At 30.6% G+C, this 61,927-nt stretch overlaps 9 protein-coding genes, 1 long non-coding RNA gene and 1 other non-coding gene across 17 annotated transcripts in view; 6 read left to right on the top strand and 5 right to left on the bottom strand.

The window, feature by feature from the left end:
• Positions 1-2,624: 2,624 nt before the first annotated feature.
• Positions 2,625-3,851, bottom strand: LOC107898561 (dirigent protein 4). Its single transcript, XM_041090987.1, has one exon. It carries the CDS (start codon positions 3,719-3,721, stop codon positions 3,170-3,172), a length of 552 nt encoding a protein of 183 aa, XP_040946921.1. The 5' UTR covers positions 3,722-3,851; the 3' UTR covers positions 2,625-3,169.
• Positions 3,852-4,422: 571 nt separating this feature from the next.
• Positions 4,423-5,251, bottom strand: LOC107898011 (probable CCR4-associated factor 1 homolog 11). The gene has a single exon (XM_016823572.2). It carries the CDS (start codon positions 5,230-5,232, stop codon positions 4,423-4,425), a length of 810 nt encoding a protein of 269 aa, XP_016679061.1. The 5' UTR covers positions 5,233-5,251.
• Positions 5,252-9,634: 4,383 nt separating this feature from the next.
• LOC107898563 (uncharacterized) lies at positions 9,635-10,744 on the top strand. The gene is made up of 2 exons (XR_001684448.2): positions 9,635-10,128; positions 10,427-10,744. It is a non-coding gene; the product is annotated as an uncharacterized lncRNA (long non-coding RNA).
• Positions 10,745-16,979: 6,235 nt separating this feature from the next.
• On the top strand, positions 16,980-21,247 carry LOC107898564 (phenylalanine--tRNA ligase alpha subunit, cytoplasmic). Its single transcript, XM_016824065.2, has 17 exons — positions 16,980-17,366; positions 17,460-17,549; positions 17,646-17,702; positions 17,805-17,860; positions 17,966-18,058; positions 18,136-18,226; positions 18,653-18,690; positions 18,996-19,034; positions 19,238-19,314; positions 19,397-19,481; positions 19,571-19,667; positions 19,999-20,095; positions 20,253-20,324; positions 20,443-20,509; positions 20,592-20,717; positions 20,821-20,875; positions 20,957-21,247. Exons 1-17 carry the CDS (start codon positions 17,094-17,096, stop codon positions 21,008-21,010), a joined length of 1,467 nt encoding a protein of 488 aa, XP_016679554.1. The 5' UTR covers positions 16,980-17,093; the 3' UTR covers positions 21,011-21,247.
• A 1,234-nt stretch (positions 21,248-22,481) lies between these two features.
• TRNAQ-CUG (transfer RNA glutamine (anticodon CUG)) lies at positions 22,482-22,553 on the top strand. The gene has a single exon. It is a non-coding gene; the product is annotated as a tRNA-Gln (tRNA).
• A 1,717-nt stretch (positions 22,554-24,270) lies between these two features.
• On the bottom strand, positions 24,271-26,468 carry LOC107898314 (protein RADIALIS-like 3). The gene is made up of 2 exons (XM_016823831.2): positions 25,803-26,468; positions 24,271-24,467 (listed from the first exon to the last, which is right to left on the bottom strand). Exon 1 carries the CDS (start codon positions 26,177-26,179, stop codon positions 25,823-25,825), a length of 357 nt encoding a protein of 118 aa, XP_016679320.1. The 5' UTR covers positions 26,180-26,468; the 3' UTR covers positions 24,271-24,467; positions 25,803-25,822.
• Positions 26,469-30,446: 3,978 nt separating this feature from the next.
• On the bottom strand, positions 30,447-38,022 carry LOC107898315 (universal stress protein PHOS32). Of its 3 annotated transcripts, none has more exons than XM_041090986.1 (5): positions 37,439-38,022; positions 36,730-36,809; positions 34,635-34,753; positions 33,197-33,273; positions 30,447-32,365 (listed from the first exon to the last, which is right to left on the bottom strand). In XM_041090986.1, exons 1-5 carry the CDS (start codon positions 37,731-37,733, stop codon positions 32,337-32,339), a joined length of 600 nt encoding a protein of 199 aa, XP_040946920.1. In that variant the 5' UTR covers positions 37,734-38,022; the 3' UTR covers positions 30,447-32,336. The 3 variants fall into 3 exon arrangements, with proteins under 3 accessions (XP_040946920.1, XP_040946919.1, XP_040946918.1); XM_041090985.1 differs by having other exon boundaries at positions 30,447-32,368; positions 37,439-38,020; XM_041090984.1 differs by lacking the exon at positions 30,447-32,365 and having other exon boundaries at positions 32,389-33,273; positions 37,439-38,021.
• Positions 38,023-39,003: 981 nt separating this feature from the next.
• Positions 39,004-40,697, bottom strand: LOC107898566 (40S ribosomal protein S25-4). Its single transcript, XM_016824067.2, has 4 exons — positions 40,521-40,697; positions 40,324-40,398; positions 40,086-40,220; positions 39,004-39,293 (listed from the first exon to the last, which is right to left on the bottom strand). The coding sequence occupies exons 1-4, from the start codon at positions 40,521-40,523 to the stop codon at positions 39,180-39,182; spliced, it is 327 nt and encodes a 108-aa protein (XP_016679556.1). The 5' UTR covers positions 40,524-40,697; the 3' UTR covers positions 39,004-39,179.
• Positions 40,698-44,055: 3,358 nt separating this feature from the next.
• Positions 44,056-48,392, top strand: LOC107898565 (phosphatidylinositol/phosphatidylcholine transfer protein SFH1). Its single transcript, XM_016824066.2, has 14 exons — positions 44,056-44,376; positions 44,618-44,692; positions 44,821-45,082; positions 45,264-45,363; positions 45,488-45,754; positions 45,845-45,922; positions 46,274-46,375; positions 46,464-46,513; positions 46,717-46,816; positions 46,917-46,988; positions 47,095-47,175; positions 47,274-47,397; positions 47,488-47,870; positions 47,940-48,392. The coding sequence occupies exons 2-14, from the start codon at positions 44,647-44,649 to the stop codon at positions 48,045-48,047; spliced, it is 1,773 nt and encodes a 590-aa protein (XP_016679555.1). The 5' UTR covers positions 44,056-44,376; positions 44,618-44,646; the 3' UTR covers positions 48,048-48,392.
• Positions 48,393-51,776: 3,384 nt separating this feature from the next.
• LOC107898567 (bZIP transcription factor 11) lies at positions 51,777-52,931 on the top strand. The gene has a single exon (XM_016824068.2). The coding sequence runs from the start codon at positions 52,321-52,323 to the stop codon at positions 52,792-52,794; it is 474 nt and encodes a 157-aa protein (XP_016679557.1). The 5' UTR covers positions 51,777-52,320; the 3' UTR covers positions 52,795-52,931.
• A 7,918-nt stretch (positions 52,932-60,849) lies between these two features.
• The window catches only part of LOC107898570 (chaperone protein dnaJ 10), a 4,491-nt gene continuing 3,413 nt past the window's right edge, over positions 60,850-61,927 (top strand). For 3 of the 5 annotated variants that reach the window (XM_016824075.2, XM_016824074.2, XM_016824070.2), the window contains exons 1-2: positions 60,988-61,310; positions 61,536-61,595. In XM_016824075.2, coding sequence (XP_016679564.1) covers positions 61,224-61,310; positions 61,536-61,595 — 147 coding nt within the window. In that variant the 5' untranslated portion in view covers positions 60,988-61,223. Of the gene's footprint in view, positions 60,951-60,987; positions 61,311-61,535; positions 61,596-61,927 lie in introns of those variants that run through there. The other 2 variants (XM_016824071.2, XM_016824072.2) reach the window with 2 other exon arrangements.

Genomic DNA, 61,927 nt, shown 5'->3' with positions numbered 1-61,927 from the left:
AGGAGTATAAATGGGTAAATCTAAACCTTTTTTATTTCTGTTTTCTTGTTCACCAAATATTCCAGAAGAAAAAACCTCCCTTTGAATTACATTTGGTTCGGCTTTTATAGCCGAATATGTTGTTTTTTTTACTGTATTCTACTGTTCTTTTGCCCCTGTTTTCTTCTATCATTTTGTCATGTTTGCAGGTTTTGGGCAAGGTCAACGAGTGTTGGAAGGATAACCCAGGCCATTTTGGTGCAAAACCGACGGTGTTCGTCATGCTTCGGGCGTCGAGTGCGCTGCAAAGGCATGGGGGACGTATGGTGCACTGGGGCTGTTTGGTTGTGGGTTGAATTGGGCTAGGGTTTTTTTGCTATTTTGGGCCCGGACAAAATGGGCTTGTACAATAGAATTGCAACAAACTTTGCAACCTCGGTTGCAAGGCCTCCAATGAGCATTAAAGTCCCAAGACCACCATTGTTGAGACCCATGGGTTCTATGATCTCTACCCCTTCCAACCCATATGTATCCACTACAGTTGCAAGGAGTTCAGTTCGACCTGGTAGCCAAGACGATCTTTCCTCCGTTGGAACCAAGTAGCCCCTATTCATATTACTTGTGGATAGAAATTTCCAATCCATTCTTATACAACGGTCATCCATCATGATATGTATCTGGTTAGTACCCCCTTTAGTTTATTGTTGCATTTTCCGTTCTTAACGCTGCCAGTCATCTTGGGTGCATTTAAGATCTTGAGAATATACTCAAGCTGAATTCATAGCATATTCATATCTAATGTTTTCCGCTACTTCCAGCCACACCACTGATTTATCTCCGGATGCTGCAGCCTGTATTACATAATTGACTGGCATCACATCATCATAGAAGGAAGGAGTATGTCGAAACCCTTTTTTTTAGGTCGACTTTATTTTGAAAACGAAGATGGGGTCGCCACCAATATTTTTTTTATGAGGTGTGATTGAATCATCTCGTAATTTGATCGTTTTAATAAAAGGTTTAATTTACTAAAATAATGATTTTTGGTCTACAAAATTCAAGAAGTGGGTTCGGGAGTCTGTTACGCATGAAGAAGGATTAGTTCCCTCATTACGTCCAAAATTGGTACCTAATTGATTACTTAATGTCTTAGTGTCGAGAATTAAAATTTTGAAGAGAATTTGAAAAACATGATCCCATTTTGTAATAATGTTATTTTTTATTAATATCACTTGAATAAACCAATACAGTGTAAAAGGATATCTTATCTCGAAGTAACAAAAATGTTGTATCCCGTAAGTTAGGATACGACGTCTCGAATCATTGAAAATAAGTTTACTCTTTATTTAATTACTATTTGAATCTCATGTGTTTTAATTTTAAAAAAGGATGTCTGGTTATCTAGGTTTAAGGAGAAACTCGAACCCTGTAAGTTAGTGCACGACTTCTCAAATCTCCAAATACAGGACATTGCCTTAATTTTAAAATTTCTTTATTAAATAATAACGAACGTAATATTTAAAAACAATGTGTATTTATCTTATTTGGGGTATAATATAAAAACGGTCAATTATATTTAAACATAATGCATGATTGTATAAAATAGTTATATGAGTGGAATGCTAAGATAATACTAATGTAGTTATAATAATAATATTAATATTACTGATGAATCGTAGTAATAATAAAATAAATAAGGTAACTTAAAATAGAAATAAAAACAGAAAACGTATGATTAAGATAAACAAACATGACATGAGAATGCTAAAAATAATAAGAAAAATAATGAAATAACAAGAACATAAAAATGATGAAATAAAATAATAAGAAATAACAAGAACATAAAAATAAAATAATAAAAGACAATAATAAGCAAAAAAAATGCATCCATAAAAACACGTATATACTTCAATTCCTAAGTGTATATATATATATATGTATGAAAAGGAGTAAAAAATGAATAAATAAAAATAATAATAATAATAATAAATAAAATAATGTTCGATGAAGAGAAAATAAAAAAATTTGAATATAACAAAAAGTAAATAGATGATAAATAAGCAAATAAGTAAAAAAATAAAAGAATTAAAATAAATAAAGGACCCAACAGTCACCTAAATTAAATTAAAAGGATAAATTAAGATAAAATAAATAAATAAAAGACCGAAATGAAAAGCGCGAAAACTAGCAAGGACCCAAAGAGAATTATCCCAATCCTCAGGACACGCGTCCCTCCTTCAAGCTATCAACATACTGAGGACTTAATTGAAAGCAGAATAAAACTGAATGGTGAAATCTCTAAAAATAAAAACAATAGTGAAATTGGGACTAAATGAAAACAGCCCAAAAGGCGGAAGGATCAGTATCGCAAATATCTCATTGGTCGCGAAAACACGCAAACTCTAGGCCGGGTAGGGTCGGTCAGATCGGGTAGGCTCCGGCGATCACCGCCATACCGGCCACCTGTCATCGGCGAGGACTCCGCCATACGCTGGGCCTTTAGTTTTATTTATTTATTTGGGCCTGTTATTATTATTATTAATTTTTATTTTATTTTTTGGTTTATTTTTTGATGGGCCCGGGCAAAAATGTCCCATTTCACAGTAGATGGTTATTGTTCTCCCTTCAATCCTAATTTAGTCAAAAATAGTCTATAGTCTATGTCTAACTTGGAATTTTCTTGAATGCTTTTGGGTTTTTGTAAGTCTAGTTTGTAGTTGATATTTTGAGACCTCAAATGATGAATTTAGGTACTGCAAAGTTAAACATCCGTAACCATACCAAATTCTTAGGTCATCTTTAAGGTCAGATATAACCAATGTATTCTATATTTATGGCTGAACAAATGTGTTTTTGTTGTTACAAAATGGCGTAAATCTCTTGGTTTGAAGCTCCCTTTTCTCACCTGTAATGGCTTCCTTTAGTGTCATATATCCGACTACCCAAATTGCATTATATGCCTCTCGAGAACACCACACAGCACAGGCAGGAAAGTTAGATCAGCTGAAATCAGGCTGCAAAATAACTTCTAAAAATGGGTTAACTTTTAAATATTATAACAATCAAGTCCCTAAAATCTGACACGTTTCAAACCTAACGAAAGCAACAGGGGGCCAACATTATTGGTGGAATAAACAATCACTCCTAATCCATACAAGAAGAAGAAGAAAAAACTAGCAAGATAATCATCTTAATAATGAATTACAGTCACATTATACTCAACAATGGCGTCGCCAGTCTTGAAATTTACGGAATAAGTCTTGAGTTGTGCATACCCTTTCGCCATCCTGAACTTCCCTTTCCCTCCGACCACCGCAAGCTCACGCTCCGATTCGGTAATTGGATTCCTCGACAAAACACTGATAGAGCTGCCGTTGAATTCACCTTTCGTAAACCCGATGTCCAAGTACGCCATCAGAGTCAAAACGTCTTTGCCTGTCGACACCCAGAGGCCTTGAGCGTTCCCTATGACCTCTGATGTTATGTCGGGGCCAACGGTGAGTGGATCATCGAAAGCTATCACGCCGCCGAAGCCCGTCGAGGTGGTGATGTTTGGACTGACTATGGGGACTGCACTAGGGTTGTTGCCGCTCATAGCGTCGTGTAAAAAGAAGTGGAGATAGGTTACTTTTTGTGGAGGTGGAACGTATGGTCCGGCATGGGAGTAATAATCTTGGCAACGAGCTACTGCCATGGCGGTGCTGAGAATCAAAATCCAGGCTAATATCATAGTTTTCTCCATTGGTAATGGTCAATGGGATTTCACTACCATGATTATTGTATTATGGCAGCTAATTGATAGGTTCAATTTATCCTTTTTTTTAATTAATCTTTTTCATTAAACTTTAAAAGGAAGTTAAATATTTTGTTTAACAAAGTAGTACCTAAAATATTAATCTTCTAATTATGTTAGCGTTACAGTTAATATGATAATTTATGTGTATTTTATCTTATAAAAAAGTAAGTAAATTATTTCTAAAATTTTAATGGTTAAATTAAATTCCTTTTAAAAGATTTAGGACTAAAATTAACTCTAAAAAATAAATTAATAAAAGATATAAATATTAAAGAATAAATTAATGATTATGCAATTTAATTATAGAGAAGGCAATCGCTGCCCAAGCTCTCACTCAATTGAAGGTGTGATTAAACTTTGGCACGTAATGACATTGTTATAGCAAAACGCAAGCAACCATCTATAGGCCGCCTTCCCTAGGGTTAATTAAAATTCAGTAATACTAATGTATTTGTGCTATGTACAAATATACAATTATAATCTTATTGGTGGCAAAAATAAACGATAATACTAATGTATTTTTATATAAAATTAATATAAAGTAGATAAGTAAAATTTAGAATAAAATTCATAAATCTATTAATTTTGAAATTAACATAACTTCAATTTATGAGAAATAAGAATAATTAACAAATTATACTTCTAACTCAAACTAGTCCATACAATGCTAAGGCTGGCAACTTTTGGTTACATTGCTTAAAAGCTTTCGCATTCTTAATTTGCATAAAACAATGGAGGATGAGAAGACTATCAGATCCTGCTTGGTGGCTTAATCTAGCAACACGAGCCACGTTTAAAGTTTTTGCCACCTTTTCTAGTCCACCGTGTAAGTTAAAGATCTTGAAACTGTACTTGATGTCAAAAATCATACAACCAAAGTAATAAGTCAAATGTCGCATGAAAGACTTGAGATCAGGCGGTAATGAATTTTGAGTCAAAATCTTCAACAAAAACCCAAAATCATAAGCGCTGTGAAAAGTTACCCAAGTCAATTCACCGAAACCCAACCCGGAAATCAGAACCATTATGCCAAAATCTCTTGAACAGATGCCTTTTTCCTTATTCCTTGTAAAATCTATACCTTGTCGTTTAAGTAACTCAATAGACTCTTTATCGTAATGATCTTTTTCAATATCAAAATCTTTAAAATTAAACTCCCATATATAACAAAAAGGAGTTCCGAAATCTGGCAAATTACCGTCAGAATCAGAGAGTGTTAAACCGAGTTGAATGATCTTCAAAGCATCGACATTAACTTTCATGAACCTATAATTGACTTCGGGATTTCCTAATTGAACGAATCTTTTTTCTGATTTAAAAATTGTACCAGGAAATTCGGTATCCATAGAAACAAAAGAATAGTTGTAGAGTGCACTTCGAATTAACATAAACTCGTATTCCAAATTATCAGCAAATACTTCCCTAACAATCACTGGTTTGTTGACAAAAATCGACATTTTTTTTTCTGGACTTATACTTTAAACTAAAACTATTGAACTCTAGATATACTTTTCGTGATCTTAAGTCAGTTCTAACTAAGATAGATATATATATATATATATAAATATAATTTTCATAATCCTAATTCAATTCTAACTAATATAATTTTCGTAATCCTAATTAAGTTCTAAGATAGTGTATTAATATAAGGAGGATACTCTGTTATATATAATTTTTTAATTTAATTTTTTTTTACTAAATTCGTTTTAGGAAAGGAAAAAGAAAACCATGTGGATTTTACTAATTTGCCCTTGAAAGTTACGGCAAGTTTTATGTTTTGATGGGTGGGATTTAGGTTTAAGGTTTAGTATTTACATTTTTTTAAGTTTATGTTTTATTATTAATAATAATATAAAAGGCGTCACAATTATATATTTAAAAATATATAATTTAATACTTAGTTACACATTAAAAAATAATTATAATTTAATTCACAATTATTAATTAAAATAATTGTGTTAATTTTAAAACAAAGTCCTTATGGAATAAAATTTTAAACATAAAATGTAGGAAAAAAGTTGTAATAATTATAAGTTAAATCACAATTATTAGTTAAAAAGAGTTTGACGTAAACAAAAAGTTGCACTAACTTTATTGAAGTAGAACAGAGTTATTACTTAAATAGAATTCTAATAATCTTAATTATCACTTAAATTAATATTAGGGTTAATTAGTTATTGTTTTGAATAATGTTATTTTAAATTAAGCGAAACTATGTTACATATTGAATATGTTAATAATGCTTTAATTATGATTTGAAAATTTTCTATTCTAATATTTGAATTGATAAATTTTTTTTTTGAAATAAAAGAAACACACATTTGGTAATAATGTAACTAAAAAAATGATATTATAATAGATCTGAATTTAATAAAATAATTCTAACAGAATTAACAGGTGGACTTGAGTTTTGAAATCTAAAAAATAAATTCTAAATTCTAAATTTACAAAGATTACAGACTTATGGTATATTTGAAGCTAAAAATAAATGGTCAAATTATAGTAATCCCCTTTGAACGTAACGTGCCGGTTATCCCTATTCCAACACAATAGCTAAACCCAATTTCAAAACCCACATGCACTAACATTGAACCATAATAGCTCGTAACCCTAATTCGATATTTGCAAAATATATTTATTAGATACGAGCATGTGTCTAAGATGAATATAGTCAATTATTAAAACTCCAAGTGACAAAAAGGGATTAAAATAGTATCAATTTTTTGCAAAGAAGTAACCCTTTTATGACCTTCATTTGCCTTATACTCTGCTATCGAATCCACCATCGGCATTGAATCGCATTTTTTCGTTTCATCCGTAAAATTCTAGTTAATAAAATTGGACTCCCCATGAAAGATATTACGACATGGACCTCAATTGATAGTTTGTTCATAATGTTAGGATCGGCCCGATTAAGCAACAAGTAAAAAAATAGCGGAATAAATTGAGAAATCGAACAGACAAATTTAACGCGGAAAAACTCCTCCAAAGAGGATAAAAAAAACCACGGATAAAGATATTTTTACTATAATAGCAAAAGAAAGAAGAGTACAAAAGATAGAGATAAAAACTAAATCCCAAAAACCCGAAAACAAAGAACCCTCAAAATGTAAACATAGAATTCTCTAAATGTGTTTTGAGTTCTAATCTCTAATGTTGTAAAAGAACCTATTATAAGGCTAAATTAATAGGTCAAATAAACTATGCTAATAAATGCTAAATATATTATACTAATAAATACTAAATCTTCTGGAAAGAAAATATATTTTCTTTAACTTGACTTGCACACAATATCCTAGAATTTGAATCACACAACTCTTAACACATAACATTTTCACAATTCATGTTCCAAGTTTGGTCACTTCCAAGTGGATCTTTAGTACAATTATTGAACTCTATAACCCCATAGAGTATAAGAGTATCCTTATTAAAAAGCCTTATATTATCTGTGCTCACAAAAATGGCTTCTTGGATCCTTTTATCAACCCGATCCCTTCGAAGAAGGGTCCATATGTATCACCGTTTACTTCAAGAAATGCACTAGGAATTAATGGGACATGGTTGAGTGTGAGGTATTTGAGAATTGAAGTTGAATCATAGTTCTCAAACTCGTTTATATAGAAAACTCTTAAATCAAGCCAAGATAATGGCTTGTAAGGAGAGTGGGGATTGACCATTCAATGATGGTTCATAAACCCCATCCATCAAAGAGGTCTTAGAGATTATGAAATTGAAAAGAGAATCAGACAGCAAATTCAAGCATTGGGTTTATATAGACAATATATATATATACATGATAGGTGTACAGAATTATATTAAAATAAAGTCATCAAAAACAAATTATGTGTAAGATAATTAAGGAAAGAGTGGAGTTTTTGGAGAAAGGATTAAATGAAAACAATTATAACTCAATTCGTGGTCACAAATACACGAACGAAAACAAAACTTTAATAATAAAACTCTAATAACATGAGCAACTATGGAAAAAAAAAAAAACTAGAACACTGCTACAAACAAGACCATGTTTAACAAAAGCCAATGCCAAATAATACTGCATTTCACATGTACAATATATAAAAAATAAAAATAAAAGAATCACCTTTAGGCATGGTCAACGGAGGGAGGTCAGACCTCGAGACGAGGTGCGAGCGGTGCGCCCGAGGAGGAGCGGCGCACATGGGGCTAGGGTTTTTTTTCAGAAAAGATATTTAGACTTTGGGTTTATTGGGCCACTAGGATTTTTTGTAATTTGGACCTGTTGGGTTTGTTGTAAATAGACTTGGTATTTGGACTTTTTATTCATTTGGTTTTATTTTGTGTTTTTATAATTGTGATTTGAGTCGAGGTTAAAATTATCTTATTACAGATATTGTCGAAACCGTTTTTTTGAAAACAAAAATTTAGTTGTCGACTTTAAAAATAAAGTTGGAGTCACCACCGATCCTTTATTAAGGTGTGATCGGCTCATCCTATTTTGGTCTACGAATTTTGAGAAAATGAGTTCGGGAGTCAGTTACGCATGAGGAAGGGTTATCACCCTCGTAACGCCCAAAATCGGTACCAAATTGATTATTTAATGTCTTAATGTCGAAGGTTTTTTTTAAAAAAATTGAAATCAACTCAAATGATGGAATTTGAAAAAGTATAATCAATTGTTCCAGTCATGTAAAGAAATCGAGTCCCAATACGTTAGGGTACAATTCCTCATAATCCCCGAACTTTGAATATCACTTTATTTTATGTGAAAATCTTCATTTTGAGAAAGTAACATGCCACACCCAATACGTTAGGGCACAACAAGTTAAGTTCCCAAAAATGATTTTTATACCTATGCATTTTGAATAAAGAATATTCTCGGTAATTTAAGCTTACAAAGAAAATCGGAACCCAATACGTTAGGGCTCAATTTCCCTTGAAAATCCCAAACTTCGAATATTGCTTTTATTCAAAAAAAACCTTTGAATCAAGAAAATAACTTTGATGTATGGTTAAAACCGAACTATATTTTCAAAAAGGGTATGTTAAAAAAAATTAATGTACAATATGATACAAATACTTTAATATAAAACATATATGAGTATGTATTTACAAAATATATATACAAGTACAATATACAAGTAAATTCACAAATATGTGCATGCGTATATTTGACACACATGTACAAGGATACATAAAAAGATTGAATGGAATATATCAATAAAAAAAACTAAAAAATGCATGTTTATGTATTTGAAAATCGTGAAGAAAGATAAAATACAAAAATATGTATATGTGTATATATTTACAAAATAAAAAAATGTATAAGTATGTATGTATTGAAAAATCGTGTAAATATGTATATGTATATATTTAAATACCCATATATGTACAATATGTATATAAATAACGGAATATATAGAATAATAAAAAAATGTTTATAATAATTCAAAAAAATGTATATATATATGTTTGTAAAAAAAAATTATGAAGAATAATATATAAAAACATAAGTATACATATTTACAAAAGTAAAAAAAAATTGAAACTAAAATATAAAAGTATATATAAATATATAGAAGTTAGGAAAAAAAGAAAAAAATAAAAACATATGTATAAAATATATAGGTAGACGTGTACTGTAAAAAAATGCATATACATATATATATATCATATAAAAAAACAATGCGTGTATACTATATATAAAAAATGCATATATATATATTATATAAAGTCAATGCATGTGGATGAATGTAGAGATAGTAATAGTAATAATGATAATATATAATATAATAATGATAATAAATAATAATTTAAAAAACAAATTACAAAAAAAAAGAAAAAATTCTAAAAAATAGATTAATTTGAACAAAAGACGAAAAAATAGGGGCAAATTCGAAATAAATTAAAAAAGGACCAATCTTGAATGCGCAGGAAACAATGGAGGACCAAAAGGGAAATTAATCCCGCCCTCCTAAACGCTGCGCAGCACGGGATTAAATCGAAACAAAATTAAAATATGCGGCTAAATTTAAAAAAAGTAACAAAATAGGCTTGATTGAAGTGTCTCACAAATTGAAGGGACCAATACCGCAAATTTACCCTTTAAGGCCAGAACGCGCGGATCCTTCCCTCCGGGTCGGGTCACCGCGCGGGTCTGGCCATTTAAAACGACGCCATTCGGTAGTTTTAATAAAAACAAGGTTTTTCCTTTTTTTTTAAAAAAAAAACTTTGCTTTCTTTTTCTTTGAAGACAAATTAACCCCAACTAGGGTTTTCTTATTCTCTCTGCCGCCGCCGCTGCCGTTCGGCCTTAAGCCTTCACCAAAGCTCCGATTGCGACGGAGATGGCGGTGGCACAGCGACTTCGACGAAAGGTAGGTTTTTCTTCTTTTCTTTGCTGTTTTAGGAAAAATAAAATGAAAATAAAAGAAAATAAAAGAAAATAAAAAATATATATAAATAAAAAACAATGAACTCTACGAAGTAAAGCAAAAAAACACCTTCGAAAAAAAACCAAATTTGATCTGTATTTCTCTGTATTCTTCCCTCTCTTTCCCCCCATTTTACACTGAAATTATTGGCCTTTTATAGCCGCAAATGGGAAAGAAAAATAAATCTAAAAAAATCTATTCGGTTGGCCCGATTTTTGCTCCTCTCCTTCGCTTGTTGCAGGTACGTGCGTGCGCGAGATTCATGGCGGCGAGGGGGGTGATGCGCGGGGGAGTTGGCTCTGAAACATGCGCCGATTGGAGTTGTCGGAGGCGGAGCGCGTTGTAGGGGCTTGCGGCGCTGAACTGAACATGGGGCTAGGGTTTGGGAAGTTTAGGATGCTAGGTGGGCTAGGTTTTGGACTATTGGGCCTGGACGGCCCATTTTTTGTCTTGTAAATAGTCTGGGCCAATTGGGCCTTATTACAGATATGATTTACAATTCTATTTCATTATAGTTTAATTCCAGTTTCATCGAATAAAGAAAGGCCGTTAAGGAAAAGGAAAAACCTTTGGAAGCGTCATGGCAAGGCAAAAAAAAAGTCAAATTATGAAAAACATGTGGGCCCAACCATAGATGATCAAACACAAATACACATTAATTAAAATCTTATTCTTACGGAAATACAAGGAATCTTTTTCAACCGATAACACTTCCGAATTTCCTCTTATTTTTAAGATTGCACTCTTCTCTCGATGAAAAAAAAAACACGTCAACAACAAAATAAAATGAAAACCACTGATATTTATACGTTATAAAAAACATTTTCTCCATTATACATTACAAAGGTAATCCGCTCGCGGCGTTAATGGAAGAATCACCGCAGCACTCCCCAATTAGATAGCAGCAAGTGTCAATGGAAGAATCACCGCAGCACTCACCAATTAGATAGCAGCAACGCAAAGCCGTGATACAGCCCTCAAGGAAACCAGCCCTCAGAGGTGGAGCAGTAGCCGGTGGAGGTGGAGCAGCATAATGCGGAGGTGGTGGCACCACGGGGGGACCTTGATAGGCTAGAGGAGGATAAGGACAAGGATACTTGGGACCAGCCATTCTTGGAACCTAAAACTCAAAAATTAAAACCTATTTTACTAGTGATTGAATAATGTAGGTTGAATGAAGTGTTTTATAGTAAAAAAGCGTAGTGAAAGGGTCGTCAAACCCCCCAGGTAAATTAACACACATGACACAACAGGAGGTCAAAACTACCAGGCCCCCATAAAAAAAAAAAGATTTTTACAAATTATAAGAGTCAACTCGTAGCCTAATAGTTAAGAGCTTGGTTGAAAGTGGAGAGAATCAGGGTTCGAATCTCAAAGATTACATTTTAAATCCCATTTTATTTTTTCCCACCTTTCCAAAATGTCAAAATTTCATAACTACCAGCCCCCCACCCCCCAAAACAAAAAAAAAGTTCTAACATCCCAAATTAGAATTTTAAAAATCAACAAGAGTAAATCGTAGCCTAATGGTTAAGAGATCGGTCAAAAGTGGAGAGCAACAGGGTTCGAGTCCCAAAGATTAAATTTTAAATCCCCTACTCAGGTTTAGGACATCTCAGCTCTCTTATTAAGAGATCAAGGCCTTGAGTTGAGAATATCGGTCAAAAATTTGGACTGAATTGGTAGTATGTTTAAACATTGGGAGCTAAATTTGTTTAATTTTTTAGGATTAGAACCAAATTGATAGAATGCGTAAACATTTGAAAGTTAATTTATCATATGCAAATAAAAAAAATTCACATTAGTGGTTAGTGACTTAATCGAAAAGTTAAGTGACTAAAATACAAATACTCTCATAGTTGGGCAGCTATCTATGTAATTTATCTAATAAATAATAATAATAATAATTCAAAAAGTGCAAGTTCTTTTTTTCTCTACCTTATCTTCCTTTCATCTCTCATGGTTTTCTTTTGTTATTTTTTTAGTAAAAGAGACACAATTTTGTCAGCCCTTTTGCGTTTTGTTGAAAAATCCATTTTGCTCGTGTTATTTTTCAAATACTCACCTATCGTTAATGGTTGATGAAAAATCCACTAACCCCTAAAGTTTATTTATTAAATAAATTTTAAATAAAAGCACGACTTTACCTTTTATTAGCAAAGCATTATTATTTTGTTATTTTTAATCTTTATATTCAATTTTTAATTAAAATTTTAAAAAATTAATTAGTTATAAAAATATTATATTTTGATATAATCAAATATTAAACATAACGTAAAGTGTAATTAATATCATTTTTTAAAATTTTACATATGCAGTCACAATTACAATTACAAAGAGTGCATTCGAATAATTATAACCAAATTAATCATTGTAGAGCAAAATCAGACTAATAATCAAAATATATTCAAACTTGCACAAAAATAAATGAAAACAATTATAACTCAATTCGTGGTCACAAATACACGAACGAAAACAAAACTTTAATAATAAAACTCTAATAACATGAGCAACTATGGGAAAAAAAAAACTAGAACACTGCTACAAACAAGACCATGTTTAACAAAAGCCAATGCCAAGTAATACTGCATTTCACAGTAATAACAATCACAACAAAACATTAAAAAAAAAAAAAACAAGTCTCATCCAAAACTCAACATCTGGAAGACATCCAAAAAAGTTCAAATGAAGCTCTTCTTCTCCCTTTCTATGGACCTATGCTTGGCATTTGTCAGTGTCTATCTTCAATTCTCTGCAACATGGCCATTCTCCGATTTCTCGGCACTGGATGTCATAAGGGAAACAAGATCATAATTAGCAATGTCATTTTGCTGAGACACACAATTGACAACTCAAGCAGAACTCAACAGAGGGATCTAACAGGCATGGTATTTCACGGGGTTGGAACCAAGCAACGTTTAGTTGCTTTCTAATGCTTCGTGAATATAATAACTACCAAGTTCTCAAACTCTTCCATATACAAGGGACTTTTGACACAAGAAGTTCTCGGACTCTTTCGCAAACCGCAGTCTCCATACTTTGGACTTGGTCATGTAGGTCAAACAGTAAGATAAGGGCTGCAGGAGAGATGAAAAAGATGCATGGTTATTGCTCGAGTTAAATCACTATGGGGCCTGATCTAACTGTATCACATCGGGGGCTTGAACTTTCTTTTTGTCCAAGTTAATCCCTGAACTTGACAAATATATATAAACACTTTCTAATGAATCAACATGAGAAAAACAACAAATAAAGCAATGAAAATCCAGTTAATTGAAGAGACCTTTGGGTTGATGATCAGCATCAGCTGTAGCTTCAACAGGGTCACTCTTCCTCAAGCTCTTGTCATGGCCATTACCGAAGCTTGCCTTTGCTCATCCCTCTTTCTCTGTAACAGCTACTGTCCCTTTAATCTTCATAGCTTCAAGCTTTTCATCAATCTCCTTCCAGTCTTTCCCCTTTTCCTTCAACACCTCCTCTCTCAGCCTTGCCTCGCCGAAAGAAGGGAAATCGGAGAGTAATTAAAGGCATCCTTAATTGGCGGAAAGAGAAAGCAATCTCTGCCCAAGGTCTTACTTAATTGAAGGCATTGTAATGACATTGTTATAGCAAAACGTAAGCAGCCATCTATAGGCCCCTTCCCAAGATTTAATTAAGATTCAGTAATACTAATGTATTTGTGCTATGTACAAATATACAATTATAATATTATTGGTGGCCAAAAAAATGATTATATTAATGTATTTTATATAAAAATAATATAAAGTAGATAAGTAAATTTTAGTATTTGACAAATCTATCAAATTTGAAAATAATATAATTACAATATATGAGAAATAAGAATAGCTAACAAATTATACTTCTAATTCAAACCAATCCGTACAACGCTAAGGCTGGTAAATTTTGGTTACATTGCTTAAAAGCTTTCATATTTTTAACCCGCATAAAACAATGGAGGATGAGAAGGTTATCAGATCCTGCTTGATGGCTTAATCCAGCAACACGAGCCACATTTAAAGTTTTTGCCACCTTTTCTAGCCCACCATGTAAGTTAAAATCTTGAAATTGTACTTAATGTCAAAAATCCTACAACCGAAGTAATAAGTCATATGTCGCATGAAAGACTTGAGATCAGGCGGCAATGGATGTTGAGTCAAAATCTTCAACAAAAACCCAAAATCATAAGCGCTGTGAAAAGTTACCCAAGTCAATTCACCGAAACCTAACCCGGAAATAAGAAACATCATGCCGAAATCTCTCGAATAAATACCTTTTTCTTATTCTTCGTCAAATCTATACTTTGTCGTTTAAGTAACTCAATAGACTCTTTATCGTACCAATCTTTTTCAATATCAAAATCTCTAAAATTAAACTCCTATATATAACAAAAAGGAGTTCCAAAATCTGGCAAATTACCTTCAGAATCAGAGAGTGTTAAACCAAGTTGAATGATCTTCAAAGCATCGACATTAACTTTCATGAACCTATAATTGATTTCAGGATTTCCTAGTTGAACAATATTTTTGTCTGGTTTGAAAATCGTACCAGGAAATTCAGTATCCATAGAAACAAAAGGATAATTGTTGAGTGCACTTTGAATTAACATAAACTCGTATTCCAAATTGTCAGCAAATACTTCCCTAACAATCACTGGTTTGTTGACAAAAATCGACATCTTTTTCCTTGACTTATACTTTAAACTGAAACTATTGAACTCTAGATATACTTTTCGTGATCTTAAGTCAGTTCTAACTAAGATAGATATATATATAAATATAATTTTCATAATCCTAATTCAATTCTAACTAATATAATTTTCGTAATCCTAATTAAGTTCTAAGATAGTGTATTAATATAAGGAGGGTACTCTGTTATATATAATTTCTTAATTTAATTTTTTTTCCTAAATTCGTTTTAGGAAAGGAAAAAGAAAAACTTGTGGATTTTACTAATTTGCCCTTGAAAGTTACTGCAAGTTATATGTTTTGATGGGTGAGATTTAGGTTTAAGGTTTAGTGTTTATATTTTTTAGTTTATGTTTTATTATTAATAATAATATAAATGGTGTCACAATTATATATTTAAAAATATATAATTTAATACTTAGTTACACATTTAAAAATAATTATAATTTAATTAATAATTGTGCTAATTTTAAAACAAAGTTCTTACCTGAATAAAATTCTAAACATAAAATATAGGAAAATAGTTGTAATAATTATAATTATAAGTTAAATCACAATTATTAGTTAAAAAGAGTTTGACGTATACAAAAAGTTGCACTAATTTTGTTGAAGTAGAATAGAGTTATTACTTAAATAGAATTTCAATAATCTTAATTATCACTGAATTAATATTAAGGTTAATTAGTTATTGTTTTGAATAATATTACTTTAAATTAATTATATAAAGTAAAACTATGTTACATATTGAATATGTTAAAAATGTTATAATTATAATCTGAAAATTTTCTATTATAATATTTGAAATGATAAGTTAATATATTTTAATTATATTTAATAATTCAAATAAAAATGTTATTTTACGTTAATTACGAAAATTAAGAATATAATATTTAAAAAATTGATTAAATATTAATAATGTAAAATCAAATATAACAGCTACTTATATTAAACCTGTAAAAGTAAAAAAAAATGTTAAACTATGCCATGGGTCCAAGTACTCTACACAAATTTGGAATTTAGTCCATATACTTTTATTCTCGAAAATTTAGTCATTCTATTTTCAAGTTTCGAAATTTAGGTTTAATTATTAAACATTGTTAAATTTATTAGTGTGACATTTTGAAATAAAATAAATACTCATTTGGTAACAATGTAACTAAAAAAAATGACATTGTTATGGACCTGAATTTAACAAAGTAATTTTAACAGTATTAACAGTTAAACTTAAATTTCGAAATCTGAAAAGTTGAGGGATTAAATTCCTAAAAATAAAAATACAGAGACTAAATTCTAAGTTGATAGCAAACCTTTTACTTCAGTTATGTATGACAGATTTGTTGAATTTTTTATATTAAAGATTAAATGGATAGAATATGTAAATATTAAAGAGTTAAATTTATTATTAAATTAATGAAAAAAACTGATATCAACTTTCCGTCAATCTAACAATAATTAATTTCGAATAATTTAATAATTAAATCTAAAAAAATGATAATTGAGTTGCCAAAATAAAACTATCTTATATGGAGAAAGGATTGTATGGAATAGGAATATCCCTTTCCAATAATAGAAACAGATATATTTGGAATTAATTCTCAATAAATAAGAAATAATTGAGTGCGAGAACCAAATGAATCAAAAATTCATGTTTGGTTCGGGAAGGGATCATAAAATTATTGAAATAAAAAAAAGAATGGAAAGATAATCTACTTTCATTAAGTGATTTATTAGATAATAAAAAAGAGAGGATATTGAATACTATTTGAAATTCAGAAGAACTATGCGGGGGGCTATTGAACGGCTAGAAAAGGCCTGGGCCCACTTATGGAAAGTAAAAATGGAGGTGAATCAGTTTCGAGCGAATGAATACTCCGAGATAGAATGGGAATAATTGAATTTGATTAATTCTTATAAGATTTTAGAACAATTAGAAAATTATAAAAATAAAACCATTTATTTTGAACAGCAAAGAGCGATTAATCAAGTCCGACAACAGATTTTCCAACAAGTTTTACAAGGAGCACATAAGTAATTTCATCTTGAATTTCATGATTTTCATTTGGATTTGATTTTTTTAAATACCGGGAAGAAATTCAGAACACTTATGTATTAGCCCAAAATAAAGCCCAAAATACATTAGCATGCACATTTTTTAGCTTTACACTTATTCATAGCCGTCGCGACCAAATACATTCAGGGTTTGATAGTGGTTTGCATTCAACAATGGCAGAAGAAGCAATACTAGGTTACCTAGCGACGTCCGAAGAAATCCCAGATTCAGGCCAATTCGCATCCCAACACGGTTTCCAACACAACGATGTCGTCAATGTCATCAAGAGCCTCCATGGTTTCCGCTACATCGATGCTCAAGACATTAAAAGAGAGAGTTGGGTTCTCACTGATGAAGGCAAAAAGTATGCCGCCGATGGCTCCCCTGAAGTTCAACTCTTCTTAGCCGTCCCTCAAGAAGGCTCTATTTCTAAAGACGAATTACAGGTCACTGTTACTGGATGTTTTCTTTTTCTTTTTGGTTTGGATCCATAATTTGTAAGCTATTTTCTAACATGCAAACTGTTTTCATTGTTGCAGAAAAAGTTAGAGCCTTCGGTTTTCAAAATTGGTTGCTCACAAGCTGGGAAAAACAAATGGGTCGACATGGGAAAGCAAGTTTCGAGAAAAGTAAAATAGTATTTATGGTTTATGTTTATGGATTCTCATGTTTTTATGTAAATTTTCTGTTATTTATCCTTTCAGATTTGGGTTTTTTTTTATTAGGTTCAACATGTGGAAGATAAGGTCAAGGATTTGCTTATTAGAATACAAAAGGGAGAGGTATGTCACCACATTAATTTACATATGGAATCAATGTGAATGGGTTTAATTTTGTTTGTTCCTTTCAATTAAGTGATTAAAATCGAATTTCTCTTACTCCAGGCACTCGGCAAAGATGACATTAATTCACTTAAAGCTAGGAAGCTTATTGTTGCACAGTGATCATCGAGTCCCTTGCCCCTAATTTTTTATCGCATTTTTCTTTCAGTGTATTTGTATTTTGTTCACATTGTTTATGCTCTACCAATTACATCTTGTTTTAGGACATGGAAAGGTTATTCAGTGAAAAAAGGGCCGAACTATGCCCCTACAAGAAAGAAAGTTGCTACTGATCTGACTCGAGAGAATCTACAGAGGTATTTTACTAACCATCACGCTTTGCTCCAGAGGGATTTTATTGGACCGATATTTATATGTGGTTACTTTCTTTTAGGGGTGACTGGAAGGAGCTAGAATTCAAAGAGTATAACTTCAATGCTAAAGGACCACCTGCTGAAGCTGGCCATCTTCATCCATTACTCAAGGCAAGTATAGGACACTATATTTATCAACTTCATTTAGCTTACGGCAAATATGTAACTGTTAAATATATGTACTGTTTTTATGAACATCGTAATTGTATAATCATTTGCAACTATGTAATCGTTAAAGGTTTATATTTCCTCCATAAGAATGGATAGAACAAAACTTGTCATGGGAGACTATAATTTTTGTGAGGATATATAACCTGGGCCTCCCTTTTTGGTCTGAGAATGACATTATGATTATTCTTCAAGGCACCTATATTTAAATGTGTGAACATCATCTATCATGCACAATATGATGCAAATGATTCTCTTCGGAAGTTCTTTCACTCTGCCTTTTGCTTGATTGAGGCTGTAACTTTTGATTGCTTAGGCATCCGCTTGTCTGTATGGAATTAACATTTTTAGACCTTATTTTATATTCAGGTGAAACAACAATTGAAGAACATATTTCTTCAGCTGGGGTGAGTTTTGAGCTTTATTATGTAACACTTAAATGTGCATTCAGATACTTGTTTTATATTTAATATTACATGGTGATGTCGGTGCTATGAGAACCATTGATGGACGTCAACTTGTAGTGCATATAGAACACTCACTGGCTTGCCTTGATGTTTTTAATTTTCTATGACATTATTATGCTTGTTTCTTTAATATAAAGTTCACTTGACAGTTGTCATTTCTCTGCAAGCTTGAAATGATTATATTTGCAGCGTTTAGTTTGTCAACTTTGACTTTGATATATGTTTCCATTTTGTGTTGACTGCAGTTTTGAGGAGATGCCAACAAACAATTTTGTCGAAAGCAGGTAGTTGACATGGCCGGCTCTTGCTTTTTCATTCTCGTGTTTCTCTGATAGTTGATTTTAAGTGGAGCTTCTTTGAGAAAGCAACATATACTTGGAAGGAACCTTAAATCCTACATTCATGGTCTCATTAATTCTTTCTTTCATGTTTGGCTGGAATAAATTTGTTTCTAAAGTTGGTTTCCTATATCTGTTTCCACTTGTAGCTTCTGGAACTTTGATGCATTGTTCCAGCCACAACAACACCCTGCACGTGATTCTCATGATACATTCTTTCTGGAAGGTATGTTTCAATTGACCGAATGTCTTATAACATGCCTTTACTACTATCTGTTTTGTTACTTATTCGGAGCATTCATTCACAGTTCCATCAACTACAAGGGAACTGCCTGAAGAATATGTTAAGTTGGTGAAGCGTGTTCATGAATCTGGTGGTTATGGCTCCAGGGGGTATGCCATTTTCCTTTTTTCCTGTTACTATTGCTTCCATATTTCACAACCATGAAATTGGTTAATTTGTTTATTCGTTTTTCCAAAAGATACATGTATGACTGGAAAAGAGAAGAAGCAAACAAAAACCTATTGCGTACTCACACAACTGCTGTCTCTACTCGAATGCTTTATGCTCTTGCAAAGGTTTGATTGTCTTCAATCTCCTCACTTATCTCTGTGGTTAGAAACCTCCTTCAACTTGCTGCTTTTTCTAAATTCAAAAGCCTTCTTTTCTTAAGTTTTTGTCATTATCTTTTGAATGAGCATCATACTACCGTTGTAATTACCTGCACTGCACCGTGATGCTTATTGCACGAACAATCCATCAATGATCAGAATCTGCGTTGTATGCCAAATTTGACTATATATTTTATGCTGTCATAATAGTTAGTAGTAGTTGTTGATGTTGGTGGTATCATTATTAATCAATACCTATGAAAGTTAATACTCATTTGCTTTATGATTTCATCTTCAGCAACCTTTTACCCCCAAAAGATATTTCTCTATAGATCGTGTGTTCAGAAATGAATCTGTGGACCGAACTCATCTTGCAGAGTTCCATCAGATTGAAGGTATTTATAAGCTGCATGCATATCAACTAGTTGGTGATTATGCTACCTGGATCCAAACTGGGACCAATATCTATTGCACTAATAGCTGGTTAATGTTTTCATTTGGAATGCATATAATGATTCACTGACCATCTGAAAATTATCTCTTTTGGTTTAGGCTTGGTATGTGACAAGGGGCTTACTCTTGGTGATTTGATTGGTGTCCTGAATGACTTCTTCTCACGACTAGGTAACAACCATCAATCATCATCCTTGATCAGTTTAGTCTTTTACAGTTCAATATATGGAAGCTTGTAGTGTTCCCGGATAAGGTTTGTCACATAACAGTTGGTTTATCTCTTTTTCAGGAATGTCCAAGTTGCGTTTCAAGCCTGCTTACAACCCATATACTGAACCTAGCATGGAGATATTCAGGTGATAACCCACACGCTTCTCTTAATTTTATTACCTATTTGGTAAATGTTAAGACTTGATGGATCATTTTTGTTGTTATCAGTTACCATGAAGGCTTGAAGAAATGGGTGGAAATCGGAAATTCTGGCATGTTCAGACCTGAAATGTTGCTTCCGATGGGATTCCCTGAGGATGTTCGTGTTATTGCTTGGGGACTTTCTCTCGAAAGGTAATATTAGTCTTCTCTGAAGAAGGTTCTGAATAGTGTAACATTTTCCTGAACCAAAATTTGAACCGTCTTGATATTTCTTTCTTGTTTGCATGACATATAGACCAACTATGATACTCTACGGAGTCGATAACATCCGGGATCTATTCGGACACAAGGTATGCTGCCATATTTTCATCTTTCTACATTCTGGTTGTTTTCAGACGGAATATGCTTAATAAGCACGGTTGTTATTGCAGGTGGATCTTAGCCTCATGAAACGAAACCCCATCTGTCGTCTCGGAATTGATTAGATTATTGGTATGTGGGATAATTCCCTTATCATTCCATTCTTCTCTTTTGGTAATTGAACCAAGGATACACCATCAATTCACATTGCACATGGTAGTTTTATAGCATCATATACAACGGAGCAATGGTTGTATTTAACATTTTTGGTTTCAGTTTTTCTGCTTTGGAAGTGACTGATCATAACTTTGCACATTTTGTATTTTATGTTTTTAAAAAACATGTCCATGATTTGGTCTAAATTTAGGCATTTACTGTACCATTTTGTTAAGATATATGTTAATTGAAGCTGTTTTGAGATAAAAGCATCCAATGCATTCCTACTTGCATTGGATCTTTTAATTGTCTGTTTTTTTCCCCAAAAAAATTTCAACATAAATATAATATTTGTATTTAAGTGAATTCCTACATTGGCTTCCAAACCCGGATTGTTTCAACAGCCTAAACTGCAATTTCTTTTTAAGAACTCCAATTTATATATAGAAAGTTGTACAAAAATTATAAAGACTACAAATTATATAAAAATTATAGGAAATTTATAAATAATTACAAATGATTAAAAATAATTCTTAAAACTTATAAAAAAAGATTTTAAAAATATAAAAAGCATTAATTCTTTTCAAAAATATAAAAAAGATAAAGGACTTTTTAAATGGGGAGGGATACACTTTCATAACTTAAATGGTTTAAAAAATTTTATGTGATTAATATTAAAAAATTGTTAAAAATGATGTAAATTCTTGAATCGATCCGGTATTCTTATCATATTAAAAAATTTTTGTTTATACAAAATTTGACATGCATAATTTACATGAATGAACACGAAATATGACAATTAAATTGTTAAAATATTAATTGTAAAAAAAATTACGAAAGAATCAATATAAGTGGATCCCTTCCCGTTTTAAATTATTTGTTTGAAATTAAAAAAATTGAGAATTTATTATTTGTTTGAACATGTACAATTACACCTATAGGTTCATCCTAGCAGAACTCAAAAAAAAAATCTAAAAATTCAGAATTTATTTTGAAATCATTTTTTTCGAAAATATCAAAATATATAAAATTATTTTTAAAAAATGTTTAGAAATAAAAAAAAATCGGAGATACATTTGGTCTTGTTAATTCTATATGTGCATCTTTTACCATTTTTTAAACAACTTTTTACATTTTTATAAATTTTATCTGTTTTCTTTTATAAATTTATACAATTTTATATTTGTTAAAAAGAATTTTATATATTTAGAAAAACAGGTGATAATAATGTAATGTTCTCTTAAAGATCATGTAATTACCTCTTAATAATTTAAAAAATAAATTATTTAACGAATTTCAAAATTTTTAAAAATTTATTAACTCACGTGACGTGATAAACATTTTATATTAAACAAACCCAAAACCATATTGCCATAATTTTAGATCTTCATTGTATATTATGTACTTAAAAAAATATATTGAACGTTCATAGCAACAAGTGGTTCCATGGTCTAGTGGTCAGGACATTGGACTCTGAATCCAGTAACCCGAGTTCAAATCTCGGTGGAACCTTTGCTTCTTTTTGTTTTTCTTCCATGGGTCTATCGAAGTTCAATTACAGATACATTGAAATAACATACTATAATTTTATTTGTTGCATCAAGGAACTCAACTTAAATTAACATCATAGTTGTTGTAATAATTAAATGAACGTTAATTCAAACATAATGAAAATAAAATGCATATATGTATAATATTATATTTATGGGAGAATATTTAATATACCATCGGTGCATAAATTCCAAGCTATTATAGGTAGATAATAACATGTCTCAACCTCATTCGTGTCCCTGCCTCACAAGTTGCGCACTCCCGCACGAGACCAGCGCCCTAGTTTAGATCAACTAGACGATATAGATATTATACTTGTAGAGTTAAGACCTTTTGGTAGCTTTCTGATTTTATAGTTATTTTATTGTTTATTGCGTTTTCCCAACTTTGTGACTTTCTAAACTCCTTGTTCTAGTTAAAGGATAATCGAAATTTGATCTAATAAATTACTGAGACTTAATGTGTGCTTATTTCCTCTTTGTTCTTTAGTATTAATGCGTCTTCTGTTTGAATTACAATTGTTCAAGTTTATTAAATATATTATCAGTATTTGATAGCTTAGGATAATTGTCATGTCAATTAGAATAATTAAATTTATATCTGTTTAATTAATTCTAATAATTTTAACCATTAATGTTCATCAAGTCAACCTTAAAACCTGAATTAAACATTAAAAAATTAACATTTTTACTGTTAGTACAAAAATATAGAACTTTTGTCAAATATAAGTACTAAATTGAGCACACAAAAAAAACACAAATACTGCATTAAAAAGAAGTGTCGAACTCAAATACCTAATAATATATTTATCTTTTTAATTACCCTAAATTGAAGTACTGATATAATAGACTAAGCTTCTTTAAATATTTTTTTATTAGTTGAATTATCTATATGTTTTGGGAAATTATTTGCTACAATATCAATTGAACAGATAATACGATTAAAATGTACCATAAATATCTGTACTCTTTACAAATTTAGAATTTAATTCTTGTACTTTTATTTACAAGATTTTAGTACTACTTTTTGAATTTCAAATTCCAGTTTCAACTGTTAGCACTGATAAAATCATTTTGTTAAATTCAAGTTTATTATGAGTTTCTTTTAGTTACATGACTATCAAGTGAGTATGTTTTTATTAATTTAAAATGTCACATCCATAAATTTACTAAAAGAATTTAATTGTATTAACAATAGAAACTAAAATTTGAAATCTAAAAAATAAAAAAGACTAAATACGAAATTATTGATTCTTTTTATCATCCCAAGGATGGATTGATTTTATTTACTTGAATTTTAACTCAAAACATAATTATTTATATATAGTCTTATTAGAATAATTATTGTTATCGGCGCAAAAACCAAATAGGTTTGGGCTGGATTTTATTGAGCTCGCAGGAGTAGTTCGCAAACAGAGCTTGCTCTCTTGCGAAGTTACACATGTCAGGTCTAGAGTAGGGTACGTGTTTGTATGCATGAAACCTACTTAGCAGACCATATTAATGAACAGTAACCCCCCATATCATATAAATATACAAACACCGCCATCTTAAAGAGACACAGAAAAATACTCAACAATCTAATTATATACGCTCTTATTTTTATGATTTTGTGTTTGCATGCATAATTTGTAAAACCTTATATTATCAAAGTTCAAATTAAGAAATGGTGGAGAAAATAAGAGGAAAAAGAGATTATGGTATTGAAAAATAGATAATTTTCATTACAGTTCATGAAGATAATAATAATAGAAGAAAAAAAAAAGAAAAGAGAAATGGGGTCTCATAGCATTGAGAATAAATATATATGATATTTAAAAGTTAGGCCACCAGTCTTGGACTTCATTGCAACTTAAAAAAGATAAAACTCCTCAGCCTGTAAAAATACAAGCAAGAAAATTTAATAGAATATATATCAGCTCAAAAAATAGTATATAAAACAAGCACAATATTCTATATATATATATATAAAGTAAACTAATGGTTAAGATGACTCCATCATCCTCGATTCACTCTTCACCGGTTTTATAAGATTTGTACTTGTGAGAACTAAATTAGGTAATATGTAAATGTTGAGTACTAAACTTGTTATTATACTAATTTTAAAGGTCGTCATGTTATTTTTCCATTAACGTTTAACAACTAGTGATTAAAAAAAGAAAAAAAAACTAAATAGTTGAGTAATTATTTTGTAATTTTTCATGGGCCGGATTTTATCAAAATTTTAGACCCGTTTGCTATGTCCGGTCCCAGCCCACCCAAATTAATTTTTTTATATTATTTATATATATAAAAATTTAAAATGTAATACTAAAAAATACTAAAAATATTAAAATAAATGTTTTTCACCAAATTTAAAATATATATTTATATTTAAATGACATTAAAATAGGTGTAACTTAACAAGTAAATACCTCTAAAATAGTAACAAAATTAATAATAAAACAAAAGTTATACAATATCCAAACAATAGTAATAAAATAATGAACTGATAACAAAAAAATAGAAAATAATAATAAAAAATAACAGATTTAAAAAAAATATTTTTGCTAATTTGGGTCGAACTGAGCTGGATCAAAAGATTTTACCCAACCTCCGACCCATTTTTTAAACAAGTCTTATTATTTTATTCAACCTGTAATTTTTACCAAAAATCTCTGATTTTTCCGACCAACCAACCGATGATTGGCAGTTCTAATTGTAGGGTAAGGAAGTGGGTTTTCACAAACTGAAATATCAAATGGAGCACATGATATTTTGAAGCACTTAATCACTTGTCATATCTTTTTTGACTTTTTCTAAGACCTTAATTTTGGCGTTATGTGTTAATTATCCATTGATTTATGTTTGGTTATAACTTACTCCAAGTCCTCCTACTTCTCTTGCACTTACAATTTAGTCTTATTTTTTTCATTTTCAATTATAAACAGTATTAAAATTATTCTATTAAATTAGTGGTTACATAGCTACGAAGTGAATATTTTCTTTATTTGAGAATGTCATACCAAAATTTTTTTAAAAAACAATTTTGATTGGACATGAATTTTTAAATTCAAAAAATAAAGAGACTAAATTTCAAATGTGTAAAAGATACGGGGACTTAGAGTAGATTTTATCCTTTATATTTTCATAACTTTAGAGCCATAAAAATTGAACAGATAATCCAGTTGAAAACCATGCAAACTGGTAGTAAATTTACCATCCCCATTACCTTTTCCTTTTCCTTCTCGATCACCGGCCGCCATTGCCGCCGCCGCCGCCGCTCGACTTATATTTGGGAATCGGAATCCGACCGGACTCGATATGTTCGAGATCTTGGATGAGGATTTCGTAATGTCTCTTAACTTCTTCAGCAGTTTTATTACCACCAACAGCCTTAGCAACATTTTGCCAACGATCTGGTGTATCTTTATCGAACTGTGCCAATGCTTTTTCGAACAGTTTGTTCTGTTTTGGGGTCCATGTTGGACCTGAATCTCTGGAACGTAAAGAGCTTGAAGCCATTACCAGATTCAAATGTAAGAAGAAAAAACAAAACAAGATGAAGCAAAGATGTGTTTTTGTTTGGGGTGCTTGAGAGACAGCCATGAATGCTGTATTTATAAGCTATGGGGTTTGAGCTTGAGCCACTTGGGGGGAATCTATATGACTCGTCTTCATTAAAAACCACATCTGTAAGAGAGGAGCTGTTTCCTTGAGACAAGCAAATTAAGTTAATTAAACTACAAAAAAAGGACAGCCAAAAACTGGGTTTTTGGATGTTTAATCCTGTAATAATAAGTTGGGACTTGGAAGATTGAGATAAATCTTTAAAGAAAACATATGAAATTGGTTAAATTTTGGATAATAGAAGACAAACAAAACTTGATAAATCTAGATTCTTATTGGATGATTTTATCACCCAATGGAATAGCATGCAAGTTTAACCTGTCTGTAAGGCATGACTCGGAGATTTTTTATTATTATAAAATTGAGGGGTTAAAATTTAAAAAAATTGTATTAAAACCGGGACGAGCTAGATAATTAATCCTTCATATTCTGTAGGCCAATTAAAGGATAGATGTACTACAAGTTTTACAGTAGGCGAGGTGAATTTTCTAACTTTTAAATGGGCCAAAATACAACCTTTCCATTTAAAACAATCTAGAAATGGATTGAATTGAACTATTTATGTTTGAAAAGCACTAAAATAATTATTAAACTATTTAGAAGGACTTCTTTTTTGGCTACGTCCCTAATCTAGAGTCGAGTCAGATTGAATCTCAAATAAAGTGAAACTCTTCTATTATTCTTTTTTTTATTATAAAAATTGGTATCCAATTTTTTATCGGTCAATCCAACAAACGCTAATTAGCTTGTTTTTTTATGTTAATTTTGGGTTTTTATCATTAGTGTAGGTCATCTTATGTTGAAAAATATAGACATAACATATATAACAATCATAATTACATGTTATTATTTATTATTATAAAAGATTAGTTCAAATTTAAAGTGATCTAATTTGATTAAAGTTTATTGAGCTTTAGTTATTAGATAAAGTATGGGCCAAATATGTACGGATACATTAGTAACTAATTTTTAATTGATGATGGGCTGATTAGAAATTATGGTTAATACGCAAAAGTCATATATTAGGGTTATGGTTCCCAAATCATACATACGTAACGTTTCTGATATCTAATCTTTAGAAAAGAGAGAGCCACATTCTCTGAATTACTTGTATACTACTTTGGAAGATCAAAACCGCAAGATCAAAGATTTCAAGAAATTAATGGATTTAGGTACACTTCCGCATTTGGTTTTGTTCTTGATGATTTGATATGATAGATCTTGGTTAATAAAATTTTATATCAGATCTGGTTTTACGATTCTAACACCTTAAACATGTTACTTGAGTTGAAGGGTTAAATACGAATATTTTTTCAATTTTTGTATATTTAAAGAGAATTATATCTTTATATTCAATAAAAATACTAAAATTCTTCTCGTTATAAAAAAATAAATAAATTAATTTCATAGTAGAATGATTTTCTATTAAAAATCTTATTTTTTTATATAGTTAAAAACCGTTCTTTATAATTATTATAAGGTAAATATGAAATAAGAATAGATAAATGATGAGTTTACCTTGATACTAAATTTACCGTTTTATCTTCATATTTGAAGATACATGATGATGGAACCCTTTGATGAATGACAGCAGTGAAGTGAAATTAAAAAGAAAATCCTATCTGGACACTGACCATACAGACAAGAAAAGTGACTGAGCATTTTGATTTGTCTTCAGATCATTGGTGTTTGAGCTTCTCTCAAACAGTGTTCCAAAAAGCTACCTGAAACCCTACTCTACTTATCTTTTTTCATCAATTTATCATTTCCATTATTTTTTCTTCATTGGATCAGTCAACTAGAGCTGCTAGTTTTCTAGTTGGATAAGAGGATGAATTCTGTGTCAGTTGATTGGTTAGTAAGGTGGCAAACTTTTTTTTTCCTTCTAAAAACTAAAATTGTAAATATTAAAATTCCAACTTTAAATTTATTTAATATGTTATAATAAACACGGATAATGACGGTAGAACGATATCAAAGTAATAAGAAAATATAGATTTTACGTGAAAAACTTTTTTGAAAAAAAATTCTAAACAAAAAAGGAGAAATTCACTTATATTGAAAAAAAACAAATGATACAAGAGGAGTTTCGACTATATCTATTTAAGGGTTGAAAAACCCTGTTCTAATCAAAATCAAATAGAAGAAAAACAGTTCTATACGGATTCAACTTATGCTGAATGGTCGACTCTCGGCCCTTCGCCCCCATAGATCCTTTTATTTTGTCACTATATTTATTTATTTAATAAGTTATGAGATTCGGGTCACACAAACTCTGATATGATATTAATTTTTAGAAAAGAAAAAAAAACAATGCATAAATTAACTGAGGTTTTGAGTTCATTGCTTTTTGTTCTATGAATTTCGTAATAGAAAACTTGATTTTGGGTAAAAGTATTTTGAAGGTTATTGTATTAGGTCTTAGATTACATTTTATCCTATTTACTCAGAGAAAATTAGTTTTTATATGTCAGATTAATAAGTAAATTGATTATCTCTAATAAACAATTCATCCATTTTTTGCTGATGGAATAACCGGACACGTATACCTCATGTTGACGTATAGAGACCAGTTTTTAACATTACAAAATGGATAAAATTTTTAATAGGAAGGCCGATTTTATCTTTGGTCTAACACATATAGATTAATTTGTCCATTTTTAGTAGAAAAAACAAACTCTAATCCGACTCTTATTATAAGAACCTCCATAATACTTTTAACGTTGATTCTCTCGTTGATATTTTTTTTTCTAAATATAATAAATTAAAATATTATTTACTAATATCACATCATTGAAATTATTTATCAAAATATAAATTTTTATTATTAATAATTCGAGTTTCCATGAAAGAATAAAACAACACAAGGTAAAAGGAGCACACTTACCCCTATGATTTTAGGAATATCTATCTATCTTTCAAGTTGGAAGAAAATATCATAAAACCCTTGAAATCTATTTATTACATAAATCTAAAAATAAAAAAAATAATTATATTATTGTTATTATTTGCCTATGCATTTTATTTAATTTATATTTTATTTTTAAAATAAGATTAAATAAATTTATTTCTTTTTCAAAAATAAAATTATGATTTTGGTGTTGATTTGATCATTGATGTGGATATTATGCTGAAAAAAGACATTGGAAATGTTGTTCATTTTGGACCATAAAATGATTATTGGGTCATTGTCTTGAGAACCAAAGGACAAAGATATACTGGTGCGAACCAGTAAATTACTGGTTATATGATAGTGATTTTTCAGAAATTAAAAATCCCAATTATTAATTTCCAGCCCAATCTGATCTTTCCTACTGTTTCTATGATTTGACTTTTGAGTTTATAAACATCTTAATGATTTTAAGGGATAATATACATGAATTTGGTAATTAAGTTTATTTTGTCTCGTAAAATTAATAATTAAATTTATTTTAATTTTTGAATTTGGATTAAGTTAAGATTTAACGGCATGATCAATGTATTTGAAATATGATTGAATTAATTGGTCAGATCGATAAGATTAAAAATTAGTTGGTATATCGGTCCAAACAAAATGGTTAAACAGATTGTATCAGAAATTACTTAAAATCGATAAAAATAGAAAGTTAGTAGTTGAATAGGTTGAACCAGTTTAATAATTTTTTTATGAATTTTTAATTATTTATTTAATTATTGTGGGTCTAGCGGTTGAGTCGATTAAACCCGTTGAATTGAAATTAGTGGTTTGATCGGTTCGATTTATTAGAACAATTGTAACACAACATCACCTGAAAAATTATATAATTTTTTTTTAATTTTCAAGTGATGATATGACATAATCTCAACGAAACTTGAATCTAGTTGTTAAGTTTGAAGTTCAAATATTCCGTAACAAAAGCTTTGGGTTGTGAATCTTGTTATTATAGTTCATATACAAAGAACAATACATTTAAAGCTAACATGTCTTGAAAGTTAGATTGGATTGGATCAAGTAATTGGATACCTTGAAATAAGGAGATCGAATCGTAATTGCATTGAAGAATGATCTTAAAATATTTTCCGAATATCTTAGACTTTATTAATATATTGTGTATATTATTTTAGTTGCGATTTAAGAGGGGAATTGATTGTAATTGATCTAATATGCAAGTCTCGAAACTTTATATATTTGAGAAGACTTGTATAGATCAGTATGTTAGCAAATATTTAAAACCTTACATATATAGAGAATTAGCGCTGACTTATTCATTGATGAACCTGTTTTTGTGAGTATTAATAGAGTAAATAAGTGTGTTACTTGGTTTACAACTGAAATTTCTAAAAAAAAAATTTAGACGAGAGATCTAAATACGTACAAAAATAAAGTTGCTACATCAGAATGCGTTAGGACTTAAATCATTTGTTACATAAGATTAAAAAATAGTAAATTATCTCAATGAAATAAGCTTTGTAGGCGTAGTGAAACCCAACTACGAACAGTACTTTTTTTCTGTGTTCTTATTGCAATGCCACTTCCAACGAGCACTGCCTGCTTTTAAGCCTAAAATATTATCCTTAAACTAAAGTGAGAGCATATTTTAAGCCTAAAAGTTCATAGGCTTTTGTGAGTGTGTGTGAATGACAGGCGTCTACGTAGAAGAATGAATTATGGTGGCCTTGGTTTGAGTGTACCAAGCTCTTTTTTTTATCTTTTTCAAGTCCCCACTTGGCCATAAAACGGTGACAGTTCAAACAGCTCAAAAGCTCTCCAACCACTGGCACCTGGTCCATGCAATCAACTAGAATGCACAATCACGACAAGAAATAAAGAATACCCAAACATAAACACGAATCTATTTCGAGCAAGAGGGAGATTTTTCTTTGAAACAGAAGAAAAAGTGTTTTGGGTTTGAGAGGATAAGCAAATAAAAACGTACTCGTATTGGGTACCAACCAATGGGAATCGTGGAGAAGTGAATGAACTTTTTTTTTACACAACTCGACAACTTGACTTGGTTTGATGTTTTTTTAATCATTTGGAACAAGATCAAAGTCCCTCAAACTATAGCCACATATATATATATACACACACGCATATTATGTATATAATCCTGAATGTTTGAATCTTTCAAAAATGGCGTCAAACAAAGAGTTTAGAGGTTTGATTCTCTAATTACTATTCATAAGTATGAGATTTATGAACGAGTCTTACATATTTGAATGATGATAATTAGTGTACAAAAAATTAATGAATAAAAAGGTGACGGATGATTAAGCAAGTGGGTTGGTGAAACTCAACACTAACGGAGCCCAAGAATCGATTGACTAGCATGTGATGAGAATGAGAAGTGACTAACTTGCTATAATAGGAGCATTGGTATGTGTGTGATTTTTTTTTTACAATGCTTTCTTTTACCTATAATCTCATCTCAACTCTTAAATCAAAAGAAAAAAAGTACTTAAACTCAGACCCTCCTCAAAAGTACCAACTGAACTAGAGCTCATCAAGAAAATTGTTGGGTCATCTATAATAGACTTAAAATCACTTGGGAGATGAGATTTGGGGAATTATCAGTCAAGAGTGATAATAGTGTAGTAGTGAAGTTGGTTACGGATCATGATGCAAAAAACAAAGGACTTACCATAGTAAAACTCATCGAGGACCTATGCAAGCAACAATTTGGCTACTTTCTTTTTAAGGAGGATTATTTTGTTCACCGCTAGTTGAATAAAAACACTTTACAAGCGAATTTAAGATGATGTCATGTTTCATTTTTTATTATTTCACTATTCTCTAAAAACAAATAACATCATCATAGACCAACTGCTCCACAAGCAATGTACGATGTAATAATCCTCTATCCTATATATTACAAGTTTTGAATTGTTGATGTCAGCAATCAATTACATGCAAACTAGCATGTTAGCATAATAACGATTGAGTTGACGATTGTTAATAGCTACATCATCTCAATAACGATCAAAGACATTTTTGTATTGGTTAAATTTTAAATTTTCAACCTGTATCGTACTCAATCCATAGAAATTGAAATAACTAAACCACAATCACAACATACATTGATTTCATTTTGGAATCAAATCATGTAAATGTTCTCAAAAAAATTAGAAAAGAACCATTCACCTAGATTAGGGTTTCAGCTAATCAAGATTGAAACAATTAGTTCCAAGTTAGGGAGCCATCTCCAGCTTCTTCAAAGCAAGTTATATGAAAAGAAAAAAAAGGGTAAGAAATTAGTGAAAAATTCCAAATTTCCAATAGATTAAGTAAAAAAGAAAATAGATATAATTAGAGTTTCTATGAATAACGAGCGAGTCTACTATATGCTAAGGAAAAAGTACATACTAAAATTTCCAACCCTATATTAGGGGGTGCTCGTGGCCGAGTTAGGTCGAGTTCAGATCGGGTCTAAGTATGATATTAATAAATTTTATGTTTGTTTAAACTCGGTTCGATCCGAAATTTGGACCTAATATTTAGTTCAAACTAGCCCATATTTACAAAAGATTAACCCAAACTCATTTCAGGCTCGTTTATATTATTTTAAAAAATAAACTATATTTATATTATATTATTTTAATGTTTAATAATTTTATACATTTTTTATTTATTGTTTTTATATAATCATTTTTACATTATTTTAATGTTTACATTAGAGTAGTATTATATATTTAGTATATGTTTATTTTTTTAATATGTTCTAAATTACATAATATATAAAAATAACATAATATAAAGTATTATAAATTTAAAACTACTCGGGCCGAGCCTGGGCTTAATTTTTTACCCGAGCCCATTTTTCGGACATAATATTTTTATCCAAACCCTCCCAAATTTTGAATTAACTTTCGAGTCTAGGCGAGTAGCCTGAACTATGAATAGGACTAGCCTATATCAATACCAAAGTTTCTAATTATGCTCTAATTAGATTGGTAATTGATAGAAATTTTAGTACGTGCTTTCTCTTTTTTTATTTTCCGGAGTGCACTGTAAAATTTGGCGAATAACAAAACAAGTACCTTTCCCGGGTACGATTATTACAGGAGCAGATTTGCAATTGTGGACGCAATAATCACTAACACTTCCTTGAAAAACACTGCAAAAAAGTATGAAAAATCTTGAGTTGAGTATGTGTTTGATTTTCTTTTAAAGAAATTTGTGTATATGAACGCCTTGTTTTCGTATTTGCGTCCAAGGGTGAAATTAGAAATTGTGTGATGGAAGATCGAGATCAAATTAAAAAAAAAAATTGAAGGGCCAAAACAAAAACAATTGTAATCAAATGGCTTAAATTCAACTTTTTTCTTTTGAAAGAAGTAAAAAATACTTTCTTTTTTCCATTTAATAGAGAATCAAGAGGGAATTAAATTGAAGTATTAATACTTAAGAGGAACTAAGGTTGCCATTATACCATCAACCAAGGAGGCTAGGAAAAAAAGAAAGAGTGGACCTAGAATTGTTCATGGGTCGGGCTACCCGCTTAGGCTCGAAGGTCCTCCAGAATTTTGGAAGGGTTTGAGCAAAAATATTAGGCCCAAAAAATGAGCTTGGGAAAAAAAGGCCAGTTTAAAATATGGGTCGGGCTCGAGCTTGAACATTCAAGGCCTGAGCCCTTCCTGGCCCTTTTTAAGTTTATAATACTTTATATTATGTAACTTAGAACACATTAAAAAAATAAACTTATACTAAATATATAATACTACTCTAATGTAAACATTAAAATAATGTTGAGATGACTATATAAAAAATTTCAATAAATAAAAATGTATAAAATTATTAAACATTAAAATAATATAATATAAATATTTTTAAAAAATAAAAAATACTATGAGTATGCTTAAAATGAGCTTGTGTTAGTCTTTTACAAATATGAGTAGGTTTGGGAAAAATTTTAGGCCCAGATTTGGAGCCGAGTTTAGACAAACATAAAATATGTTAATATTATGCTTGGGTCCAACCCGACTTGACCATGAACATCTTTAAGCCGACCTAATACGCAAGAGAGAAGAGCAAAGAAAAGAAAGGGTAATTTTCCATATATTCTCGTGGAATGGTAGAGTAACAAAAACACAAGCATTAGGGGAGGCTCAAAAGTTTATTTTGGGTGTCAAAATTAAATTGTATATTTTTATAAGAGTTAAAATGATTAAATCAAAAATTTATCATTCTTAAGATTAAAGTACAATTTTACGATATACTAATTTAAAATTTCAAAGGGACAAACATAAGATTTCTCATTTTAGGGGGACTGAGAGTCCTGCCAACTCTCCCTAACGCCACCCATGACAAGTGTTAACTTCTAAATAAGTGTTAACGTTACTCAAATTCGAGTGTAAACAATGAAAACAAGTATGTATATAAAACGAGTATATTCATTTTTATTTGGAGGATTCTTTAATCATCATTTCTCATACCCATCAAACATGAATACTTGAAGGTATAAGGGAAAAAGCAAACCTTTGTATTAAGCTTCTACCACGAGTTCCCATAACAACAGCTGCAGGCTTCACCCTTTCTGCTTCCTTGCAAATCACTTTGCCTGCATCCCCCGACACGATTCGAGCCATCGTCCTTACCTGCGATTTCAATCCGTAACTGTTAATGTGTGCATGAGAAAGTATTTTGTAAATACGTAATTACCTTGAATATATTAATTATTTCTTTAATTTTTAATAGTATGGAAGGGACAAAAGAAATAAATTGTTCTTTCTTCAATACTTTTTGATCTTTAGTGGACCTCTTAATAGGATTCGAACCTAAATAAAATTCTGACAATCTACCAGAGAAAAAAGAAGGAATGGATCTTGTAAGATTACCAACAAATTCTTCGAATTTTTCTAGAAGCAAATGATTATTCATCCGCTTCTCACAATTCTATGACTAGCCGAGGCATTGAAAAATATCTAAAAAGACACTTGAAAAATCGGTCTGATTCTTTCTTTGTTTGAAGAAGGGAAGGGTCCCAAAGAATCGGTGTTTCTTTTAGTTCAAGAATGAAACTAACCAACCTATATATTTTGCATTATGAATCGATTTGTGTTCATAAAAATTGTTGCCATTTTCTTTCTTAGTAAAACAAGGAACTAATTTGCCCATCACAAGTCAATATATTGAAATAATAGACAAGAGATGAATGCATCAAAGATTAGTGTATGTTTAAATATTCCTACACAAGGCACACAATCTCCATTGATTTGGCAATATTAGAAAAGGGTTTAAGCAGGGAAGTGAAAATGGTGAGGGTTCATCTTTAGGGACAGCAAGGTGCTTTTATGATTCTCTATCTCCAAGAGAATTTTAGAATAGAAGGTGTGTTTGACATTGATGTCAAGAAGATTGGTGGGAATCATTTTTTAATTTCTTTTGAAGACGAAGAGATTGGAGATTAAGGTCGTGGTTGAGGACTTGGTTCTCTGAGATTGAGCCTTGGACCAAGCAGTCATGTAAGAGGTGTAGAGAAACCTGGTTAGCAGTGTTTGGGTTGCCTTTACATGTATGGTCATATGAAATGTCTAAAAAAATTTGCCAGACTATGGGGTGATTTTGTTTCAATTGGTGGAGATACTCTAAAAATGCAAGATTTTAGCTAATGACAAATCAATTACAAGAGATTAATGAATTCATTACTGTTCAATGTGGTGACAAGAGATTTTTTGAATCAAAATTCTGTAAAAAAGAGCACCGGAGGGAAGAAGGCGAAGCAACCATTGAAGTGCAAAGCAAGAACCCCTGACGACAAAATTGCTAATCTATCTCTCACGAAGACTAGCTATCTTAAAGGAGGCAGAGGAAACTCTTTTGCTGGGAAAAAGACTGGGTTTAAGGTTTGTTGGTGGGGATGAGGAGATTATAGATGAATTAGCATCGATGGCAATCAATCGACTCAGGGTTGTTTCTGGTTGCTGAGTGGGGAGATTGAAGTGTATGCAAAATGATGATATTATCTTGGAACATTCGTGGAGTGGATTCTCAATCGAAGCAAGTGGCAATTAAGCTGGTTCATGAGACTACCAGGAGTCCAAACTCGCTGAAGTCTCTAACCAGGTAATTCATAGTTTATGGTCAGACGATGACTTTGATTTTGCTTTTTCAAGTACTACAAGCAGATTGGGGGGGGGGGAGGGTGTTGCAATAATGGTTTAAGTCTCTGTTCCAAATGAAAATTTTTGTGGGTTAGGAGGAATTTTATAGTCTGTTTGAATTTTGAGCAAGGGAGTTTGCATGTCCATTTTACGGTCTATATTTGGAGTTTGTGGCTGCCCCTCCTAACAATCTTGTCTTTGATATTAAAACTTATGTTCTTCCCTTCAACGTATAATGTGCCTTACCATTGCATGGCATGTGGTTGCTATTGGTTGTAATATTCTAAACTGGCTTTTATCATATCAATAAATTTTATGGTCGAGTAAAAAATATATAAATTAGCAAAACTCAACAATACTAACTTCTCAATTTTCACAAAATATGATGATCAAATTAATAAAAGGACTAATTTATTAATTTTCATAAAATATAGGGATGAAATTCAAAATTAAACTGAATAAGGACTAACCATGGCAATCTGAAAAGCCTCCACACTGAGCTTCTCCATGAGTGCTTGACTGGCTTCATACACAATCTCACTTCTAACACCTATTATAAAAGGGAATTTGAGATGTATTAACAAAATAACCAAGAAAAGAAGTGTTAAAGGGTTGGATATATAGGAATAGGTCCTCAACACGTTCGATATTGCCTTCAGTGACGGTTTTGCCTCCCGATCCTATTAAGAATTTGATGAGACGGTGAGTAGAGACGAAGTAAAAAAAAAAAAATTGTTGAGTGAAAGTTAAGATTATAAAATTGAGGGGTCAAAACTAAAAATCTTACATTAAAAATGCTTAAACTAGATTATCATTTTTTCCAAAGAGCTAAAATTATAGTTTTTCCATTTAATCAAAATTTAAAAAAATCTAAATTGAATATTTTAATACTGGGAGGGTCTAAAAAGCAATTTACCCATTAGCCAAAAGGCCCCTGTCCACCCCTTTTGGCTACACCCGTAGCGTTGGGTTGGGTTCATAGGACAAGAACGCCTCTTCAAGTGCTTAAGAAGCTTAAGAAGATAAACCGTGCAGGTTACTCCTGGTTAAACTCTAATTCGCCGCCTCTTCAAACATTAAGGCTCTCGCTAAGATCAGGAGACGGAACACCCGACAATACCTGATATGTCGGCATTCGACCCTTGAAAAAGAAAAAAAAGCAAGTGAGAAAATGATAACTGGAAACAGCATGAACGAGATAGAGTGTATCAGCAAGCCTAACAAGATGAATAAGAGCCCAATCAAAGGCATGTTTGCTATTAGGACCATGATCAATGGCTATCACTATATCTCTCCCTCTCCTTCTCTCCACCGTCCCTCTCTCTAAACCCGGTGCTGGAATTCTAGGGATCAATGTCGGCAAGAACACATCTCTATAAGTGTACTCTTCATCTTCCATTACCGTCTCCATTTTGTCTGAATTATGGTTGGTTGCCTCCAAGGCACAACAGTTACACGGTTGATGTTTGAACATTGTGTGTCGTGTTCAAAAACCATAGATTTGTAGGCACGAGTTTGTTGCAATGTTTTTTGATGTTACAACCAAACCCCATTATTTTAGTGCCGATGACCAAGCATTAGGTTACATCTACCATGTCGCTTTAAGGAAAAAGCTCAACGAAATTAAAGGGTTGACACAATACCATCACCCTTTGATTTTGTATTAACAATCATCATTTCTCTATTTGATGTTTGAATCGTCTATAAGTACTCAAGTTTGAATCCTATTATTCACAATTGCGATTTATGAACTCGATTCTTTCCGAATTGATCTAGTTTTTGTATTTGTACTTCTAAAACTTATATATTTTTAACATTTCTTAGTACTACTCGTAATTCTTTAAAACCCTTAAGTTTAAGAATAATCTGCACGTAATCGTATATAAATCAACTTTTTTAGTTGTTGTAATAGCAAGGGTGTTAATTGAATTAAGACTCGATCAACTCAAAACCTTAAAATTTTCAAAGCTGAATTCATTAAGTGGAGTACGCCCTTAATTGGATGGTTCAAATTGAATGTTGATGAAACTTCCAAGAGGCCTGAGATTACATTTGTTGATAAGCATATAAATCTTAATTTATTTTTGATAATTTTTCTTAATTATTTAACCCTTCAACATTACAAAAAAAAAAATTAACCCATTTAACTTTTCGTCTCTTTTAGTAATTGAATTTACATTTTTTTTATTAAATCACCTTAAAATGAATAGAAAAATTAATGATTGCTAACTCTGTTAATGCAGCTTACACGTGATTGTTGTATGGATGTCATGTTAACGTTTAATTAATTTTTTAAAATTTTAAAAATATTAAAAAATATATTTTATATTCTTTTTATACTTTTTAAATAATTTTTAATTTTTAAAAATATTTTTTATAATTTTTTAATATTTTTAAAATTTTAAAAAATTAGTTAAGTGTTAACATATCATCAACATAACAATTCACGTGTATGCTACATTAGCAAATTAAAAAAAGCATTAACTTTTTCATTTATTTTAAAGATAATTTGACAAAAAAATATAAATTTAAAGATTAAAAAGAACTAAATTTTAACAATGTATACAACTAGACCTAAATTTTAAAACCCAAAAAATAAAAAAGACTAAATTCCAAAATTGTTTATTGGTTTATGTTTTTGGATTATTTATATAATAAGTACCTCAAGAACCCAGAGTTCATGTAACCGAGCAACCCTCAATTTCAAGAAATTTGGGAACCACAGCTCACTTGGGAACAAAATCTGAAAAGTACATCCTTTAAACCATAGCCATATCAAGAACCTGTTGCTTAAACATTGTAGAGGGAAAAAAAGTGACTACAGGGAAGTCTTAAATAAATAACAAAAGAAAGCATTCAATGATAATAAACTCAGCAAATATAATTCTAAATAATAACTAAATTAAGGGGAAAAAAGATCCTAAGTGTTGGTTGCCCTGGTGTAAATCTGCTGGCTAGAATGAGCAGACACCAATCTAATCGACCCCCTTGCCATCAATTCCCTTATAGCCTTCCTTGCAAGTGATCCATTGATCTGTGAGTGTTCATGCAAAAACCAAAATTTAATAGCAGATTATAGTTCTCATATAGAGCTCACACATGCATAAGAACAGCAACCAATCTTACTAGGACTCGGTTATGAGTGCCGGGGCACGGATATGTGACTTATGAGCACGTTCAAATTTCTCATTTCTCCAAGATTTTTAATATAGGTATCAGATAAGAAAACAAAAAGGCCCATGTACTAAGAGTTGAATTGCATTTTACCCTGTCTACTCAAAAAATGAGCAAATTAGTCTCTGTACATTAGTCAAGGAGCAAACTGATCATTGTTCATCAACATGAGGTATGCGTGGCAATGTGCTTGTCTGGTAATTTTGTTAGCCATGCCAGTTTCTCTTTAATCTAAAGCATAGGGACTAACTTGCCCATTTTTTTAGTAAAGGGGGTAAAATGCAATCTAACACTTAGTGCAGAGGCCCCATGAAAATTTTGTTGCATCTAACTCTATATTACAAGTGTAGCAAGAACACCACTTTGAATAAAATTACTATGTTTTGTACAGCAACTACATACATTAATCAAATTCCAAGAAACTTAGATCCTATGCTGCTCCGACTCATTTCCGAGGACACTTCGAAATACTTGAAAAGAAATTTGAACATGTGACATGTTCAACATCCAAGCAAGAGACAAACATGAATCAAACTAAAACCTAATAACATACGAATTGTAAAAAGCAATGCAAAACATCATCCATCAAAAACAGGCAAACACAAAAAAGGGGGGGGGGAATAATAACGAGAAAAAAGAGAGAGAAAAGTACCCTCATACGATCAGAAAGAATAGAGGGGGTGATGAGCTTGTATTTAGGAGCTTCAGAGAGAAGCTTGTCATAGGTAGCTTGATCAAATAGCACCATGTTGTTCACCTTCTCCTTTTGTTTTCCCTTGCTCCACTTCTATTTACCACCACAAATTAAAAACAAAACCAATAAATAAATAAAAACCCATTTCTCATCTAACTCCAAAAAAGCAGAAAAATTCAAAAAAAAAAAAGATGACCTTCTTCTTTTGTTTGCCCCCTCCAGATTTTGCGGGCTTAGAGGAAGGAGGAGGAGCTTTGTCTTTCTTTGGGGCCTACAAAAGCAAATCCAAAAATAGAACCAAAACTATGTTAGTTTACAATTAAAAAACCAAAATTGATTTGGGATTTTTTTTTTTGGTATAAAAGGATTGATAATGTAGGGAGATGAACATACCATGGTATCTGGTGGTAAAGGAGGAGGCGCAGTTTTTGCAGGTGCGACGAGAAGTGGGGGTGGAAACGTGAGAGCTTTCTGTTAAGTTCTAAACCCTAAGGTTCGGTTGCTTGTTAATCTAATTTTTATTTCAGTCCTTGTACTTCTTATAAATTTTAAACTTAGTCCTTTTATTTTGGAAAAAAGCAATGTTGTGTGTATGAATTTGGAAACTTTTCTCAACTTAATTTTTTTGTCCATGCAATGATGTGGCACTATGGTATTGTAACATGTCATCACCTAAAAAATCATATATTTTTATTAATAAAAACTTTAGGTAATCAAAGTGTCACATAATCCCTTTGGTCCCTGGGTCCCTGTCAATTTTGAAAATGAGCAAATTTGTTTCTCTCTCAACAATAACTACAAAAAGAATTTAAAATTATTTTCATAAATTCAACATATTCATAAAAATTCCAAAATTTATATTTTTTAAAAAATTAAAAATCTAAAAAATATATAAAGAAAGTTTAAATTTAAAAATATTCTAAAACAATAATTTTGGGAGCTAAATAAGTTAATTAATGATTTAAGTTTATCATACTAAAATTTTTATTTTTATTTTGCTTTGAAATAGTTTTCAAATATACATGGTTCAAATTTATATGCTCTAACAAAGAATTGGTTATACCATAACAAGATTTTAATTCGACATGTTTAATTTTTTTAATTTAACTCGAACAATTTCACTCGAGTCAACTCGACTCGAATTTCATTTCACTCGATTCGAAAAAATTTCAAATCAAGTTAGGATGATAAAATAAGACTCGTCAACTCGAAATTTTTTCACTTGATTCGACTCAATTCAACCGAATACTTACCCCTACTTAGGCTTCAATTATTAAATGAAAATAGAAGAATGACTAAATTTTTGAGATAAAAGTTGAGGGATTAAAATTCATGATGTACAAAAAGCACATAGATTTGGAGCATAATTAGACTTTGTTTGCTTCACCATATCTAAACTATAATTTTGTCTAATTCTAGTTTTAAGAGATTTAATCTATTTTTTTAGTTCGACATAATTTGATCCCTCTACTATTATAATATTATTAATAGGTTCAAACTGATAACATTATTAGTTTCTGACATTGAAGTGAAAATGTGATTTTTTTTTTTTTAAAAATCTTAAGCATTCAACACATGCAAATTTATTATCGGTACGAAAATACTTAATTAGATTTTCAGGTAGTCCTAATTTTGTGGTCCAAAAAAAAACTATGTAACAACAAATAATTGTACTATTAAATTCAAACATTAAAAAATAAAGGAGGAAATCATGACATGTTAAAGTAGAGTTAAACTCTAACATTCAGGCCGAATGAATTTTAGCTCAATTAATTTAGGCATTGTTATCAATGCACGGGGACGTGGGTTCGAATACGCAGATGCTCGAGCGGAACACAAAGTTAATAGATTCCCTCTCCTCGACTAGCATTAGCTTTGTCAAAATTCCTTTTCCGCCACATCAAATGAGACCGCAAAGGAGCATCGACACCAAGAAAATTAAGAACTTCGACCATCTACTCCGAGGGTGCATCATTAGTACAATATAAGTTGAAGAAGATTTTCTAGAAATTATTATGAGTCCAAACCTCTCTTAAGGCGATGAAATTAATCCTATGCGGAGGATCAATTAAGAGAATGCACAATAAGCCTTGCTAGTGCAAGAATAGTCTACCGTAAGGGTGAAGAATTTGTAAGAGGGATTTCCTTTGTATCAATGTTTTCAAATTTTAAAAATTTTTGGGTGATTTCAAGAGGAAATTTTAATAACTCAAATTTCCCCTAAATAGGTGGTTTTTCAAAAACTTAAACTTTAAAAAACTTATTTAATTATAATATATATTTTAAATTCTATTTTATTAAAACTATTTATATATTTTTTAAAATATAACAATATCCATATTGAAATTTTTTATATTATTTATTTTTAATATAATTATTCTTTTTATAATTATATTTTAATTTGTAAAATTTTATTAACCTAATATTTTTAAATAAATTATTTATCCAAACAAAAGAGTTCCAAATCCTAGCATTTTGAATCTACGAATTCTAAAATGTTAGCATTTTAAAAATTTTACCCTCGCTCTAGACCTCGTTGCCAACTATAGAAACCTAGTAAGGTGTAGCCTCATACATAGAAAAGCTCGACCCCATGGCCTCACTAGGAAAGCAACACACCTCACTTAAACATTACGTCACACCAAGCAGGCTTATGCCCATATAAGATATAATGGAAAGAATTCCTGATGACATTCTCAATCTATCACATTTAAGCTTGAAAAGCGCCTCGTCCAACCCCTTTAGGTTAACGCCAAAACTGTCCTAAGTTGACATCCATCACCCTGTAATGACTCCCATGGAGTAAGGAACTCAATGGCTATGACCCACGCCTAGCCATCCTCCCTCTATAAATACTCCTCAACATCAAAGTAAAAGCATGAGAGATCTATATAATCCACACCTTGGAAAAACTCAACCAAAAACTCTCTTAATTCATTAGTCTAGTGGTTCTTCACTCACCATATAGAATAAACTACCTTCATTCTAATGGCTCTCCACACCTCATTCACTGGGAACCACCCTGTTATATCCTTAAACGCTTTATATAACTTTAGTTATTGTAACCAAGTTAATAAATCCAATCAATTCAAATGATGAAATTCTGTTCAAATTCGTTCAATTATAAATACTATTAGAGTCTGTTTTAAAAATTAAAAATTGAATCGAATTTCAAATAATATTTTAATTTTGTTGAAAAATATTTTTATTTCCAAGTACAATAAAAATATACAAATATTATTAATAATATCTTCATTTAGACCTAACCATATTAAATATAAATTAATTCAGTTTTAATTCAGTTGACATTGTTGCTACCATATTCAAATAGGTTTTTTATTCTAATTTAAATCTTTATATATAGGTGGGTTATGGTTTTCAAAATTTATGTGATAAAAATTATTAATATATATTGAATTTATAAAAATATAAAATTTATTAAACACAATAATCATACAATAAAATAAAAGTTAAAAAAATAGAAAAAAAAATAAGGTTAATTTTTTTTCATAAGTCCATATATTCTTTACAAATTTAAAATTTAGTCCATTTACTTTTATTTCCAAGAATTTTGTCCTTTTACTTTTTAGATTTCAAATTCAGATTCAACTGTTAACGTTGTTTTTTTTATTCATTTTGTTAGTGTGGCATTCTGAAATAATATATATATATATTCGATAGCTATGTAACAGAAAAATGACGGGGTAAAAATCTGAAATGTAAAATATGATTTTAACATCGTTAACAGTTGAACCTGAATTTTGAAATATAAAAAGTATTTAAATTATTAAAATAAAACTACAAGGACTTATTTCATATTTTAACCAAAAATAATAATGGCAGCCAGCAAAATCTGCCGGAAAAAGGTTGGATTCAGTTGACAAAGTTTGTTAAGAGACACAAAAAAAAATGAAAAAAAAAGGAGAAGGTTTTTCAATGGAGTCCCATGCAAATCGCACCAAACTCTAATTCACCATTTTTAACAGAAAAATAAAAAAAATTAATTTAAATTTTTCACAAAAGAAAAATGTTTGGGTTTTTTTTAGAGCTTCGTCAAGATTAGTAAACGTAAAAGGAATCTCGAAATTAATTTTTTTTTCGAAAGAACTAAATCTGTAAAAAAAAAAAAAAATCAATCAATGGACATTTGGAATTTATAGACAAATTATCTTCAATAGCCACCTATTCAAGAGATTTATTCGGGTCTCCTTTCTCTATTAGCCCCTCAACCTTGTCCTCTCACATGCTGGTAAACATCTCTTCTTTTCCTTTGTTCTTCAATTTTTTATTTTTATTTTTTCACTTAATTGTCTGTCATTGTATGTTCTTTTATGCTTCAAACTTTTCATCTTTTTGATCCTCCATAGACATTTGGTTTTTTTACATCAATCTCCATAGACATATGATGATGAACATTGTGGATTGATGTCATGTGTTTGATCTTTACGTATGCAAACATGGAAATCTAAGGCTAACCCATTTTTAACCAGGTGTTGAACGACATTTCAAGGTTATAATAATGGCAGAAACTACGTCTTTACTTGTTGATCGACAAGCTCGAATGGGTGAGTCATTCTACAAACACGTTGCAGTCTTGCAGACCCTTTCTTTTTTTTTGAACCAATCATACAAATTACATTAAAAATGACAAACTGGGGGTGTTTTTTTGTGTGGATCTTTTCGAGTTTTACAGGTGTTGAAAAATCGGATGTAGAGAGTTCTGAAGATGAGAAGAAGACAAGGCTTGGGGGTCTTAAGAAAAAAGCAGTAAGTTCATCCACCAAATTCAGACATTCTCTTAAGAAGATAAGGAGACACAGCAGAGTTATGTCTGCTGATTGTATTGAGGATGAACTTGATGCTAAAGAGTTACAATCGTTGACCGCATTTCGCCAAGCCCTTTTTGTTGATGATCTATTACCTACTAAACATGATGATCATCATATGATGCTAAGGTCACAATCTTTTTCATCCTTTCTTCTTAATGCTATGTTGTTCGGTCTCTTCATTTTTCTTACATTACGTATGTACGATAACGTAATTGGACATCGTTGTCGGGGCTTTGATGCACATTAGGTTAGGATGAAAACTATGAAGGCCTAGGGTCATTAACATCACTACTTGGTATAAGTACAGATTTCTTAAGGCCAGGAAATTTGATCAAGATAAAGCAAAGCAAATGTGGGCTGATATGCTTCAATGGCGGAAAGATTTTGGGGCTGACACAATCAGGGAGGTATATATATATATGTGTGTGTATGTGTGTGTGTGTGTGTGTGCGTGTGTGTGTATGTATTGACTATGTATTTCATCTTAGTGGATTGTGTCTGAAATTTCTTGTGTCGGATTCGTTTACCTAGGACTTCGATTTCAAGGAATATGATGAAGTGATTAAATACTATCCACAAGGATATCATGGAGTCGATAAAGGTGGACGACCAGTTTATATCGAAAGACTTGGTCAAGTCGATGTAAACAAGCTAACTCAAGTAACAACAATAGACCGCTATTTGAGGTACCACGTAAAGGACTTTGAAAAGACCTTGAATGTTAAGTTCCCTGCTGCATCAATTTCTGCAAACAGGCACATTACTCAGAACACAACTATATTGGATGTTGAAGGAGTGGTATGTTGAGGGCGAATTTTTGTTGTTCATTTCTCCAAATTTTTGATTCATTGCACTTTTAATATTTACATTATATATATGAGTTTTCAGGGGCTTAAAAGCTTCAACAAGTCTGCAAGGGAGCTCCTTCAACGTCTTCAGAAGATTGATGGTGACAATTATCCTGAGGTAAGTCGTTAATCCGTAAGGTCTATGTTTAATCTGCACTGAGACTCCTCGTCTATATCCTCCCATATTTTACATATCCATACGATTCGAGTCCTTGGTTCCGAAATAGTGTAAAAAGAACTGCTTCACATAATTGCTATTTGACCCTGAGTCCCTAACCTGTTCTAAAAAATCTAGGCACTTCGAATTGTTTTGTTGACAAGGATAACTTCAGGGAGAAGATCTTTTGTCTCGTGATAGCCTGCTCCAATTCCCTTATGAAACTTTCGTTATTGAATTAGTCGTACACTTACACATGTTTTTGATTCAGTCAAGATGTAGCTAATTGAATGCTTCATATATATATTGCAGACTCTGAACCGCATGTTTATCATCAATGCTGGTTCTGGATTTAAGCTGTTATGGAGCACAGTTAAATCATTTCTTGACCCAAAGACCACTGCGAAAATCCATGTAAGTATAAATCACCAATTCACTCGAAACTAGATTTGCTTTTGATACTTTAATGTTGCTAAACAACTTTTTATGTTATATTCATCAGGTTTTGGGTAACAAATACCATAGTAAGTTGCTTGAAATTATTGATGCTAGGTAAGTCTCATCTCAACCGATTGGAATGTCATTCCAATACTTCATTTTTTTCTTAAAGTATACGTATACAACACCTACGTCTAATGCATATCTCTAAACATGGATATAGTCATATAGGGATATGATTCTTCCTCGGTTCTTGGAGGATAAGAGTTTCTCTTAGTATTTAAAAGGTTCCATGGTTAAACATGTTTTTTTAACAGTGAACTGCCTGAGTTTTTCGGCGGTAGTTGCAATTGTGCAGACAAAGGAGGTTGCATGGTTTCTGATAAGGGTCCATGGAATGATCCAGAGATATTAAAGGTATTCACCTAAGATTTGATAGATTGATTTTCGGGATAATATATAATTTTACATTGTTCTTGGAATAATGAAAACCAACAACTTTCACATCGACGAGCAGAGAGTTGAAAATGGTGAGGCCAAGTGCACTTGGAGAACTCTGTCAGGCATCGATGAGAAAACATGCCGAGTGGTAAGTTCATCACTTATAGCCAAGGCTATGTGCAACACATGCCTTAATATCTAGTTTCTACAAGTTCATTGCCTAACATTTTGTTTTGATGTTTTGGACCATGAAGCTTAATTCCTTTGACACAGAAATTTCTATGGACAATGCTGAATGCCCTGCAGAGGCTCCATTATTGTCTCCTGTTCCTGAAGTAAGTCTGTAAAGTGATCCCGTTGTAAGTACGGGGTTCGAGTCTTAGCATCTGCAACTCTTTCCTGAGATAACTACATGTTTTTTTACGTATTGCAGACTCCGATCAAGAAAAAATGCCAGGATTCCTTTACCTATGACAATCTTATTCCTATAGTTGACAAGGGTGTGGATACTTCTTGGCCTAAACCAGTGGAAAATGAAATGTTAGCCATCTCTAAAGGTTAAGTCCTTGAAAGGTTGCAAATGTTAGGATTCAAAGTCCGGATCCGGTTGGATACTACCTTTAAAGATTATAATATTTCAACTGCAGATTGTTACCAGGTGAAGAATGGCAGAAAGGAAAGTGACAGAATTGGAAGCAGCATTTTCGGAGGAATCATGGCGTTTGTAATGGGAATCGTAACCATGGTTCGTATGTCCCGTACCGCGCCAAAGAAACAAAGTGAAGCAACCGTGTACAGCGGTGGTCAAGTTTACTATCCTAAACCCATCACAGCCCCTGCCTCTCAGTTGCCAGCACCGATCACTAGCGCAGAATTCATCACCATGGCGAAACGCATGGCCGAACTGGAAGAAAAAGTGGTCGTTCTTAGCGCAAAACCGGCCGTCATGCCACCGGACAAAGAAGAGATGTTGAATGCTGCTTTAAGAAGAGTCTGCATTCTGGAAAAAGAACTATCTGAAGCTAAAAGGGTACATACATACTTACATACATACATGCATGCATGCATGCATTCATTGTTTGCTTTCTTCCATATGCAGGCACTTGAGGAAGCCCTTAATAAACAGAGGATGCTTCAAACATTCATCGCCAAGTCAGAGATGAAGAAATCTGCAAGTCACCAAAGTTTTTACTGCTTCAAATGCTAAAAAGAAACATGCAAAATATATATTTATATTGAAAAGCTTGATCTTCATGTTTCATTTTTGCATAGTTTATTATGATTTGCAGAAGCCGTACTATGGAAACTTGATGTTGGTGGCGTTGGAGAGATAATTCAGCCCCACAGATCAATATATATACTGTTTTGCCTTGTACAATATTAAATTCCAAGACCTTGTAAACGATGGAGTTTAACATCTTTAATAAATCTTATGTATATTTTTTGAATTATACTAGGTATGTAAGGTTTAATTTTGACTTGAAATTATCTGAATCCGACTCGAAAATTCTCAAATAAATTCGATAATTTTAGATATGAATTGATTATTCTATATGAAATTAAAGATGGGTTGCTTTCGATTACGTATTTGGGTCGGCTGCTAAATTTTACTATTAGTCCTTATACTATACTTTATTGGTGAATTTAGTCCCTATGGTTTTTATTTGGTCGTTTTTAAGTTTTGCACTTTTTGAATTTTAAAATTTCAATCCAGACCAAATGAAAGTATTAAGTTCGTTAAGTTTACTTTTGTTATTTCCAAAATCTCATGTTGCAAACTTATTATCATATATGTAATGACATGTCAACTTGCGTTAAGTGTCATATGTTGCGCATGAGAACCCACAGCCATGGCGCACTTGTGTGATCCATCATGTTCAAAGGAGGTCATTTGGTCCAACCGGATTGGCACGTTGCTTGGAGAGATTGAAGGCTCATCTACAAAGCTTAGCAAATATAGAACGTGATGTTCAAATATATATAATCTTAGATATGATATGTAATCTTTAGAAGATACGATTCTGTAATCTTAGAGATTTGATTTGTAGATAGCTTTTAATTTTAGCCATTGATGTATTTTAATTTGTACCGTTGCTTTCGAAGAGGCTCAACTATAAATAGAATCATCCCCCCTCATTCAGTGAGTCATAGAATTTTTTAGAGCATTCACTCAAAACTCTCTCTAGTGTTCTTGTTTTTCTGTGGCTTTGTTCATCTTTCAAGTTCTTTCATTTTTTGTTCTTCTGCTTGTTCTTCATGGGTGCCTTAGAGAAATTCTATTGAATCCTCAATTGTTGGGAGTTAGGCTGACTTGGGTGTTTTGGAGTGAAGAAACTGCCAAGGCCGCACGAATTGCGTGGAAAGAATCTAAGTCCATGACATAAGTATAAGGCTAAAATTGACTAAATTAAAGTATAAGGACTAAATCCATAACTTTTACATAGTACAAGGACTAATAACCGAAATTGACCAATATTTTCCTTCATGACGAAGTGATTAATAATGTAACATGTTTTCATATCTAACTTTACTGCTTCGGCAGCTAATTTATAAGATTTGGGAATCTCAGGGCCTACAAATTTGAAAAGACAGGTTTGCCCTATAAATACTGAACATATTAGCTAAACCAAAGGGTAGTTTAGACAAATTCGTTACCAGTACTAAAAATAAATAATTACCAAATGTACTCTTACCCAAGTGTGTCGTGTCAAAATATCATCGGTGAAGAAGCAATTTGGAGAGGCGTGTATTTATTAATGGGTCTAATTCTATCCCCAGTCCCTATTTTCTTTGGACTTTTGAAATTTAATCCTTCTACTTTTAGTTCTAAGAATTTAGCTCCTTTACTTATCCGATTTGAAAATTAAAATCTAATTGATAATATCGTTAAATCTAACTGTATTATCAATTAGACTTTAATTTTTTAATCAGAGATTCGAATATTGAAACGTCATATGGCATTCCGAAAATGGGTTATATAAGACTCTAGAATGAGTAGTACTTTCGGGATTAAATTTCAAAAATCTGAAAATTTCAGGGACTAGAGTTATAATAAGACCTTGGTAATTTGATTGTTTGCAATTTAGATAAATTCATTATATCAATAATTTATCTTCATCAACTTGGCACTTACTGCTTCAAAATTTGGATTTATAGATAGACGGTCTTCATTTAGATCATTTTGTGGGGGAAATGCATTGATTCTGATTCTTTAGGAAATTTCATTAAATACCTCATTAATTTTTTTACTCCGAGTTTATAAATACAAATACAATATAATTACAAATACATATTTAAGTAAAATTAAATTAATATAAAATAAAATAAATTACTTCCGTAGTCACTTATTTACATTTTTTTCTCTTTTTTAGTCATTTTATTATTAAAAGTTACGAAATAATCACGTAACTATTTAATTTTGTCTTTTTTGATCATCAGTTAGCTAACGTAAACATAGAAACACCCAGAATTTCAAGATAATTAGATGACCGAAAAATGATAAAATTAAATAGTTGGGTGACAAAAAAAAAGCATAGTTATTGTAGTTTACCCTATAAAAAATAGATAGATTAAGAACAAGAATAATCTAAATTAAAACCAACTAAACAGACTAAAACTCACATATATGGTAACAACGCATTGTGAGATTGAATACCCATATATGATGATTGCTCATAATTAAACTCGAACTTAATTTTTTACAAAAATGCTATCTAAAACCTTAAAATTTTAACGACGTTAGCATGACAACTCACATGACAATCCGCGTGTACTTCGTGCTTACATATCATGTCAACAAATAATTTAAAAATTATAAAAATATTCAAAAAAATCATAAAAATGAAAAGTTCATAAATGATTGTCATAAGAACTGTCATGTTAAAAAATTTAACATTTTAGATAATATTTTTGTTAAAAAACAATAATTCAATTTTTTTTTGAAAAGTTGATCGTCAAATATAACCTTTTTTTTAGGTAAAGAATCAGATTTATCTGAAATATAAGGATCAATTTGATAAAAAAATGTAAACATTAATAACTTAATTTATCATTATACCAAATAAGTACTAAACCAAGATAAAGATCCAAATTCATTGAACCCAAAAAAAAAAAATCAGGATGAAGTTCAACATTGTCCTTTAGCATTACATTTTCACAAATAAAATTTTATTTTAAAACTAAAGTTAAAAAGAAAATCAAGAATTTTGGCATTTTATTAGATAAGCTTTTATCTTTTTATATACTTAAATAAATCATTCTGGAAGAGTCCTTATGATGGATTTAATCATTACTACCGGTGATAGATACATTGGTTTCAAGTAGGGGATAATATCATCTTTTATCTTTCAACTTCGCACCTAATTCATTTTAATATCTGAATTTGAAAAATATAAAAATTTGGTAACTTGAGACTCTGAAATTAATATATATATAAATTTTTAGATGATGACATAGTATAAGTGTCACATTTAATGTTTTAATAACTGAACCGACGATTGAATCGATTAGACCACTAATTCTCTATTCAATCAGTTTAATCGATTCAGCTAGTGGACCAACAATCATCAAATAACTAAATAATATTCATAAAAATTGATGTTTGTCCCAAGTTTTGAATTTTTTTTATTTAATCGAACTAACCCTTTTATTTGAATCGATATATTATTAATTCTCTATTCATTTTGTCCGATTAACCAATCCAAATTACAAACTAAAATGAATCTGGTTGTCACATTCAATACCAATATATATATATAATATTCAGGAGAAAAAAACAAAATTAAGTTAAACTATATGCCCACCAATGATGTAAACAAAGATGGCTCCCAGCTGTATCTGCCCAGTTGTGGGCTCCTTTCACTCTCTCCCTCACCCCACATGTTCCCATTACCTTTTTCTCTTTCTCACTCCATATTCCATTTTCTTTTTCTGCTATCTTTTTTTTACAAAATTTTAATTGTCTTTCATCAACTTGAATGTCCTTTTTCCTTGCTATAAAATCACCCTCCATTCACTTGATTAAATCCTCTACTTCCTCTCCACTTCCTTTATAAATCCTTTACCCACATTTCCTTTTACCACAGTCTCTTCATAGTATCTTCTCATTTGATTCAATCCGAGTTCTGGGTTTAGTTTCTTTAACTTCAAAATCCATTACCCATATTGGGTTTCTTAGGGTTTTTTGTTTTGTTGTTATAAAACAAATCAAAGATCTTGATGCTCAACCTTTTTGTGTTAATGTTTGAGATTCATGTTTCCAATTCTCAGTGAAATCTTCTTTTCTGGGTTTATGATAAATTCCACATTCATACGCAGGACCCATCTTGTTCAATCTTTCTCTGTTGTTTTCCTCTACTGGTTATATTACGTTTCATAAAGAAATAATCATCTTTTTTAACTTATTTATCTTTACTACTAAGTTTTTTTTTTTAATTTTATTTGGGTCCTGCTATTATATATCATAAATAATAACTCCTACAATGGCTACATCCTCGGGTTCATCAGCAACACAAATCAACTCGGGCTCAGAAGAAGCATTAATGGACGAAAGGAAAAGGAAACGAATGATATCGAACAGGGAATCAGCAAGGAGATCAAGGATGAGGAAACAAAAGCATTTGGATGATCTAATGACTCAGTTGACTCAGTTGCAGAAACAAAACCATGAGATCATCACAAACATAAACTTCACCACACAACACCTCTTGAATGTTGAGTCAGAGAACTCGGTGCTTAGAGCTCAACTCAATGAACTCACTCATAGGTTACAGTCCTTGAATGAAATCATCAGCTTCCTGAATGATGTTCATGGCGATGACGACGACGACGATGATAAAACAAGCATTGACTTCACTCAGCCTGCTGTAGCTGATAATATCTTCCTGATTCCTTTCCATCTGGCTTACTTGAATCAGCCTATCATGGCCTCTGCTGATAACACGTTTCAGCATTAATTTTCTATAATGCCACAATTTTAATGGGATTTTTAATCTCAGTTTATATATATATATATAGTTGTATAAGCAGTAGTATGAAATAAAATATGTGAAAATCATAAAGCTATGGTATGGTTAATGGTAGATTTTTTTCAGCTTTCTGGTGTTTCCATTTCCAAAGGTTGTTGATAAATTTTGGATTTTAATTATTAAGTAAATGTTAAAAATATATCGATAAATTAATAAATTTATTAAAAAGTTGGACTGAAAGTTAAAATGTTTTTTTAGACGTGATAATAAATTTAATATAATAATACATGAAATATAAATTTTAAATAACATTTAAGTAATTAATATAAATTATTTGTAAAATTGATGATATATAAAATATTTTTTAAAAAATAAATTTTATAATAAATAAGATTTACAAAATTTAATATAATAATAAATTTATTTAAATAATTTAATATAATGATAAAATTTTTTATAACTATTAAATAATTAATATATATAAAGATATTTCGATAATTTTCACCCCAAAGGTAAAAACCCAAAAGCACTTAAATATCAACTGTTGCGTTTGGGTGGGAAAAAAAACCTTTTAACCACACTTTTAACTGCAAAAGCTAAATGTTCTTGAAATTGGAGTAGCTATCAACAGTGGCGGGCATGGCGGAATTAAATTGTATATTTTACTATAGTAAAAATATAATTTCATCACTTTAATAAGCTATATATTTATAATTTTTAAAGGGTTAAATCAATTTTTATCATTTTGGGGGAGTCAATGTGTAATTTTACCATTACTAATTTAAAATTTTATAAATTATAAAGAGCCTAAATTAAAATTTTACCATTTTAGAGGGTAATGACCCCCCTGGGTCTCTACTACGCTCCGCCACTGGTGATCAAACCGGTTAGGTCAATAATTTTTTGTTCAATTATATTAAATTGTTAAGCATTTATGATTATTTTTAAAAAGTATTAAAATTTTTATAAAATCCAATTTAACCACTAGTTCAATTAAATTTTTTATACCGGTTTATATCGATTCACATATTAATAGATTCTTTCTTTTGCTCCAACTTAGTGTAGCAATTGATTCCTAGTTCAACCAACAGATATAATCCGAATTTAATAACCACTAGTAATTATTCGGGTAAACCACCTAAGGTAACTAAATTATTAGTAACTTTACATTTTGGTCACTAAATTTCAAGAAGTTATAAAATGGTCATTGCACTATTCGAAAATTTTTATTTAAGCCACTGAATTATTCGAGATTTTTTATTTAAGTTATTGAGTTGCTAAGTTTTTTTTTTAAAGAAAGTCCAGCAAACAAGCTCCAAGCGACTATTTGACGATCAATATTATAGATCAGTTTCCATCAATGACTAGAAGAACATACCTTAGATCCAAGTTGATCTGACAGTTAGTGTCAGAGATCGAAGAAGAAAGTTATTTAAATTTTGGTTCGTTGATTCGTAATGTTTAAAGTTGTTTTATGAAAATAAAAACTAAACTGCAGAAGAGAAGAAAAAAGAGAGCTTTCGATTGGTACAGGTAGTGCGAATATAAAAGGTCATACAACAACGAATTTAACGATCTAGCTACTTAAATGAAAACTTTCGAATAGTTTAGTAATCCTTTTATAACTTTTTAAAGTTAGTGACTAAAACATAAATAAACTAATAATTTAATGATATTGGGAGCAGTTTATCCTAACTATTTATTTTCATTATGTTTTCTTGTGAAATCACAGTGTTGCAAGAGTTGACGTCCCATCAGATTGGAACTGATAAAAGTTTCAACAAAAAAAAGTGATAAAATGAAGGAAAATATAATTAAAATTTTAAAATATTGATTAAATATGACAAAACAAAGTTAAAGTAAATTTTAAAGTAAAAAGCAAGTTAAGAAAAGAATAAATTTTTTTAACAAAGTTAAAGTAAAATAATTTATTGTTTTAATCATTTATTAATATATTTATCGGAATAAACTCAATAATTAATCTTTCATATTTTGTAAGCTCATTAAGAGGATAAATGCGGATAAGGGAGCTTTAAAGCTGTTCTATACCCAAGGCGAGTATCGAACCCTCGATCACTGATTAAGGTAGGAGATGTTTTAATCACTTATTGACCACCATAATGTATGGTAATATTAAGTGCTATTTGATTAGTTGTCGAAAATTTTAAATTAATATTTTTAATGAATATATTTGATATTTTATAATAAAAATTATTTAATAAAAATTTCAATAAAAATATATTAAAATAATAAATAAATAAAAATTACTTATCATAATAAATAATAGGTTGAATTTATTTTATTTATTTGCTTTTCTTTTAAGACTATGTTATCATTTAAATATTTTACCTTTGCTACTTAATAGACCTGTCCATGGGCCGGGAGGCCCGGCCCGGCCCGGCCCGCCCGAAATATGGGAGGGTTCGGGTAAAAATATAGGCCCGAAATATGGGCTTGGGTAAAAAAACGAGGCCCGTTTAAAAAACGGGTCGGTCCTTGAGCACCACTTTTTTGGCCCTGGCTCAGCCCGAATATAATAAATATATATTTTTCTATTTTTATTTTTTAATTTTTAATTTTTAATTTTAAAATACTTTTAAAATAATTTTTTATTTTTTTATTTTTAAAATAATTTTTTAATGTTTATTTAAAAAATGGGCCGGGCTCAGGCTTATAATATTTTTCCCGGGCCGGACCTAAGCAAAATTTTAGGCCCATATTTCGAGCCCGGGCCCTAGGAGGCGGGCCAAAATTTTTCCGCGCCCGGCCCGAACCCGGCTCGGCCCATGGACAGGTCTACTACTTAACTACTCTTTATTCTCTTTTATGTTGAGTACAAATTTTGTGATTACTTTTTTTAGGATAAAACTTTCCCCAAGCATCAACATTCAAATTTAAACATAAATTTATTTTCAAATATTTCAAATATAAATTTAGAATTTAAAGTAATTTTAAATAAATAAAATATTTAAAAGCATAGATGAAAAAGTAAAATATTTTTTTCATAATTTAAAATATATTCAATATTTAATTTTGAGTAACATATCAAACATATTTTATAATTCAATTTGTATGCTTTGGTAAATATAGTCTTTAGTTGGCACCATTGGTCTTGTAATAATCAGAAAGACGTCGGTTCAAGTGTGTTTAAGTGCGTATTTACAAAATCTAATCTCTAATTAAAATTTACTGTCTTTTTTTTAATTTCAATTAAAATCGCAGTCCAATTATTAATACCATTGACATTTTTTGTCAAATTCTACTTCGCATGTTTATTTCTCATCAATCATATGCGACATAAAGTAAATAATTGGAATAAAAATTTTAAATTGAAAAAAAGGATTTAATTATTAATATTTTAAATATATGAATTAAGTTTAAAAATTTACCAAATACATCACTTTAACCATTTTTTTTTATTTTCTTAGAATGAAATCTTATTAATTCAAATTGAATCAGTTTGGTTCGGTTCATTAATTTTTTTTTAATTTTGAAAAACATGTATCTTTTCTCAAGAAAGAATTGTATGAAACTGTGATTTCACGTCATCCCTATTCCTTTCTAACAGGAGAATGACAACTTAGATTTTTTTTCTCCTGATATTCAGCATTTTTAGTTGGATTTGAATTTTTTTTTTCAGGAAGAAAAAGCTGAATATCAAGAGAAAAAATTTGATTTGTCATTCTCTTATTGGAAAGGGATAGAGATGACGTGGAATCACAGTTTTATGCAATCCTTTCTTATATTTTCTCTACTATACTTTTAGGTATTTTTATTGATTTAAAAATAAAATATTTTTTTTATAAATTATAAAAATTGGGTAATTAAAAAGAGATTAAACCATTTACTTAGGGTGGGTTGGGACGGGCGATTGGGTGCGGTGCGATGCGATACGTTTAGCTTGCTTTTTATCTCACGCTACAAGATTGTTATAGTATCTAATCTCACCACCCCGCTAGTTTTACACTAACCGTAAGTAAACACACCTCCCATCCAAATCCACCCTTAGATATTTATCTTCATTTCTTCCACCAATGGTCTCTCAACAAGTGACGTGAAAAAAATGATTTTTTATTATTTCATTTCACTGCTATATTCCACTAATTGCTTGACCAATAAAAAAGTATAACAAGTACCAAAAAATAATAATAATTAAAACTTTAAAAGAGAAAAAAAAAATAAAGTCGGTGTATTTAGCATGGTGGTTGGTTCCTTTTCTCTTCCATTTTCAAACCCTAAAAGAAAATGATGATTTTTAAATATTTAAAAAAAAATTGTACTTGCATATTAAAGGAGATCCATTGCTTTGTCTTGCCTTTACCTTTTTGTATTTAATTGCATGTATATGAAAAGAATAAAAACAACATAAAATACGAAAAAATTAATATGAACCGAACGTACCAAAAGATATATATATACATATATTATAAGTTAAGATTCTAAAGAGCATGTGGCCAACCATGTTCTTGTGTGGCTCACATCAGCCATGGAAAAAAGGGGTGTATGTAATCTTTGGTTTTGTTTCAAGTGTTACACAAATTGTCGTCTCTTTTACTCAAATAGATAAATTTGTTGGGATTAATTCGTATAAACGACGAATAAGGAAAGTAGAGAAGATAAGTTCACACGAATATTAAGTGGAAAACCTTAAGTTAAAAGGATAAAAAATTATGAGCAAAGGAGGTTTCAGCTTTTCATTAAATGAGTGAACAAACGAGAGAGTACAATATAGAGAAAATAAACCTAAATGTACAAAACCCAAACACTGAATACAAAGTCTTAACTCGGGTACAAAGTTCTCTTCATAGCTGTCACGAAACTCTCTCTAAAACTTCTCTTGCGACTACATCTTGTCGCCTCTTAATTGGCATCATAAAACAAGGATACAATGACATCTTTTATAGGTTAAGATTAGAGTTCTAGTCATACTAAAATATCTCTGGTATAATCAGAGTTTATTGGGAAAAATAACCCTATTGAGAGTTTAATTACGTAACTGCTTTAAGTTGGAAATCTTTGCGCTGTCTCTGTTGGAGATGTCACAATACGGGCTGCAATAAGGGCCGAAAAGTGTCTGAAAATGCGGGACACATTCCATAAAATTAATTTTTTATACGTTCGATTAAAGAGTAAATAAGTCTCTCCTGTTAAAAATTTCATCCATTTTTAGTATTAAAAACAGTCATGAATGACAAAATAACCAAACAGTTACACATAGTGTGCCACATATACCTTATGCTGAAGTATAGGGATCAATTTTTAATAGAAAAAATTGATGACATTTTTAATAGAATGACCAATTTGTTCTTGATCTAACATACAAGAACCCTTTTGTCCATTTTCTGAATAAAAGAGATAAAATGCAATCGGACTCTTAATACAAAAGCGTCCATGATATTTTTACCTATATATATGAATTTTGTTTTAAAAAATACTTTTTAGATAGTATATATATAATAATATTTTCATATAATACATTAAAATGAAAAAAAATCAATAACCATATTTGATTTAATAATATTATTATGAATAACATATTAGCTAACCTTAAAAAAGCAATGTGTATATGTATATATATATATAAAGTTTTGGTAATGGAGGGACGAAATTGGGTAGGCAGTGAGTGATATTCTAAAGCTCTGTCTGTCGACCTAATCTTAATTTAAAGACAAAAACAAAAAGGTCTTAATTGATAATGATGTCTTATTAGTTAAGCATGAACGGTTGGTGTAAAATGTTAATCACAAATTGACTAAAATCCCACGAACTATCATTAAATCCGGGATTGGGTGTAATAATAAGATGCATTATATTTTCGAAAGAAATTCGGTTTTGAACTCTAAAGATAATATTGTTGAAAAAGATAGCAATGAACCCCAAAAGAGTCTTTATGGATTGTAAAATGGGTATAGAGAATGCCCGAACTATACCAAAAAATAAACCCGATATTTAAAAAAAAAACTACAAATTCTTACAAAATTAAATTTATTTGTCAGAGCATATCAAATCGATAACATAAAAGTATCGCCTTCTTTAGGTGCTACTAAATAACTAACTCGTCTTTAAAACTTTGTTTCCTAACTCGGATAGAGTGTTACCACAATTGCTTATGAATAGTTTCTGAGAGGTTTGAACTTTATCCAAAGGGCGAAGCCAAAAATATAAATTTACCATTATACTAATTTGTAAGTTCATTTTCGGGAAGTCAATGCCGCTGCCAACCCCCTGCTTACTCTACAACGGCTTCAAAAAGCATCTTCGGGCTCTCTTCAAAGTAGAACGACAAAACATTAAACGTGTAGCGACTCTTCAACAACACCAAAAGAAAGACAATACCTTCACGTAATCAGCACGATGTACTCTAATGATTTTTAATCTACAGTAGTTCCAAATTAAAACCTTCTTTTAATAAAATATGGTTTTACAAATGCTATAATTAGCATTAGGGAATTAGAACATATTAGTGGATTTAGTGGGAAATCGAATTTCAATCAAGCATAAATAAAGATATGGAATTGCTTGACATGGATAATATTCTCTTCTCTTTCAAATAGTTAGGCCCCAATTTGCATATATATATATATGTGTGTGTATGTACGTATATATATGAGCCCTACCAATTTTGATTTCTTTCATCTAACATGCATCCAATACAAATGTACAGCCATAAATTTTGATGTAGACATAAAACTGAAAAAGGAATATGCTGATCATCATGCGCCACATTCAACTATTTTATTAATTTTAAATATTTTTTTTAAAAAAATAGAGGTAATTATTAAAATATAATTAAAATATTTTTATTTTTAGGAATTTAATCCTACTTTTTAGATCTGAAAATTCAGGTCTAATTGTTAACAGTGTTAAATTTGTTGGTGTGACATTTTGAAATAATAATAATAACTCACTTGATAGCAATGTAACTGAAAAGATAACGTTCGTAATGAATCTAAATTTAACAAAATAATTTTAACAATATTAACGGTTAGACCTTAATTTTGAAATTTATCAAATTCACGAAAGGTAAAAAAAAAATTATTACATATTTTAATCTTAAAATATTTACCAAAATGATATTTGAGGAAATTTGTGGATGGCCCAATTTGTATAACAATGTTAAACCCACTTGCTTATAGTGGGCTTTTAAACTTGGATAGCTATTTTTATTATATTAAAACTTTTTTTTAAGTTAATGTCAAAAGTGAATAGAATATTAATTTATTTAAAAGTATATTTTATATTTTTATAATATAATTAATATAATAATGAAATTATTATTTTTAAATAATTTAAATAAAAATAAAAAGAGTCACTAAATTAAATAAATAAAAAATTAAGTATTGAATATTATACTTAAAATTAAATATAAAATATAAAATAAAATTTAAATTATTGAAATTTTTATATTTTTATCCTTTTAAAAATATTTCATAAAGTAAAATTTTAGATATAAAGTTTTTAAAAGATAATATATTGTTGAACTAAATAAAATAAAAATAATTAAAAATATTATACATTAAAGTGATAATTTATATTTTCCACACCTAGAAAAAATCTATCATTTAATTTCTATTTTATATTATAAAATTTATTGAAAAATTTAAATCATAAAAAATATTAACTTTGAATTGTTTTAACTTTTCAAAGAGTTATAAAAATGCTTTAATCTCTTGGTTTTTATAACTGTAATTCAACATTTAATTTCTAAATTTGACAATTTTTTTCAATTTTAACCCATATAATGATGCGACGCTTTAATATTATATTTAATTATCACTTTAAAAATAATTTTCTTTAAAAAAATATGATGATGTGGCATAATTTTAGAGTGCCACATCATAACGTGAATTAAAACTATGAAAAATTATCAATTTCAATGATTAATGTGCAAAAAGATTTAAGGATCAAATTGATTTTTTTTTAAAATTCAGGGACTAAACATTTCCTTTATCCCATTTTTATGCTATGTTAGGACTACAAAGAAAACTAAAAATACCCATTTGTACACGTGTTATGATCACAGACCATTTCATGGCCACGTAATCATCTTGTCTATTTGTCATTTTAACACTAACATCCTCAACACTGAAAAAAAAAATCTTCAATCATTTTCTTAACCATTTAATCTCACATTTTCATAACATGTAAATTCAAAATTTCTTGTTTTTGTTTTGTTTTATTTTCTCATTCATTTGAATATATAATGCCTTTTTTTCTCCATGGAATTTGCTTATTTACATTAAATTTAGAGATCTAAAATTCAAAACAATGTTCTTATTTCTTCTGAATTCACATCGCTTGTACATTCATTTACTATAAGCTTGTTCTGTTTATTGAGGATTTTTTTTCATTGATTTATCTTTTTTTTTTGGTTGATTAATTTCTAATGTTAAAAGCAGTGTGGCAAGAGAAGATCAATGGAAAAAGACACTTCATATTATGATATATTGGGTGTCAATGTTGATGCATCTATACCTCAAATCAAGAAGGCTTATTACCTCAAAGTAAGCTTTTCTACATTTGTATGATTTTCATGATTTTGATTTATGAACATTTGAAAGTAATGCCTTGATGCATGATTGAACCATGTTTCTTCTTCTGGGATTTGTGAGAAAATTTGGATGAATTTTTTGTTTTCATGTTGAATTATGCAATAGGAATTAGAGATTTGGGTAATGAAATTTGTTCTGCATTATTAGTTTAGGTTTCTTCTGCATTGTATTTTTCAGGCAAGGCGAGTTCACCCCGATAAAAATCCAGATGATCCGAAAGCTGCTGACAAATTTCACGTAAGCTACCACCTTTTAACTATGCTTTTAGTTCATCAATTGTTTGAAAAATGTCCTAAAAGAAGACCCCTTTAGCTTTAGTACTGGCTTTTAACTACTTGTTGAAGGGAGGTTCGTCTCAGACCCTCAACGGAAAATATTATCCTCGTGTTGGTGTTTTGCCTCCCATACTTTGAGCAGAGACTAAAAGGGTTCACGGAGTTAAGGGAGAGCCTTGGTTGGCGGAGATACCACCTACTTGCAGGGAGAAGGTGTCGGTATTGTGTATAATATTAATTATGCATATTGCACCTGGGGTGTTCGAACTTCCAAGGCATATAGGCCTTATCTTT

Source organism: Gossypium hirsutum, chromosome D04 (genome assembly GCF_007990345.1).
Source record: "Gossypium hirsutum isolate 1008001.06 chromosome D04, Gossypium_hirsutum_v2.1, whole genome shotgun sequence".
In the NCBI taxonomy this organism is placed as follows: domain Eukaryota; kingdom Viridiplantae; phylum Streptophyta; class Magnoliopsida; order Malvales; family Malvaceae; genus Gossypium; species Gossypium hirsutum.
Note: the sequence above shows the minus strand (reverse complement) of the source record. Positions and strands in the feature narration are given on the sequence as shown.

Excerpts from the sequence above, each read along its gene's own strand:
- LOC107898566 (XM_016824067.2), bottom strand. Across the intron at positions 40,221-40,323 it reads GGGGCAAACAAAAGAAGAAG|AAGTGGAGCAAGGGAAAACA; the intron begins GTCATCTTTTTT and ends GGTGGTAAATAG. Across the intron at positions 39,294-40,085 it reads TTCTTTCTGATCGTATGAGG|ATCAATGGATCACTTGCAAG; the intron begins GTACTTTTCTCT and ends GAACACTCACAG.
- LOC107898011 (XM_016823572.2), bottom strand. The coding sequence starts at position 5,232 with ATGTCGATTTTTGTCAACAAACCAGTGATTGTTAGGGAAGTATTTGCT.
- LOC107898315 (XM_041090984.1), bottom strand. The coding sequence starts at position 37,733 with ATGTTCAAACATCAACCGTGTAACTGTTGTGCCTTGGAGGCAACCAAC. Across the intron at positions 36,810-37,438 it reads TCTCGTTCATGCTGTTTCCA|GTGTTAGAAGTGAGATTGTG; the intron begins GTTATCATTTTC and ends CTTTTATAATAG. Across the intron at positions 33,274-34,634 it reads GGTAGAAGCTTAATACAAAG|TGTTTTTCAAGGAAGTGTTA; the intron begins GTTTGCTTTTTC and ends ACTTTTTTGCAG.
- LOC107898567 (XM_016824068.2), top strand. The coding sequence starts at position 52,321 with ATGGCTACATCCTCGGGTTCATCAGCAACACAAATCAACTCGGGCTCA.
- LOC107898564 (XM_016824065.2), top strand. The coding sequence starts at position 17,094 with ATGGCAGAAGAAGCAATACTAGGTTACCTAGCGACGTCCGAAGAAATC. Across the intron at positions 17,367-17,459 it reads TTTCTAAAGACGAATTACAG|AAAAAGTTAGAGCCTTCGGT; the intron begins GTCACTGTTACT and ends TCATTGTTGCAG. Across the intron at positions 18,691-18,995 it reads AACATATTTCTTCAGCTGGG|TTTTGAGGAGATGCCAACAA; the intron begins GTGAGTTTTGAG and ends TGTTGACTGCAG.
- LOC107898561 (XM_041090987.1), bottom strand. The coding sequence starts at position 3,721 with ATGGAGAAAACTATGATATTAGCCTGGATTTTGATTCTCAGCACCGCC.
- LOC107898565 (XM_016824066.2), top strand. The coding sequence starts at position 44,647 with ATGGCAGAAACTACGTCTTTACTTGTTGATCGACAAGCTCGAATGG. Across the intron at positions 45,923-46,273 it reads ATGGTGACAATTATCCTGAG|ACTCTGAACCGCATGTTTAT; the intron begins GTAAGTCGTTAA and ends TATATATTGCAG. Across the intron at positions 47,176-47,273 it reads TATTGTCTCCTGTTCCTGAA|ACTCCGATCAAGAAAAAATG; the intron begins GTAAGTCTGTAA and ends TACGTATTGCAG.
- LOC107898314 (XM_016823831.2), bottom strand. The coding sequence starts at position 26,179 with ATGGCTGTCTCTCAAGCACCCCAAACAAAAACACATCTTTGCTTCATC.